The sequence below is a fragment of the Dipteris shenzhenensis genome, chromosome 14 (assembly GCF_047967505.1).
Source record: "Dipteris shenzhenensis isolate YYH24624 ecotype China chromosome 14, Dip_SZ_1.0, whole genome shotgun sequence".
Classification (NCBI taxonomy): Eukaryota; Viridiplantae; Streptophyta; class Polypodiopsida; order Gleicheniales; family Dipteridaceae; genus Dipteris; species Dipteris shenzhenensis.
In genome coordinates, this window is record NC_141609.1 from 16238729 (window position 1) to 16310817 (window position 72089).

The 72089-nt window shown below is 41.2% G+C and overlaps 2 protein-coding genes across 2 annotated transcripts; both read right to left on the reverse strand.

The window, feature by feature from the left end:
* Nucleotides 1-21638: 21638 nt before the first annotated feature.
* Nucleotides 21639-26777, reverse strand: LOC147894260 (pentatricopeptide repeat-containing protein At4g13650-like). The gene is made up of 2 exons (XM_087385089.1): nucleotides 26194-26777; nucleotides 21639-26012 (listed from the first exon to the last, which is right to left on the reverse strand). Exon 2 carries the CDS (start codon nucleotides 25502-25504, stop codon nucleotides 22787-22789), a length of 2718 nt encoding a protein of 905 aa, XP_087241215.1. The 5' UTR covers nucleotides 25505-26012; nucleotides 26194-26777; the 3' UTR covers nucleotides 21639-22786.
* Nucleotides 26778-48588: 21811 nt separating this feature from the next.
* Nucleotides 48589-51141, reverse strand: LOC147894261 (jasmonoyl--L-amino acid synthetase JAR4-like). Its single transcript, XM_087384813.1, has 4 exons — nucleotides 50580-51141; nucleotides 50360-50461; nucleotides 49501-50279; nucleotides 48589-49181 (listed from the first exon to the last, which is right to left on the reverse strand). The coding sequence occupies exons 1-4, from the start codon at nucleotides 51107-51109 to the stop codon at nucleotides 48652-48654; spliced, it is 1941 nt and encodes a 646-aa protein (XP_087240939.1). The 5' UTR covers nucleotides 51110-51141; the 3' UTR covers nucleotides 48589-48651.
* Between the last annotated feature and the right edge of the window lie 20948 nt (nucleotides 51142-72089).

Sequence of the window (72089 nt, forward strand, 5' to 3'; positions counted from 1 at the left end):
TCCTTCGATACTAATCCCTCCTAATTCCATGCATGCCATGCATCATGTGGTTGGCTGTTGGCTCCCTCATGCATCGGCCCAACTAAGGTAGACCAAACCTAGAACACTAACTAGAGGCAGGTCCCAACAATATTTGTAATCTTTCACTTCCAAGTATCTATTCCCAAAGCTCTTCTCTCGTCCTTGCTCTATTTATTTCCCCTGCTCCTCGCCATCACCATACTTCTTTTTCCTTCCATCCCTCTCCTCGCTCTTAGTCATTTTCCCCCCCATCTGAGTCTGTTTCGCAAACTCTTATCCTATTCCATCTCTTTTTCTTTATCATCTCCCTGCAATGGATGTATACAACATTGTAGGAAATGTGAAGTTTGGAATTAGTAGTCTAAAGGAATGGATTGCTGACCACGTGGCAAGGAGAGATGCAAGAATTCAAGAAGGCTCTCCATTGACACAGATGGGAGAGAGAAGAGTTTGATTCGCAGAGGCACGCAAAAAGGGAGGAAACTACAAAGATAAGAGAAATAATGAGATTCAAAAAAGCAAGCGCAAGGGCTCTTCAAATGCGATCATGAAAAACTCTTTTGGTAGCTATCTAAATCCTTCGACACGTATTGTATGCTTCACTGATTACCATCCCGCACATCATTTTGAAGGATTTTTCTATAATCTTTTATTGAAGTACATACATTTTAGAAATTAGAATGTGAGGTCATACACCTTGGAATGCCATATATGATAACTCATACAAACAAAAGACGACATGGAATCAATCGTTGGACAATATTGCAAGGTCCACATGCTTATTGATGAGAATCGGCACCAATTAACAAATATGATTCTGCAAAAGAGTCCATTACGTGCATTGAATGGAAATTTCATAACACTAACAAACCTCGACGAAGGAGATAACATCGACAACAGATCTCGAATCTCAATCCTTTGAACGATAGATGAGTTCAAGGAATTTGAAAAAGCCTCTTTATCATCCGAGAAACAAGACGTTTACGATAGAATGACTAAATTCCCAAGAGGCCTTCATGTGATTCATGGTACACTAGGATAGGAAAGACCTTCATGATCAAATACATCACTCATAAGTACATAAAACAAGGAAAACTAGTTGTTATTATAGCCACAACAGCTGTGATGACAATCGCTAGCTTCTCATTTCTACAAATGTCCATATGTCATCTTGAAGATCCTGTATATGTCCAATTCCTTAACATTATTAGAATGTAAAAGCCCAACATAGAAGAGATTCACAAGTACTTATGTGACATGATCATCGATGAAACTGAACCAAACCAATTTATTAACAACAATACAACTATACTTTGTACTCACAAGAACGATATACACCACTACAATGAGCTCATTCTACGTAAACAATTCACTGCAAGAGAAATCAAGAAAATTAATGTGACTTTGAATGCAAACAACATAATTGAGTTACAAGAATGGCTAAAGAATTCCGATTTCCACTCAATACAAGAAATCGCAATTGGAGCACGAATTATGATTGCTAAGAATATAGATCTCTCTGTTGGAGCTACAAATTATGTGATTGCAATAGTTGTTGCATTAGATAATGACAACCAAACAATCAATTTAATGAAAATACATGCAAAGATTTTATCAACTAGTGAAAAGATTACACTTAGATGATCTAAGCACAAACACAAGGTACTTAACTCCATATGGTATCATAAGACAACCTTTCCAGTGGGGAAAATATTTTGGTGAGCTTTTTGTCATGAGCTTTTGCGGCACTCCAAGTTATTTGGTGAGCTTTATCCACTAGAATCAATCCGTGTATGGCCACAAAAAGGTGGTGGCTATCATTGCCACACAAAAATGCATATTGCAAAGCCTTTGGATCTTGCTATCAGTACGGCCTCACTGCCAAGGAGATGATGACAACTCCAAGAGGGTGTCGACGCAAGAGGTAAGTGATGATGAGGACGACTAGTGGTAGAAATACGAATGTCTTGGGGGAGGTAATAAGTGATGATGAACTGGCGCTTGAAATGTGAATCCCTTTCTCTAGTTTTTGCGGTGAATATTAGTATACAACAAATGCCAGCACCTCCAAATGTGGAAATATTGCACGAGAAATGCCAATCCAAGGCCCCATATTTTGCGTCAAATGCTAGTACAAGCACCTCTGCACGCGGAAACATAAACTACAACAAATGTCAGCACCTCCACATGCGAAAATACTACAAGCAAAATGTGAATCCAAGGCCCCAAATTTTGCGCCAATCATGCCAAATGCTAGCCGAACAGGAAATTTCCTTCTTCTCATATCGAATGGAAGTTTCAAGTTACTGGGAATGAAAGTTACTCTTGGAATGACCATCCTATCTCCAGCATTGGTACCGGTGATAATCTCAACTTCCAATACCTTCGTGTGAAACTCTTTGCATATTAGCCGAGTCCCATATGGGATACTCCTGAGTTTAGAGTTTCCTTGAGATCTTGCCCACATGAAGCATCAACAGCCTGACATGTAGACTTGTGTCATTGCGACCCTCTCCAAATCATTCTTTGAATTCCTGAGAGTCTTGATGTCTCAAATGGATTTTGAACTTTTGTTTTTTATGTCATGGAAACTGGAAGCTAAGATTTGAGACCCAAGAGTTCAAAGAATGATTTGACTCTATAAATGCTTGCTAAATGCTAGGCTGCACAAGTGCAAGGTGCCCTTGCATGCGGTCAGCCTAAGGAGCTGGCTGTCAGTACCTCTTATATCTTTTTTTACTTTGTTAATACAATATCGCCCTCCTTGTGAGGAATAAGAAAAGACGATGCATGAGAAACAGCTACCATAGCCAATGCAGACACAATACAGACCAAAATATAGGTTTTCTTTTTAATAATAGTTTTTCCTTCCTTCCAAGTGAAGAATAAGACTGTGCATGAATAACAGCTACCAAGCCTAAGTAGTGCGGACACAAATATCGTGTGAAAAATAAGACTGTTCATGAATAATAGCTAGCAAAGCTAAGTAGTGTGGACATGAATATCGTGTGAAAAATAAGACTGTGCATGAATAACAGCTACCAAACCTAAGTAGTGCAGACACGAATATTGTCTTTCTCTCGAGGTGGAAAAAAAAAAGCATCCTTGAATAGCGCCTACCCTAGTATAGGCAGTGCGAACATGTTGCGGGTTTTTATAAAAATATAAGTAGTAGTGCGGAGACATTGCGGAAATAAATTTTTGATTGAAACATGTTCAATTACATTCCAAGGGCTAGCTCTCCATCCCAACTTTAGATAATGTTTGTAATTCTCTTGGAATACTCCTTTGAAATTGTGTGTCTCCATTTGGAAGATCTTGTAGCTACAACACTATCTCTTTGCCCAGTGGAGGTCCTATTGTTGGTAGGGCTGGAAGCAGCAGGCTCTATTGGTACACCCGAGGACACCGCTTCAACCCATGTTGACTTCACATTTTTTAGCTTAAACCCAACTTATTGCAGACGACATATCTCCGTATATGTTATATTGTCCTGCGTCAACCTGCCAAACTTTGGAAGTGTTGGTTTGTACAATATATTACTATCCACATGCCATGTGTGCTCCCGATCATCTGCATAGAACCAAATCCACTAGGGTTTTAGTCCACCGGGGCTAAGATGGCATCTTTCAAAGAAGAAACAAGGAGCCACCACTCCTTGAGAGCTTTGTTCTATATGGCAGCCACACTTCCTCTTATCAACTACACCAAAACACTTCACACTTGAATGGATTGGAGTTTTGCATATTGCCCACATAGAATGGTTCATCGCCTCCTCCACAAGACTAAGGACCTCCTCTCTATTGGGTGCAGCAATTGGTGTGGGAACCTCCTCTCCATCATTTCTATGCAAAAGGGTGTCTGAGACATCCAGCCTGTGCACTTTATTCAATGTAGGAGCTTCCCCAAATCAGATTTTTTGTGGTCTCTCTCTTTTCTTGCGTTCCCTTGTCTCCATCACATAACCAAGCTTGTGAGAGTTGGTTGCATGTGTTGAAGACTTGCTTGTCTTACTTTCCGCAGTCTCCTTATCTCCGTGCAAAACCCATTGATCTTCAAACATTGGTGTGCCTTCTACTACTTCATGTATCATCCATGCAACCTGTGGAGGTGATAGAGTTAGTCTAATGGCCACCGTCTCCACCAAATCTTAAAGACCAAGCCCATCGTAGATGTGCCTACCTAGCACGTACACATGCTGCTTTGCACTTTGGAGCAGTGCATTTGCCATGTCAGATACACAAGCATCATACAATGTTATCTTTGACTTGATTCCTTCCGCAAACAACCAACTACCATGCATACTCTTTGCAAGGTTTTTTCTTGGTGTCTACACTTCCTCTAAAGGATCCTTCACCACCTAATCAAACAATCACAAGTTTTCAGATTGGGTTGCATCCCTCACTTAAAAAATAGAACCCTCACTTAAAAAACAGAGGACACATGGTGGGTTTTTCAGGGATAACATCCTCACCATAGCCATTACATTTCCCCAATGTGCAATGTGAGCTTCCCACCAACTAAGCCAAATGTCCATGGATGGAATACCCTCCCTTTGGACAGCTCCACTGCACCACCACCTCCTTATAGCCACGCTTTGTATGGCTGCCTCTTGCTTTGTCATACTGGTCTACCATCTTTCACAATTCGTCATTTGCTCCACATGTAGAGACTCCTTCATAAACTTTCTTGTGTGCTTAACATTTTTGGGGCCACCATTGAACACTTTCCTCACTGCATTCTAGTTTTAGTGCTAGCGTTGTCTACCATGAAGCCATGGAAATCAACCACTGGGTAGCCCAACTGCTTCAATGTACCATTAAGCAACTCTAAAAAAAGGACTTAGCTTTGTGTATCCTCCTCTTTCATCTCACAAGTGGCTATGGTCATTAGTTCTTGGATGTTGATATGTGGGAAAAATCAAAAGGAATGAAATCACAACACCCCGCGTATCTGAAATGACTTTGTAATTACATGAAGTCTCCACCACCATCGGATGCACAAAAGTGATAGAGCCCAATCCTGCCTTTATAGCCACTCTCATCCACTAAATATGCTACTGGAAAACAAGTGCTCACCTTGGATCATATACATGGCATGCCATTGTGCTCCACCCGATGACTCTATGGGTGTGATCAAACTGCACCCATGATAGGTGAAGGTTCGCATTGCCACTACGCCTCATGCGGTTTACCAGATCCACCCAAGAAGAAGGGCCCTTGGTTGATATCTTGACAAGAAGCACTTGTCATCTTGCAGTCCTTGCCTAGGAAACCTACTACCATGGAAGAAGGAGTACATTGATCTTTTCTTCAACAAAAGGATATTGTCGTATCCCTCTCCTAGTTGTCTTCTTCTCTTGAGATACAATTCGGCAAAATGTCCGTCCAGTGTCATCAATCCCAATGCCACTCTCTTTGGTAAAGACCCTTTGAAGAAGGTTGTGTTGTATTTCTTCTCGTTGATGTAGTGAGGGAAATTCACTCTGTGGCATTCCAAAGCCCCAACACAATAGCATCCATTGTTTCGCATTTCCCGAAGGTGGGTGGAAATTCCATAACAACGTTTCCATTGTATTGGCAAGGTAACTCTGTGACTCAAAGCCTATTCTTGATGGTGGATATCTTAGCAGTCATCAGATTGGTATGTGAATTATTCACAATCAACATCAGGAAGCTTTGGCCAGTTTCGCAGTCCTCATCTTGAATGTCCCCACCACTGTATTGTTGGATGGTAGTCGAATCCACACCATTGTCAGCATCATCCTCACCACTGTCGTTTGAGATTTCAATATGGTCAAAAACCCTTTTCCAATAGTTAAGCTTCCTTGCCCATGTTTTGAAACCTCTCTACGCACACTAGCAAAGGTTCCATTCCCATCCTCTCAGATTCGATTTGAGATTCCAGAAAATGGATTTTATATCCCATCAATGTCAACCTCTTCTATGTCATCCTCAATCTGGAAAAGGTCCATAGCATGATAGCATGTTGAATCCCTAGCATACATTTTTCAGAACTTGGTGGGAACGTTATGGCATCAGTAGCCACACTATCAGGCGCCCCAATTGGTTTGTGAAAAATGAGATACATCTTCGACAAAAATGACTCCAAAATGTAATACTCATTGCTATCTAAGCCACATTGTGAATGTAGGCTCTCACCTAGCTCTCATTAAAGCCCCCTTCACCTCCTTCAATAACTGCATTGAGCTGAAGGAATTATCAGCTGAACGGAAGTAGGCTTTGAAGGAAAAACGAGCTAAGTATGACCCGTCCATCTCTAAGAGGAACAGAATGAGAAATTGTCACTCCTTCGAACACCCATTCTATCGAAGCTTCTTCCCTCCTGGCACTAGAAAACAACTCAGATGCTTTCAAGGAATACTACACAATGCTTAGGGGAGCGACCGACCGGGGTAGAAATGATTTGGAGCGACAGGTATTTGCGAATGTCAAATGATACAAGAAGGAAGATGACCAAATCGCAGCCTCACAAAGGTTTCGACATGTAGAGGAGATCAATGAATTACATGAGGGTTGTCTATCATCCACTTGAACTTACATCAAACACGCTGTGGTTGTGACACAACTCAAACCTTGTCTCCATCAACTACATTGCTAGAGGAGTTCAATGAAGGTTTTGAAGACACAACTAGGCACAATTACTTATTGTACATCCCGTATAGATCTTGAAGATCTTGTAGTGCAGGCACCGCAATGTTGATGTCATAAACTATGCCACTCCATCAATCACTTTACAGGGAGCTCAATGAGTAACGTGACTCCTTCAATTGCAGTATAGAGGAGCCTAATGATTCTACTATCAAACATCTCAAAGAGATTTTGAAGATCTTGCATTATAGACATCGGCATGATAAACTATGCAACTACGAGTCCCTCCAAATAGCATCAGATGCTCTGATGTATGGAGGTGGCTATAGACCATGACGGCTGGCTCCATCAATTATGTTTCATAGGATTTTAATGAACATCCCAATGGTATTCACCAGCCACAATAATTTATCACACATCTCACAGAGATCTTGAAGATCTGGCAGTGTAGGCACCGTGGTGTAGAGTCGAGGCGATAAATTATGCCACTCCACCAATCTCTTTACCGAGAGCTTAGTGAGTAAGGTGACTCCATCAGTTGCCTTGCAAAGGAGCTTAATGAAGATCTTATCAGACGTCCCACAAAGATCTTGAAGATCTTGCATTGTAGAAGTCCCCATCATAGAATAGTTTAATGAATGTCAATCAACTCCATCACAATAACCTCTCGCACATTTTCATAAAAGGGTCGACTATCAGCCTCTTCAATTTCGATCTAACACGACGTAGAAGCAAGCCGGTGTGATAATGAAACGCTGATAATTACATTACGGATAATAAACGCCCTGATGACAGAAGATCTGGCTTTGCTTTGAACACGCCATGGTGTCATTATGGCATGATAATGACACCATCAAGTTCATTGCAGAGGACCTTCAAGAATGTCCTGAGTGTTGCAAATCCCTCTCTTCAACTTGTGCCTTCAAACCATCTACATTTTGCAACCCGAAACCCTAAACCATCTCCGCAACACAAGTCCCACAACCATGCTCTCTGGACTCTCTCCAAGCTCTCTTGCATTGGCAGAACCTTGCTCCCTTCGTCACCAGTTGGGAACTATCACTGCTAAGGTATTTCTCAAACTCTAAATTTCATACCCTAACAAAATGACCCATTCGTTGATCTGCAGGGCACTTGCAAAATGGACATGAAAAAGATTATTGTTCATCTTGGGCTAGGCATGGAAAAAGTCACTAAAAAAGCAACATTTCAAGGCCCTTTTTTTTCTACGTCCTTTTTCCTGTTGCATGTATTTGGTGACGACCACTCAACATTGTGCGACTACCAGTTGAGAGCACACAAGACATAGAAATCTCAATAGTGTAGTAAAAAAGCAAATCAAATAGTATGGTTTCCATCAGGTGAACCAAGCAAGGCCATTGTAGATTGTAGTAGTGTTGCTATGCATTTTAATACAGAGGACGTGCTAGGTGATGTGTATAGGTATTGAGAAATGGTTGAAACCTCTTTGAAAGAGCTGCAATGTAGGGACTAGATAAACTAGGATGAGTTCTAAGTTTGTAGTGGGTCACATTTTGTACTTTGATTCTACCACCTTATATAAAGAGAAAAGAAAAACTCTTGACCATCGGCTATTTTGGAGGCCCTATTTCATATGCACTAGCGCAGATGAAAAAGAGCCCTCTGAAATGCCTGCATAGAGACTTGACTTGCTCCCGTTTGAGTTGCACTGCCAGGATGTTTTAAAATATTAGACAAGATCATTACCGATCATTCAAGAAAAGGGGGCTTTCTAGAATTGCAAATGCCCCTTTCAGAATAGCAGGCATGATGCGATTCCGCTACTAATTCGAAGGTTGTTAGACATGGCGAAGTCTCGGAATGAGCACTTTCCAAGGCCTATTTTCGTTTGCACTAGCCCGTTTTCATCTGCACTAGCACAGATGAAAACAAGCCTCTGAAAGTGTCTTTCAAAATTCCATGATGCCCCTTTCTTAAATAGCAAGTACGATGCAATGTAGCTCCTAGTGAAGGGTGTTGGATGTGGCAAAGTCCTAGAATGAGCACTTTCCAAGGCTCGTTTTCATATGCACTAGCATAGATAAAAACAAGCCTCCACAAGTGCCTTCAAGAATCATGTCCTAATGACCCTTTCTTGAATAGCTAGACATGATGCAATGCAGCTCCTAGTGAATGTTGTTGGACATGGCAAAGTCCCAGAATGAGCACTTTTCAAGTCCTGTTTTCATCTGCGCTAGCAAAGACGAAATCGAGCCTCTAGAAGTGCCTTCAAGAATGCCCTAATGACCCTTTCTTGAATAGCTAGACATGATGCAATGCATCTCCTAGTGAAGGTTGTTGGACATGGCAAAGTCTTAGAATGAGAACTTTCCAAGGCCCATTTTCATATGTGCTAGTGCATACAAAAATGAGCCTCTAGAAGTGTCTTCAAGAATGTCCTAATGACCCTTTCTTGAATAGTTGGGCATGGCAAAGTCTTGAGATGGGCACTTTCTAAGGCCCGTTTTCATCTGTGCTTGGGACTTTTGAAAATGAGCTTCCAAATGTGCCTTCGAGAATGACCGAATGCCCCTTTCTTCAATACCAGGCTTGATGCAATGTAGCTCCTAGTGATGGTTGTTGAACATGGCAAAGTATGGAGATGGGCACTTTCCAAGGCCCATTTTCATTTGCGTCTGCACTAGCGCTAGCGCAGATGAAAACGGGCCTTGGAAAATGCCCCTTTCTTAAAGAGCAGGCATGATGCCCCAAACGAATGTTGTTGGACATGGCAAAGTTTGGAGATGGGCACTTTCCAAGGCCCTTTTTCATATGCACTAGCACAGACGAGCAGACATGATGCGGAGATGGGCACTTCCCAAGGCCCATTTTCATCTACGCTAGCACAAACAAAAATCGACCTTGGAAAACACCCCTTTCTTGAAGAGAAGGCATGATGTAACCCAATTGCATGATGTAACCCAACTCCTAACGAATGTTGCTGGACAAAGAAAACTCCCAAAGTTGGGACTTAAAAAGTCCCCGAAAATGGGACTTGGAAAGTGCCTATCTAGAGACTTTGCAATGACTCTAAGGACTTTGGAAAATCTTGAAAGGGACAGTTTTGAAGACCCTTTTTCATCTATAATGCAGATTGTGGGTGACCTCGCAAGTTCTTTGAATGCAATGTGGACTGCAAGCGACCCCTCAGGTGTTTTCATGATTCTCCCTCTGTGTGTGCGATGTGCAAGAGAAAGAGAAGACATGCAAGCTAACAACAACGACTCAAAAGCAAACTATCTTTTCATTCTAATATGGTATGCTCAGCCCGACGAGGCTTGTTGTAGATAGGACAAAATAAGGCTCATCCCTACTAGGATTGTTGCCTTGGTTACAACATCAGTAAAAACCAAAAACATATCACTAGAAGATATCATCATTGGTATCTCTAATCTGCTCAACAATCCACTCTTCTACCGGCTCCACTTTTGAATCGTCAGTATAATTACATTGATGGAAGAAACTCAAGCACTCGGAGATTGTTTCTTGATAATCTATTTGTCAGGACATTATTCTTTCTTCGGCGTCAGCACCAAATCACTCATGCCGATTGGAACAATAACGAAGGTTACTCAAATAGTCCACCATATCGTGCCGTGCATTTATTATCTTCAAAAAGTATTTCGCTCCTTCCAAAATTTGTAGAATGTGAGGTTCTCCATGAGGTTTGGTCGACCACAATATGTATCTACTAGATGCATTGTTGTAACAGAATGCTCTCAAAGATATCGTTGGCATAGTGATGGTGGAGATGAGTCTATGAAGTATACAACTTCACTCCTTTGTATAGTGGAATTTGCAAGCATGATAGTGTTGCCTCTGTTGGTGATGTTGGTTTTGATAAAATATATGTAACTATCATTTTCAATCTCAAAGGATCTAGATTCTCAAGTCCGAGGAGCTTGCATCTTTAATGTTCAAGTTCATATGTCCCATCAGCTCTATTTTCATAGCATAATTTAAGAGGTAGTATGATAGGCTTGTATTTGTTATTCTCTGAATATTCATGTGTGCTTGCCACAATAGTAGTATGCCAGCATGATATGGAACAACATTTCGATGCTCAAGGGATGGGCGATCATAGAGCCATCTATGTGTAAGAGGATCCACCTAGTTTCTGAATCGGAATCCAAATTTATATTTGTAAGTGTTATTCGAGTCTAGCACGGCATGTATGAATTTGCTTTCTTTTCACCAAGTCATGAAGCTTCTTTTCCAAGGAATTCTCAAGTAGTGTATCCCAATTATTCAGGTACGATATATGTGCATTAATTTGATTTGATATAATTTCAATATTGTCCTCCTAAATCCACAACATTACATGAGCATGCATTGATCCACGATTCTAGATTACTATGTGATATTTAACTCTTCCTAGTAGTCCTTTGTTAGATATAACATATTTGGACAAGAATCGTTGTAGTCAAACGTGAAATAGTATTGCGCACTCAACTAGCCAATCTATCCCTGTGAATTTTTTTATTGAATTGTCTCGCAATTGCTTCTATTTCATTGATCTCACACCATCTTGTGCTTGATATCTCATCTACTATGAGTGTAAGAAATATGCTAGGAAGTCCCCATCTTTTAACCATCGCCATTAGATCTTTCAAGTTTCTACGATGCCATGAAGGAGATCCGGGTATCGACCCTGGTATTTGAAACTTGATCGCCCATTTCATTATCTCATGTTTGGATATTCTTAGATCCTGCCGTCTTTGTTGATCAATATCTCTTTATAGAATTGTAGTTTGTGTTGAGTTTGCAATAATGATTGCTTGTCGAATTTGGTACATTAGTAGTAAGTACGGCTTGTAAAGTATGAATACTGAGAATAGTGAACCTATTCTTATTTTTAAGTACACATTTAAGAACAACTTACCATCATGGCTACCATGTCCAAAAGAGTACAGAAATGGAAATAATGCTATCTGAATTGTTAATCCATCAGAATCAGATAATCCATCTATGAATGTAACGAATTCCCGTTCGACTATTCTTGACGAATTACGTAGTAGTATTATGCTGACCTCATGTGAATCATGTCGCTCAAACTGATGGGTTCTAGGCAATACATCTACATGCTCCAATAATGACAAATAATTATCCTCATATACAACTCTTATAAGATCGAAGAAGAATCTGCAGAGTGTCTCTCTAGAATATCAACAATAGCTTTTCTAAGAAAAGGACACTAATTCCAAGTTTCGGATGAGGTCTTTCATACATTGACAAGTATTTTTTGAAGATAGGATGTGTTCTCAAGTTGAAAGCTAGTATTTGCTCAATTGTTAACAATAGTATCGTTGGATTTTTGCAAATCCATTGTTGTCAATCCCAACATATCAATGGATTGTCTAGTATCAATCTTCTTTGCAACATTGCTATTGCTAATGCTTTGATCGCTCTTAAAATATTTAACGAACATCAATGAATGACAACATTTGCATTTGAAATATGTCTACAGCTAGCATGTTTCGTATTTAGTCAATATCATATGGGACTGAGTACAATTATCAAAAGGGAGACTTTATACAAGCCTCACGAATCATCCTTGTTTTGTTTTCTTGATTATTTTCAATATACACACTAAGAAAAGTATTTGATAGGTCATATGGTACGACCTTAGACTCTAGTATTGATGGTACTAATCATAACTTTGAGAAGGAATTCATGCCAAATTCAACTTTACCACAATACACACAATATTTCATTTTTGTTACAAATTTAAAGCACATGTTTTGCCACTCTTCTAAATATGTATCGATGAATGGCCATGATGGAAAACTGAGGTATAATCGTCTTTTCTTATTTTGAATACTATTATGATAATAAACACATACTCGGTTTTCGGTAAATGTTCGCTTCATTTCTATGAATGACACGAAATTATATATAAAAGTACTTGGTCTTTAGATGTGCTCATAGATGACCACTCGTATCATTTTCTTGCAATCCATGCGATATTGGAGAAGATGACAAGGCATGTCAATTGACCATAACTCACATCTTCACTCTACATTACAAATGTAAAGATGTATCATGAAACTATACAAGAAACAAAATACACTTGAAAATGCTCTTTAAGTTTGCATGATAAATCTTTGTTTTATTGTTATATATAATTACATAGCATTGTTCAAATCTGTGTATAACCACACATTGATGTGCATAGAAAGTTGGCAATGTATATAATCATATGATCATGTGAATGCATAATCATCTAGGCATAAATTTCATAATACATATAACCACATGTTCGTGTAACTACATGTTCATGTGGGAGGAGAGTTAGCACAGTTTCTCTCCAAAAATTATAAGACCAAGAAATGTGCCGTTCCTTGGGATCTTGCATCCTATATTTTGTAAATCACATAATGTATTTGCACATTGCATAATGTGGAATGTGCCGTTCCTTGGGATCTTGCATTTTGTATTTTGCAAATCACATTATGTATTGTGCATATTGCATAATGTGTCCTTTTTTTAAGAATGTTATTGTTGTTTTTATTTTGACAAAGAATCTCACAAGAAATAGCAAATGTACCTATTTAATGCACGTGCTTGTACGAAATCATGATTATCAGTTGCTTGCAATACCTGGAATGTAAATATCTAAGTGTTACGAAATTGTAATATGTACTAAAATTGCTAAGAAAGCTCCTTGCATGAATAATGTATCAATCCGAAAGCGATTGAGATCTTTGTAAACATGAGAAAATCAAGTATTATACTAGATGTCTGCATTGTCAGGATTTTAAACATGAGAAAATCAAGTATTATACTAAATGTCTGCATTGTCAGGATTTTAACAATGGAATAGGGCTGGATGCGCAAGGCAAATCTTTTGTATTGTTCCTGTCCTTTTGCAGCATACAATGTATGAAAATATCCACGCAATCACACGAATAGAAGGCGTGCTAATTTCACTCTAGCTTGTAAAATCACTGGTTGATGATGGTAGTGCAGTTGCGGTCTTGACAAGGGTGAGAAGAAGTACCAAACATCTCGTGTGCAGTATTGACTCCTGTGCAATATTGACGGCCGTGCAGATGTGGCCTGAAGCTCTTGACAAGAGTGAAAAGAAGTACCAAACATCTAGTGTGTGGTATTGACTCAAGCAATCTGTTTTTAGCCAGCAAATCCTAGATGATCCCTATTCCATTCGTAACTATGTGATGGGAAACATGGACGATCTTCCTGAGCTACAAGCAACGATATAGTAGCCGCTTTCATTGCTCTACCACTGGATCACATAAAGGACTGCTGTCGATTCCCCTGGAATTCAAGAAAAGGGAAGGCAACGTATGTCTCCATGTGTCGTGTGGGAGAAATCAAAGAGGCAAAGCTCGTGGAATTCAAGAAAAGTGATCACAGCTACAGGTACAGCACAAGGCTTAGGACCAGAGGAAGCCAAGAGCCTCTCACAAACCAACTCAACGCCAATTGCTTGGGTGCGACAGGTGCTAGCTGTCTTGGACTCGAAAGTGCATGCTATATTCCCTATTTTAACCACTATAGAAGGTGTATTAGAACCTGACCCTCCCTAGCCTGCTTGACCTTCCTCGTCCTTAGGGTCCCTTCTTGACCTCTTGGCAGGGTGATCATCAGATGGTGGCCGAAACATTTTCTCAATTTGCTCGAGAGCGCAGAGGTGGTCCTCGTACTCTGATTCTGTTGTTGGAGTTCCATATTCTTGGCTTGCAACTATGCTACTTTGACAGTTGGGTCAGCCAATGCCTGAATGGCCTTTAGATCTCAGATGTGTTGTCGGTTCCCTCGTTCCCTGTCCTTGAGAGTGTTAATCCACTGTTTGGCTGTTGGAGCTGCAAGGCAATGTACTCTGCGTTAAGCTTTTCATTGCTCTCTGCCAGCACTTGGAACTCAACCCACAACACATCGTAGTCCATTTGTAGATGAGTTTGACTAGCCTGCACAACCTGGACAAACTGTGGAGGCACCCAATATCGCAAGACATGGTCCTTCAGTGCCCATCTATCGGTGCACTTCTATATACTAGTATGCAGACAGGGAGGAGTCTCCAACAAGGAAAATTTCATTGACTCCCTGGCACTCCAAAGAGCTAGTCGAGGAAAGGCAACTTGGGTGGCTAGGATCCTTCGACCCATCTGAGGCCACTCCCCCAGTTGAAGAGATAGGGACTCCAAGCCCAGAGCTAAGGAATCAGTAGCAGGGAACAAGAGGGCATGAAGATATGAGGAACCTCTGTAGTAAGCACAGTCTCGATAGAAATGGCAGAAGTGGCAATGTGAGTGCCATTTACTACACCATGTGTGCATGTATCTGAATAGATAACCGTGTCCACAATGAAGAAGGCTTCAGCTAGAGTAGCAAGAGGCGTAGACGTGGCAACAAAGGTAACTGGCTTGGAGAAAAAAACTGGCTCAAAGGTAGGAACGAGCGTAGAGACAAGGATGGACTCAAAAATGGGTGTAGAAGTACTGAAGTATCTCTACACCTGCTGCCACTACTACTCCTAGAGACGGCAGCAGAAACCGAGGCAAAGGTAATAGGGGTGGAGGCAGCAACTGTCATCGGAGTCAGTGGCAAGGCTAGGGGTACCGGGGTATGAGCAATAATACTAGCTGGGGGTGCAAGCCAGGGTACATGTCCCGAAGCAAGATAATATTGGATTATGTAGAGTGGTGGACCCAAGTTGTGGGCTTGGCCCTTGGACACCTTCTTGGCTGCTCGTCAAAGGCCTTGGTGAACACAATGAGCCAGTCCACCGAAAGGCAATATGCCGCTGCACCAAGTTGCACAAAATTTTGGGTAATATGTCTTGCACTCTTTTTCAACCCAATCAACTCTGATAGAGAACTAAAGAAGGGCCAGATATGAGGATCTATAAACTTGTTAATCATATACCCTTGAATCTAGAATACATACCAGATTCAAAGTAGGAATCACACGTCTCTACATCCAGAGCTAGTGCCGTAGTTGGGCCTGCTGTTGGTAGAAGGAACACTGCCACATAAAGTTCTTGTAACCTGTTGTGACTAGGCTGCTCAAAGTCGTTATTCATCCAACTCCACCTACTGGTGTAATTGTTTTTTAATAGCTTTAGGCTCACCAAGATGATGCTTGGTAGCAGCTCTTGGAGGCTAGGAATTAAAGAGGAACTACTACTTCCAACCCAAAAGCCATTCTGAAAGGGGTAAGATTTGTTGTGACTTTGTAAGCAATGTGATAAGCCCATAAGGCTGCATTGATCTTGGTCCTGTCGATGAGTATTTATTGTCTCTAGTGAGTGATAATGATCTTGATAAGTTTATTGGAAGACTCAGCTTGGCTACCATTACAATGCAGTAATAAGTTGTAGCAACCCGGTGTAGTACCAAGAATTCTTTGGTCAAGGATTCAAATACTTCATTCATGAAGTGAGTTCCTTGGTCACTGAAGAATTCAATTGGGCATCCAAACCTGCATATGATATTTTCAAATAGGCTGAGTTACCTCTTATTTCCTTGGCCTCAACCCACTTGGTTGCATAGTCTGTGGCTGCCTGAACATATTTGTTCTGCATATATTGGCCAATCTTGAATGGACCCATTCAATCTAAGCCCCGTCTCTGGAAAGCTTCCCAAGGTTGACTTGGTTGAACGGGCATATGATCCTTTGGAAGCATTTGACCTATTCGTTGGCATACATCACATCTAGCACAGCGAGCATGAGAATCTTTAAATAAGGTGTCCCACTGTAGCTCAGCTTGGAGTACTTTTCGAGCTGTTAAGTCTCCACCAAAATGTCCACCAGTAGGTCCAGAGTGAGCCTCACTGAGAACAAATTTCTGCTCATTGGCAAAACCCATCTTCATAATGTGCCATCGGCTCCTTGTCGATACAAATGACCACTAATTAAGGTGTAACGCTAGGCTTTTCAAACTTGTAGTTTTTTTGGATCATGCTTTTAACTCCATCGATATCCTCTGTCCTTTTTGTTACTAATAACATGTCAATCATTGTGACCAGCACGATGTATTGGGTGAGTAAATTCTCTCAGATGGCAAAGGCATAGTATTCTTCCACCTCTAGACATTCAAGCTTGTAGTTTTTATGGTTCATGCTTGTACCCATCAGTATCCACATGTCCCTCCCTTCTTGGGTGATCTTCCCTCCCCAATTATCAGCACACTTTAACCATGGTCATACCCAACAGCATCACGTTGACCACCTTGAATGTGACCGTGAAGAAGGCTCCACTGATCTTGATGTAGATGTGCTTTAGCATGCCCGTGGGCAGCACCAATCTCTATCCCACCATCCAAGTTTGAATGGCAAGGGCTTCAAGCTCTTCAACTTCACGTCTTTTGCACTTCATCTGAATTGATGTTCACTCCCAAGCCTCCATCAAAGAGCACTCCCTTCCTTGTATGATTTTGAACTTTTACATCAATCACGGGCATCTCCAATCTCTGTTCCACCATCTAAATTTGAATAGTGAGGGCTTCAATCTCCTCAACTTCATAGTCATTTGCACTTCTTCTGAATTTATGTTCACTCTCGAGGCTCCGTCAACAAGCACTCGATTCACCATGTGATTTTAAACTTTAACATCAATGATGGTACCTCCTTGTCCTAGATCATTGACTTGATCACTTTTATCGTTGATGTGAGGTGTGTGGTTTTGGGTCATTGGTCCATAAACAGACTACAAAAGAATTAGGCATAGTGACGAGTGAGCTTCATCAGCTCACCAATTGAGATCATCACATTCAATTCTTGAAAATTCTCCTGAACTAAGTCGACCTAGATCTTCTTCACTAGTCTTTTGGCTTTGTCTTCGCTCTTGGGTTCATTGTGCTCCTTCACTCATTTTCTCATTCCCATCGGACAGTCGATAACTCTCCCCAATTAATGAGTGGTTTTTTTTTACTTCAACTCATGGTTGATCATTGTCACCATCTTCTTTTCTTCCTTTCAGCAAAACCTTTGCTCTCTTTGCTTCTTCGGGTTTTCTCGGATGCTTTTTGTGATATTGTGACCACCTTCATCAATACCATGCCAGCTTGAGGTGTATGGTCATCTGGGTTGCATGCCTTTTGTAGCATGTTGAGTTTCTTTTCCACAACCACGGCGTTTACTCTTCCTGATTCCTTCCATGCTATAGAAGTAGCAAGCCATGCTATTGCTCTTCGGTCTTTCCCCTTGGTAGGGTATGCTCTTCTCTTGCTCCACTTGGTGGAGGTCTACCATTCATTTGTGCTTTTTGAACCAACTATCTTTGGTTGACTGGCCAAACAACCAACACTCATTCACCGTGTCACCATCGGTTTTGCACTTGTGGCACCAAGCCTCTCCCATTTCTGGGTTGCCTCTAATCCCCATCTCTTAGCTTGTTGGGCTCCTCTTTCTCAATTTTGGTGTCCTTTTGGGTCACCACCCTCTTCTTCTTTGTCTTCGTTGCTATCTACCTTTGAGACTAGAATATTCTTTTTCGAGAGAGCGGAGAGGATTGTAGGAGAGATGTGAGAGGAGCCGCTAGGCAAGCGATGGGCTGAGGGGAACCCTACTGATCCCGTGTACGGCCGAGCTGCATAGAGGTCAAGTAGCGTCATGCAAGAGAGTGCAAAGAGGTGCGCCATAGGCTGGAGCAGGGTCGCAGCAAGGCTGAGCTGTTTTAAGGGGAGGCTGGAAGCCAAAAAAAGCACCATCCCTCCAAGTTTAGGAGGGTGGGCTTTCATTGAAAGTTGAGCTTTCTAAAAGTTGGACCTCCCACTTTTTAGCCTGGTGAAACCACAGCTTTGCCCCAGATCATGATTGTGCGCACGTGAAGACCCCTCCATGCCCTTCTTGTGGATTTCGTCCCTTGTATGGCCTGCAGCAGACGTCCATACAGCACAGCCAGGAGCGGGAGTATCCGGGTTCAGTGACTCAAGTTGATCGTCATTTTCGCACCTCTTTTCATCGGCCAACCTCTCTTCTCTTTCGTCACCTCCTATCTAGCCAGCTTTCTCTCTGTTCTAGACTCCTAGCTCCGATCCCACCTGTTGCTTCTCTTCTCTAAGTCTACTTCCTTCATCAGATCAGATTTTAGATATGTCTGATTCTGTCGACCCCGGGCTCACCATGGGTGATCAAGATATGAACTACCATGCAGATGATGACCAAGGCCTCTACGATGCTTTGATTATGAAGAATACCTTTAGTGAATTCACCACTTTATTCAATGAAAAGTTCGAGCAAGTTAATACGAATCAAACGGAGCTAACACAACAACTCCAAGGGATTCTAACTTCACTCTCACTTTTGACTAGCATTGTTCAGGCGCCCACGCATGTGGATGCTTTGGCTTCAGTGTTAGGTCCGAATATCACCCCAGATCCTTTTCCGGGAGATCGGAAGTCTTGTACCAAGGAGGTGGTTGACACTTGGTTGTACAAGTGGCAAGTATACTTCCAATTTCACCCTTACCCAGATAACAAGAAGATGCACCTTGCAATAGAGTATATGTCAGGGAAGGCTTTATTATGGTGGAAGGAACTCCAACCCAAGCTTGCAACATGGGTAGAATTCAAAGAGGTCTTCAGGAAAGAGTTTCTGAAGGAGGAGGAAGATTACAATATCATAGGCAAGCTCAAGGCCCTCGATATGTCCAAGTTGAATTTGACTTTTGAGGTTTATCTTCAGAGGTTTCGGGATTTATAGACCATAGCTACAAAGATGGATCCAATTACCTTGTTAGTCATCTTTATGGATGGTTTGCCTAACTTGTACAGGCTTCACATTAAGAACAACAAGTGTACCACTTTGCAAGAGGCCATGAACTATGCGTGCATCTATGATGATACCATGGCCAACGCAAAGGGAACCACCATTGCCGACACGAGTGGGAAGAACAAGAGGAAGTTCTTCTAGTCTACCACTGGTATTAGGGAGTCGAAGTCTATAGACAATGCCTCCAAGAAGAACTCGACTCAGACGAAGAATGGTCATGCCCGTTTCCTCCGCACCTAAGCGCAAGAACCAGATGCAAGCGTCGGGACTGAAGCTCCATGCGGGACAAGGTACCAAAGCTAAGGAAGCTAATCAAGTTTCGATGACAGGTATTTCTGTAAATGTCATTACCTGCCCACTTTCTTGTAATTGCACTTTTAATAATTCGTTATTTGGCCCCCATGACCTTTTTGAGTTTATGGAGAAGTAAGGGACCAAAGAGTTCACATTCTCTTTGACCCGAGCAGCTCTCACAATTTTGTTAATTACAAACTTGTGTAGAGGATGGGGCTGTCCACGATACCTAGCAATCACACCTACGAGGGGCAGCTTCCAGCTAGAAAGCACTTTTGGGATCGCAAGATTAAAGCACTTTCTATCCGGTTTCAAGACTAAACAAGCTACTCTTACGTGCTATGTCATGCACTTGGAACATGTAGACTTGTTAATCGGAATACAATGTTTTAAAACCCACGATATTCGGATTGGATGGAAAGAGCATACACTCTCTTTTTTGAATGAGGACATCCAATTTTGTATTCAGTGTGATAATATTCCCTCTTCTCGGGGACTATTGTATCTGCGATGCAGCTTCAGTATATAATAAACACTTCTCATTATGATGTGTATCAGTGTGTTTTGATTCCGCTTTCTTCATTTGTTGTCTCTGTTAATAACAAAAATGATTTAAGCATGTTTGAACACCATGAATTGAGAATGTTGTTGGATGATTTCATGGATATATTCCCTGCTCACCTACCGGAAGGTTTACCTCCAGAACGGGCAAAAGACCATCGAATAGATTTAGTACCTGGGGCTCAACCTATTATTATTCCACCTTATAGGATGAGCCAGCTTGAGGAGGATGAGTTAGCTTCATAGCTACAAGATTATCTCAAAAATTTTTCAAACGTGTTTCGATTCAAAATTTTTCCCAGGCGCCTGTTTTACCCAAAATTATATGCCTACTATATAAGTACACATTCCTAGGACCTAAAATGCATGATTACAGGCACTAATGGCACCCAGAACAGTGAGGAGCATAGAGGAAAACACTTTAGCGATCTAATATGTTCATACACTCATAAGTGAGTCCGGGAAGGCCTCCTATAAAAGGATTCTCATTAAGCAATTAGCTATAGACATCTAAGACACCCCCCAAATTGGCAATCAAAAGGTTCTCATGTCTATAAGCAACAAACAATAAAAATCTTAGAACCACGTCTACAAATTAGTGGGTCAAAATCTTAAGAGTTGACCTTATGGCAAGCATAAGAAAACAATGTGTTGAATTCAGCCCAATATTGGGTGAGTACCAAGAAAGGCCGAGATGCCTAGAGATCAAGTGTGAGATCTCTTATAATAAAGAACATGGTGTTGACGCAATGCTTCTAAGACACATTCTCGACACCTATCACAGTGTGAGCCTTCTGTCACATACTTCTGATTCTGTGGAGTCGTACAATATCTAAGGGATTCCCAAATCTCTTATTGCAAATTCTCCATCTCTTGAAAGACATCTTCCAATCTTCATGGAATGAGCTTCGAGGTAATTTCATCCTCCAATTCCACAAGACTGTAATCCAAGGAAGGAGTCTTGTTACTGTGGTGGCTCTCCATTGCCAAAAAATCATCCACTAGAAGATGATGGCTGAAAGGAATGGTAGAGGAGGAGGAGGATATGACAGTGGACAAAGAATTCAGCTGGGAAGAAGAAGCAACTACAGTGGAGGTTTTAAAGCTGCTGGCCCAAGCTTTTAGCTCCAATTTTTTTTCCAACGGCTCAAAAACGATTTTTTTTTCTTTTTTAAAGGCTTTTTTTCCAAAATCTTTTGCTGTTTTGGAAAGCACTGCTTCCCAAAAAATCTCTCTCCTTTAGCATCCAAAACTAAAGCAAAGGCTATTACTTTTGGCAATTAAAGCTCCCAAAAGCAATTTCCAAAAAAATAAAACCCTAAAAGCATCTTCGCATGGCCAACCAATTGTGCCACACCCTGACTCTTCTCCATGATGCGCCATCCCACGCAAGTCTCCTAGCCTGACCATGTCCTTGGCATCCCTAGCTGACCAAATCACAAACATTCAGAATCCTCTCTCTCCAATCATGACGGATTCACATCCCTAGCTGACCAAATCACAAACTACTGCAAAATCTTCAGCAAATTGCGAATTGGCTCCAAACCTAGAATTCTCCACTCCAACATACCTCGCAATCACTTCAACCACGATCAAGATCATCCACGATATTGAAACTCTGATACCATCTGTCACACTCTCACAAAATCTAACCCTATCGAAACCATGGTCTACAACACCAGCATCTTGTGCAAGCAACTTGCCACCCATACATGCTAATCCAGGCTCGATCAGCCCCACCGATCCCAGGCTAGAGAAACTGCCAGCCCTGCAAGCCAAACCTCACCCTTGGCATTCCATACCGGCATCCCATACCGCCTGGTGAACAGCTGGTAGCTCCTAGCTCTGCTCCCTCACTGGTGGTGTGTGCAACTATGGCCCTGGCACTCCTTTTATAGCCTCAGGGAATAGTGCTTGCCAAGAAAAAGCACACAAGCGCCAAGAAAAGTAAAAAGCAATCTTGCTGACCCATGTTCCCACGGATAGCACTTTAGCCCGTCATCTACCTGCCTGTCCCAAGCGTGCACATGACAAACATGGCACTATATGATCGATTCCCATTAACCCAAGATGTTGATGCATGCTTTACCATTCTGTAGCAGCTAGTCTCGACAGTGAAGGCTTCAACATTTCCATTTCACATTGGAATTCAAGTATGAGTGTCGTATGGAAATAGAAGTGTAGGTGAAACCAAATGTATTTGCCTTGTTAGGTAAACTAGCTTCACCAATAGTCCACACAAGCACACTTTCCTTCCTTGAAGACATGAAAATGGTTCCCATCTCAAGAATAGTTCGCTTCTGTCTTTGATATTAGCACCATGGCTACATGACAGTCGTTACAAACCTGGAGATTCCTGACATGTATGGGTGTCCCCTTAAATGTATTGATTAGGGCATGCGCAGTAGCTACCTTCTCACTGTGCTTGCATAACACATCTTTCTTGTATCAATGGCTAGGTCTCATGATACCCACTGCAACTCTGGGACATACTCTCTTCGAGGGAAATATCTCCTAGCTGTGCATCTTATTTTATTTGCTTTAGTAGTCTCTTGTATCCCCCAACAAAAACGAATGTACACTCCCACCACTGTCAGTCCACCAACTCTGTCCTGGGTTCTTCCATGCTTCTTTTTTCACTCTCATTGCATCAACCTTCTTCTCTTCCTCCCGCATGTGAGCATCTGCATAGATGTTAGACATCAAGACATACGCTGCATCGGCCTTTTCATCCAATTGCAATGCATGTTCAAAGGCCAGTCTTCCAAGCTCCACATTACCCCACTTTAGACAAGCACCCAACACCGTGTGCCACACCACGAGATTAGGATGAAAAGGCATCTTCCTAATCATCGCTACTGCTTCGTCTAATTGGCCTGCGCGGCCAAGGAGATCAACCATGCCAGTGTAATGCTCAATAGTTGGAATGATACCATGGTCTTGGCTCATGGCCTCAAAGTACTTCTGGCCCTTGTGCACTAGACCTGTGTGACTGCATGCAGTAAGAACCCTACAGAATGTGACCCCATCTGGCTTTATCTCCTCTCCACACATTCTATCAAGCATATGGAAAACCATTTCAGTTTCTCCTAGCTGGGCATAGCCTGACACGAGTGCATTCCAGGAGACCTCACTTTGAAGTGGCAGTTTGTCGAACACTTCCTGTAATTCTGCAAGTGAGCCACAATTGGCATACATACCCACCAAGATATTGCCAACAAGAAGATCTCTTTCCAGCCCTTTTCTGACAATCTCAGCATGTATTTGCCGGCCCATTTCTATGGCTCCTATGCTGCCACAAGCTTTCAAGCTGCAAACAAATGTGACTGCATTTGGCAAGAGACCCTCCAGTTGCATTTGTTCGAAACAGTTCAGAGCTTCCTCACCAAGCCCCTGCTCGGCATATTCTGCAATCAGTGCAGTCCATGAGACCTCATTTCGAACTGGCAGCTTGTCAAATGCTTCCCATGCTTCTACAAGCAAGCCACATTTCGCATACATATCAACCAGGGTGCTGCCAACAAAGAGATCTGTTTCCAGCCCCTTTCTCAAAATCTCAGCGTGTATTTCTTGGCCCTTGTCCATGGCTCCTATGCTGCCACAAGCTTTCAAGCTGCAAACAATGGTGGCAGCATCTGGAGAGAGACCCTCCCCTTGCATCTGATCAAAAAAGTTCAGTGCTTCCTCACTGAATCCCTGATCTGCATATGCTGCGATCAGTGCAGTCCATGAGACCTCATCACGAACTGGCAGCTTGTCAAACTCCTCCCGTGCTTCTACAAGTGAGCCACATTTGGCATACATATCCACCAAGGTGCTGACAACTAAAGGATCTCTTTCCAACCCCTTTCTCAAAATCTCAGCGTGTATTTCTTGGCCCTTGTCAATGGCTCCTATACTGCCACAAGCTTTCAAGCTGCAAACATATGTGCCAGCATCTGGAGAGAGACCCTCTAGTTGCATCTGATCGAAATAGTTCAGTGCTTCCTCACCAAGCCCCTTCTCCGCATATCCTGCAATTAATGCAGTCCATGAGATTAGGTCTCGAACTGGCAGCTTGTCAAACACTTCTTGTGCTTCTGTAATCCAGCCACACTTGGCATACATATCCACCAAGGCGCTACCAACAACAAAATGCCTGTCCAGCTCCTTTCTGCATATCTCGGCATGTATTTCACCGCCCTTGTCTATAGCTCCTATGCTGCCACAAGCTTTCAAGCTGCAAACAAATGTGACAGCATCTGGAGAGAGACCCTCCCATTGCATCTGTTCGAAACAGTTCAGCGCTTGCTCACCAAAACCCTGTTCAGCATATCCTGCAATTAGTGCAGTCCACGAGACCTCATTTCGAAATTGCAACTTGTCAAACGCTTCCTGTGCTTCAGCAAGTGAGCCACATTTGGCATACATATCCACCAAAGTGTTGCCAACAGAAAGATAATCCTTTTCCAGCCCCTTTCTGGAAATCTTGGCATGTATTTCTCGTCCCTTGTCTATGGCTCCTATGCTGCCACAAGCTTTTAAGCTGCAAACAAATGTGACAGAATCTGGAGACAGACCCTCCAGCTCCATTTGTTCAAAGCAGTTTAGTGCTTCCACACCAAGCCCATGCTCTGCATATCCTGCCATTAGTGCAGTCCATGAGATCTCATTTCGAACTGGCAGCTTGTCGAATGCCTGACGTGCTTCTGCAAGCAAGCCACATTTGGCATACATATCCACCAAGGTGTTGCCTACAGAAACATGACCTGTTTCCAGCCCCTTCCTGGCTATCTCGACATGTATTTCTCGGCCTCTTTCTGCATCTTTCAGCCTCGCACAAGCCTTCAGTAGAGCCAGAAAGGTATACTTGCTAGGATGTACAGAATCCTCTTGCATTTGTTGGTAAAGGTTGAGGGCATGCTTTGAATGTCCACATTCAATGTAACCCCTGATTAAAGAAGTCCAAGAATACACATTCCGATCAACCAACTTGTTAAAAACCTCTTGAGCTTCGCACATGCTTCCAACTTGGACCAACATTGGGATAAGGTAGTTCCCAAGAGATCTATGATCTTCCAGCCCATTTTTGCAAATGTAGGCATACAAGCGCTTTGTGCACGCTACATTTTTCTTTGTTCTGCACTTATGCAAGATATATGTAAGGTTCTGAACTGAAGGCCGCTGGGACATCCGTTCCATCGATGTGAGTGCCTCATCTAAGCTGAGCGTTTCCCAGCAACTCTTTTCGCATACTTCTTGTGCTTTAGCAGCATTCATCTTTGCTCCAAGCTTCTTTAACCAAACCTATCCATGGCGACTCCTTGGAAATCTTATGCATGAAATCTGAAAATGTTGTCGTCAAACTCAGCTTTACTTGTTCATTCGATTCAGACTCGTCGCACACTAAGTTTACTCTCCCTGTAGTCCCGCCAATGGGAGGGGTCAGTGAAGTACTCCTTCCTAAGCGTTCGGCCCTTGAACCTACCTGGAAGTACAAGAACTTTCCCAATCGGTAAAACATTGCTACCTTCACATACACCTAGTCTATCTATGTCCAGCTTCGACGAAAAGTATTCGCATGAAAGCTTAGTCTCGAATTTCCCCACCATAGTGCCCCTTTTTGCAAGTATTAGTGCCTTCAATGGTAATGACGATGCCAAAAGCAGCTCCATGCAGCTCCGATGATGGCGCCCTGTCCGAGTCTCAATTCTGAAATCCCTTGAATCTCAACTCCGCATTGTCACAACGCGTATTTAAGCTTGATTTGATTCGGTTCAACCTGAATCTGAATGGTTTGAACTTCATCAATTTACGAAAATCTTGAATCTGGTGACTATCATTTTAATTAGAGATCTTCACCAAAGAAGTATTAATTCGAATCGTTGCAGGATGTAGATATCTGTGCGGGCAGCTCAAAACTTAGCAAGAAAAGCCTAAATTATCAACCTAATCCGAGCTCCACTTACCCAATCGTCCTGGCTCATCTTCAACCTCTTCAGATTGTGCGGGGTTCTAGTTCAAAACACAAAAAATGAATGTGTACTGCTAGCTGCATCTGCGTGCTTGCTTGAGGTAATGTCTCGCAATACGTTAGTTGCACTGCAGTGTCTTGAGTAATCAGGCTCATATAACAAATGCAACGAATCAAAATCCTCTTCCTTCTCTATATCTTTCAATTTTATGAGATGTCTTGCCTTCTCTAAAAGTCTCTCTCCTCTTCTGATGAGAATAATGAACCGGCTCATGAAGTTGCCATGATTTGCACAAGAGGTCCCTCCTAGTGTAGGAGACGCTCTTGAATGCAATAAATGATTCCTCTAGGGGAGGAGTGGCATCTCAAAAGTTAGGCGTTACATCCGGGGTCGAGCGATTGGGCATTCACCCTTCTGAGCTGATCATGTGCTCAGTGTCAACGTAGGGCACAGACAGTCGTGCCCCAAAAAGTTCACAAAAACAAGCGAGTACAAGTTCTCATGAGCACTGGCCTTAGAGGGACGAGTTGATTTGGGAAGAGAGAGAGAGAGAGAGATGTCACTCAGAATAAAAAGTGTAAAACTTGGCCTAAAATAATTGGATGGACACTTGTTAAAAGATGAATGCTCATAAAGCATTCAAAAGGCCTGCCTCAAATGCATAGCTTGGAAAAGAGAGAGAGAGAGACGACTTCAATGTGCATGAAAGAGAAGAGGGGGAGAGAGAAAGAGGGGGAGGGGGGGTGGGCTTGCCTTCAAATAGAAAGAGAGAAAAAGAGGGAGGAATAGGTGGAGATAATCAATCATAAAAAACAAACAAGCTGAATTTTATTCATCGGGCCTGCCTTGTGTGTTTGATCTTTTAATGAATATTGTTAAAGGTTGTGTAAATAATTGCACGGTCTGTCCAGTAAGCAAAGTTTGTTCCACTTATTTCATTGTCAAAGAAATTGTTTGTCCAAATGTGGTCCATATATTGTTGTTGATGTCGTGATGATTTGTTTCATGTTTCCATGAATTGCTGTAATTTCATCATGTTTTTGTTTTTCCTTTGGAAGTCGATATTGAAGTCCCCAAGAATGTATGTAGTATTTAATTTGTTAGTCTTTTCCAATATTTTTCCGAGGTATAGTAGGAATGTTGTTATTTGTGTGTTTGTGTGTTTGTAAATGTTAATTATATTTAGTATGTTTCTTTCTCTTGTTTGAAATGTAGTGAGCAAGCATTGTGTTCGGTTTTCATGTATGTAGTATGTGTCTAGAAGTTTTACTTGTCTCTTGTGGTAAGTAGCTATTCCACAGCCATCATTTTTTTGTATTTGTTGAAATCCTTTAATGTGGATGTTATTGCCATTTTTAGCGTGTGTTTCATGCACGCAAAGAATTGTTGCTTGGTTGAGGCTTTTGTCTGTTGCTACGTCTTGTATGTGTGCTTTTAGTGAAACAGTGTTGAGCGATCGTATTATTGAATTATTGTCATTCATTTTTGTGAAGTCCCGTTGGTTAAATGTCCATTTTGATTCTGTTTGAAGGCATTGAATTTCTTGCAACATGATGTTGTCAACCTTAATATGTTTGTTCTCAATCTTTTGAAGAAAATACAAGTTGTCTGGGCTTTTTATTCTTAAGAGTGCTATATATACTAGCCCATGTGTTCTGATGTTAGTTGGGTCAAATGCTAGGAACTCCATAGTTAGTCCCTGTGCTCGATGCACTGTTCTTGCAGCAACTAGTTGGATGGGAAATTGTGTTCTTGTTATAGTGTTGAAATTGTTTTTGCCCACCTAGAATTCCCTTTGAATTTGCATTATAGGTGTCCAATTTGATCGTGTGTTGTCTTCATAAAGGGACCTATAGTTGCGCCTTGTCTTTCTTCCCACCTTGCTGTCATTGAATTTTATCCACACTATTTGCTTATTATGTTTTGTGTTGGAGTGCATGAAGATCCCATCTGCACCATTTACCAAATCATCTTGGATGTCCAATTTCCCAACATATTTCAATAATCATTCCCACTTTTAGTTTTAACTATTCGTGTGATCCTGTTGTGCATTTAGGGTCTATAGGGGTTCTTTTTTTTTTGTTGCATGTTTGTGTCTTTTGTCTGTTGCTTTTGAAATGTGGGGTTGTCCCAATAGAAGTTGGAACACCTGCTCGTTGTGCTTGTCTTTTAATGCATTAGTGTAAAATAGGTGTGGTATGTTTTCTTTATCTTTTGGTTGTCGATGAGGCACGATGCAAGTTGTTTGGTCCTCAAAATCCACAACTTGTTGGGCAGTGTAGATCTCATGTACTAGAGTGTCTGTGGCTGTGTTGTTATCTGTTCCTTCTTCCGAAGACTGTCCATCATCGGCCTCCTCAAAAATCAATGTACTTTGCAGTGAGTGGATATGCTCCGCCCATAGGTGGTTCAATTGAACGTCCGATTCTTTATACAGGGGTGTCTACAGCAGCTCCTGAAGCACACGCATTGTTAGAGTTGGCCTTATGAGCCCGCTGATGTAGCTATGCTTGTACTCCATCTTCCTTTTGATGGACACATTCATAGTTGCAGCGTCCTCAATGAACCGTGGCAAGACTTTTGCAGCTCTATCTATATCAGTGAAGACGTTGACAATGCTTCCACGCATCCCCAGCTGATGATCATACGATAATTCGACTATTCGAGAGAAAGGGATTCGGATCGAAATCAGATGTGCTTCGACATTGTTCAACAGTGATGTGAACATTGTTGGTGTTGCCATCATCATGCTTTTCTTTGATAGTGTTGGCACTTGTTGTTTTCTTATCTGTTTACAACACGTTAGGCATAATACTTTCTTGTATGTCTCAAATGTGATAGGTATAAATTCATGTTGTTGTAAGAAAGTCTTGTATGACTTCGTCAAAGTCTTCAATTTCTTGTAAAACATTAGCGTCCCACAGCATATGCAAGCATGCTTCAGGGAATCAGTTATTGTGATGGCATATGCTTCTTCAGGTGTGTGTACCCTTCTTTTTCTTTTCCTTTGTGTTTTATTACTGTTCGTTGTTATTAACACATTGTCATTAATGAAGACATCTTGCTTGCCATCGTCCTCATTGATACTTTTTGGTTCAAGGAGACGTACTTGTTCGGTGCTATGTGTGTGCAATCTGTACACTTTCTTACTGATTGCTTGCACAATGAATTTCTTCCCCTCTTCAGAAGAAGCAAAAATCGTGCAATTTGTATGGCAGAAGATTGGATGTTATTGCACATTATTTTTTGCAACTTCACCTCGTCCTCTTTACTCTAGCTAACATATTTTCTTTTGATTCGTGTACGAAATAGTGGATAGACGGTTGGTGGGCTTTTCACCTCATTTAGTAATATTTCATGGCAATCCTTGAAAGTATTAGTCCCAACCTCATAGACAGTAATTACTTTGCCGCTATGGAGCACATGCATTCCAAATGAAACTTTGAAGCAGTTTGAAATGTGCGATAATGTTTCATCGATTATGAGTCTAGATGATGCTGCATTGCATACAAATGCTACAATATGCTATGCTTTCAAGTTTTTCAGGGATAAGTTTTCAGACATCCTTGCCAATAAGTAAAAGCATGGTATCTTATGTTCGCTTTTATTTGCAACTACGTGCACTAATATTTAAAGCAAACCCTCATAATGTTGATGTGGGAAAAAAGGCAAGAGGCAAGTTATAATGTCCGTGTTTTCGTTGTGAGCAGCTTCAAATGAGGTCATCCCATCCATGTCATATTCCTTAAAGTGTTGTTGAATTTGCACCATGTTTTAGCAATTTTTTATTCAAATATGAATCAACAATGCCTTGCGATTATATAACGCAAATGAGGAGCACAATTTTGCAATTCAAATGAAACCAAGAAGAGAAAGATTTCACAAAGCCTCCATAGAGTTTGAATAGAAAATTTCTATAAAAACCAAAATGAGATCCATATGTGATGTACTACAAGCCAAAGTAAGGCCAACATTGCCACTATCAAAATGAGCAATCAATGCCAACGTAAAAGCACCAATACAAGCCAAAATGGAACTGGAGTTCCCTCTCCTGCACTAAGGAAAGCTTCGACAAAAAACAAATCTGTCTAGATGCTATGTAGTGAACTCAATCAACATCAAATGCAATGACATGTCCCGAGCTATTGATTGTACAGAAACCAACTGGTTTCAACTCCAAAAGCATGCTACGGATGCACATAACACTATCTTCATGTAGTATGAGGAACGATGTTTGCAAGGAGAGGACTTTATCAACCTGGGGTCCTCTAATTTGAACAGTGACATCTGATCCATCTTCCATGAGAATCCTCCCTTTCAAACATGGCATGCACGTAATAGCATGAGGTACGTCGCAAGTAAGGTAGAAAGACCTACTTGGATCACGGCTCACACGAGTATCGAAACAAATAGAGCACATGTAATCCAAAAGTGGCCCATTTAATGCAGTGAAGTGGAGAATGCCACGAACCTGCACAAACACCAATTTCCTCTAGTGAAGCCTCGCTAAAAAATTATGACAACATTAACAAAATGGAGATACTTACCCTACGCCCATAGCCCAAGCTAGCGACATGATTGATGAAGACCTGCTTCAACTCCTCCCTCTGAGTGCCCTCAGGGATGTCTCCTAAAATAGAAAAATCAAAGATGCATAGTGCATCTCAAGCTCGCATGTACGAAACATTTCGCAAACTATGCATGACAATGCCATTGTCATTGAACTATTGGATCAATTGTGCTTGCACACTCTTTCTTTCATTAACTATGGAACGAGCATAAATCAGTTCTGCCCATTGAAGAAGGACCAAAGCAAGAAGCATAAAATTGTATGTTCATTAAATCGCGTATCATTCAGGGATAGTAAACTCACAATGGCACAATCCTCATTGCGTGGGCCATCTACGATGATCACTTGGTCATTCAATCCACCCTTGGAATCGACTTTGATTACCACAAAAGCTATTGTGGCAGCAACTGTGGATATGGTAACTAGGCCAGCATTTATAGTTGAAGACGCCCAAGGAAAATTCAATGCAATGGTGGTCTCAGGAAAGAAGAAGACGGTACCATCAAATGGTTCACCTCGTATCACTGCAGTTGTTGCATTAACATGAAGCGAATAGGAGGAAGTCCCCCCCTCACCACTGACCTTTGGCACAAGAGTCACTCCCTCGATACTATAGAAGGAGTCAATCTCAAGGTACTCCTTATATTGCTCAACAAAGGCGTGTGGAACAACTAGGGTAATTGTGCTACAGTTGTGTGAATCACGCATGTCAGCACGGATACAGACAGGCTAGTTGGCATTGCATGCTCTAAAGGTACCATACTTCACTAACAACTTGCACTCAAAGGCAAAGCAATGGCAAAAGAATTCTAAAAGAATATCTATCGAGAGAGTGGGTAGTGAGTTTCCACCACCTATAAAGTTATGATGTAGTGGAACTATAGGGCCAGCATTGCAAGGACTACCAGAAAGTGGTGGGCCATTTGCATGCTTTGGTGTTATGGAGGTGTTTGAAGTTGCATCATCTTGCAAATCTGTTTTCATGCATGAACACTTGGATGTTGAAAATTAAAGAAAAGAAACAAATATGGTGTGCATTTGTAAAACTCAAACAGACAAGGATGTATTCAGTCTATTTTGCATGGAGAAAGCACAAGCATTTAATCCTACTTGCCAAAAAGAATTACATGGGCTTGTAAACAAGGAACTTCAATTAAAGATAGATCAGAAAATGTGATTCCAGTAAGCATCTTTCTTACTAAAAAACCTCATAAACACAAGCCCTCAATTAAACCATGCAGGTAGAGAGGTCACACTTCCATTGAACTCAAAAAATAGAGTAAAATCGACGAGACTATCAATGCAGAAACAATACAGTGCGCAATAATGCGCTTTCTAGAATGCACTGTGAATAGACTACATTAATTCAAAATGCATAAGCTATGACAACATCCCACATAGGTAGAACAATAACTATGCAGACACGAATTCTTGAAATAATACCTTGTACATCAATGATAAGCCAACGAGTTGGTAACCCGCTCAAGCACTATAAAGAACAAGTTGGCAAAAGAAAAAACAAACGCAAACATTTCGGTAATTACATAATTCTATGCAAACCACCATGCCTTCCTCATATCTTGCTGCTTCATGGAAGGCCCTCTTCAATGTTTTCTTTGCTAGTTTCATAGCTTTGGCATGACTTGTTGGCATCGCCAAGGAATGTGCTTTGAGCATTCACCCCGATTTATTCGTGCGTTACTTCCACTACCCCCATCGCGATTGCTCTCAATGCCAACACAAACATCTACAAACCAAAGAATACAATATTGGTCTACATGGACGCAAAGGAACACAGAAACGGAATACAGACCGCACGTAGTCAAAGTTAAGGATATGCAAACACAGCTCGCAACAGACCAGATTGACATTGTTGGATGACCCTTCCATCAACAAACAAGCATCACTCCATGAAAACACTAGCAAAAAGCACGGCATAGCGACTCTTCGCTTCATACAGAGACTTCGAGCAATGTAGAGTGAAAGGCTGTAACAATCACCCAACATGCAAACAAAACAAACCAGCATGCACACCTACAGGAAAAAGACACATGGCGGTGCACCATTAGGACAAGTGACGGTGAACAAGGAGGTGAACCACCAACGCCACCATGCCACACCAACAAAGCAAATCCAATCGTCGAGTGCCATGTAAGCAAAGAACAAATTCTCCTCGATGCACGCAAAGGTTAAAATTAATAACTCTGACGTGAATTGTGCAAAATATTTGTGGAAAATACTCAATTTTCCCTTTCCTAAATTCAAACACCTTAACTTAAGCCTACCCCCCAAGGGCAGGCCAAAAACACACAAGTGGACCAATCAACAATTCACAATAAAAACTTTAAAAAATTCTGAATTTTGCCCATCTCCAAAGCTGAAGCCTTCACTAAGGCTACCTATGGCAGGCCAAAAAGTGTAAGGTCCCTCCATTAACAAGGCAATTTTATTGAACTTTGAAGTCTCCAACTTAATTAACCTTTTTCAAACAATTACAAGTGGAAATTCACAAAGGAGTATCCAATTCTCCATTGTAGCACCACCTCTTAGGAGGCAATGCTAGCTAGGGCGGTCACACCTAAAAAAGGGACCAATATACAAAATTTCAAAGACTTGAAGATGCAAGGATGCGAGCAACAACAACTCAAGTGGTTGGGCCACATGCGGATGTGCCCCTCGTAGATGGCCGTGTGTGTCTATGTGGATGTGTGTTGATAAGAGGGGGGGGGGGGCTCCCTCTAGTCATCTCCAAATCCCTCTCCACTAGGCAATCATGGCACTAGAATTCAGGGGCATAGCACTCTAACCTCAAGCCATGAAAATTATGCAAACCTTCCATAACATAAATTTAGCCTTGCCCCTAGCTATTCTTCCACCACGTAGGACCCCTTCTCACATTCCACTTGGTGTTCTCAAGGAGAGGGAGACCACCAAGGATCCTTTCACCATCAAGTATCTTTAAAGGTTCTAGCCACCTTACCTCTACCCAACCATTAGTTCCCTTTCCTAAATTTAGTAGATACAACGTAATTACACCAACCTTCAAGAATGCACCTTAAAACTTCTACAATCATAGGAACCTCCCTTGGAGTTAGACAAAACATCTCATGGACTAACTTAACACAACGTCCATTCCACTATTATGCCATCCTAGAGTTGTCCTTCCATGGCATTAGCCCCTTCTTCAGTAAATTTCTAGCACTAGACAAATCTATAAATCCAAGAGGTTACCTCTTCTAACAGGTTAAATCTTAAATTGGCAATGTCTACACGGTTTAGGCAAAAGTGTGTTACAAGATCAACATAAGTTCTACAATCTGACAAGAAGAACCTCAAAATTCAGCTTGGGAGAAGAAATCAGGCTTAATGTTTGGGAGCTATAGTAGAGATCTAGTCACATAAGAAACGTTACTTTAGTGACATTTATCATAGATCAAGAGATCTTCTAAGGTAAATAGATTATATCTAAACATATAGGACTATCTATCAGGTCTGTCTAATAGGTTGTCTACACAGGTGGTATGCTGGCAAGTAGTATAAGGGCAATGCCGACACTTGGATATGAGAAGCACCAAGAGAGGTAGAAGTGCAAATACCTATTCAAGTTATTACTGCATCATGCGATCATCCAATGGTGGGATCCTATCTCAAATTTTCCTCTAGTTTTCATTTAGTGAAGTGCTCATCACGCATTATGTTTACAGGTTTTTGCAAAAGAAGGGACATACATTCCACAATCTTATATGTATTTCAATTTGGGTGATTATATGCCTGACCGTGAACCTTTGAGTAAAAAGACACACATTGGTCTTAAGATGATGGCATGCTATGTAGCTCACTATTTGTGCTATTCCAAGCATGAAATCAACTATATAGCACAAAGTTTCAGTATATATAGTCATGGCACACCATGAATGCTATATAGCACATTGTGTGTGCTGTACAACCAACATAATATGCTATGTAGCACATAGACATAGATGTGGAGCTATGCATGCTGAATAGCTCACTGTTTGTGCTATTCCAAGCATGGGATCAACTATATAGCGCACAGTTTCAGTATATATAGTCATGGCAGACCATGAATGCTATATAGCATATTGTGTGTGTTGTACAACTAACAAAATATGCTATGTAGCACACAGACATAGATGTGGAATTATGCATGCTATATAGCTCATTGTTTGTGCTATTCCAAGCATGGGATCAACTATATAGCTCACAATTTCAGTATATATAGTTGTGGCACACCATGAATGATATATAACACATTGTGTGTACTATACACCCCATAGAATGTGCTATGTAGGAAATAGACATAGATGTGGAACTATGCATGCTATATAGCTCACTGTTTGTGCTATTCAAACCATAGATTCACATAGTATGAGTATACATAGTCGTGGTAGACCAGGTATGCTATATAGCACATTTTGTATGCTATATAGCACATACAGCACACAGTTAATGCTATGTACACATAGACGAAGATGTGGAACTTTGCATGCTATATATCTCACTATTTCTACTATTCAAACCACAAAATCAACTATATAGTAGATAGTTTGAGTATACATAGTCGTGGCACACGAGGTATACTATATAGCATATTGTGTGCTATACAGGCCATAGAATATGCTATGTACTACATAGACAAAGATGTAGAACTTTGCATGCTATATAGCTCACTATTTTTTCTATTCAAACCACAGAATCAACTATATAGCACAAAGTTTGAGTATACATAGTCGTGGCACACCAGGTATACTATATAGCACATTGTGTGTGCTATACAGCCCACAAAATATGCTATGTACCACATAGACAAAGATGTGGAACTTTGCATGCTATATAGCTCATTGTTTCTTCTATTCAAACCACATAATTAGCTATATAGCACATAGTTTGAGTATACATAGTCATGGCACACCATGTATACTATATAGCACATTGTGTGTGCTATACAAACCACAGAAGCAAATACATAGCACATAGTTTGAGTATACATAGTCGTGGCACACCAAGTATGCTATAACAAATTGTGTGTGCTATACAATCCATAGAATATACTATGTAGCACACTGACAAAGCTGTGGAACTTTTCATGCCATATAGCTCAAGCAGTGAGCTATTCAAACCATGGAATCATCTATATAGCACATAGTTTTAGTACACACCAGGTCTAATATATAGCATATTGTATGTGCTATACACCCCACATAATATGCTATGTAGCACACAGTTTGAGTGTACACATAGATGTGGAACTATGTATGCTATATAGTGCACTGTTTGTGCTATGTAAACAATGAAATCAGCTATAAAGCAGGCAATTTCATTACATATAGACATGGAACAATGTGTATGCTATATAGCACACTATTTGTGCTATTCAAACTATTGAATATGCTACCAAGCATATTATCTCTACTCTTTAGCCCATTTAATCTCCTATATAGCACACTCTTTGAGTATATGTAGATGGGCACACTATGTATGCTACTTAGCACATGGTTTATGTTATTCAACTCACCAAGTATACCATACAGCATAATGTTTGGCATATAGCACACCATGTATCTATGTGCCTCACTTTGTCTATGCTATGAATAGTACACTAATTGTATAGTGCCCTATTATGCTAAACAACACGCTATGCATGCTATGTCTCATGTAGCATATTAAAAACTGCTATAGAGCACATAGCCACAACTCACAGCAAACAATACATATAGAAACTAATCTTACCTAGGAATCATTGAGGAAATGTATTAAGTGCTTCTCATATTCATTTTTTGCAACTCGATGACAACAAATGTCCTTGTTTGGTGTCACCCTTGTTTGTTGTGTCCAAAATTTGACAATGAGTTCCCTTACTTCAAAGCTCAATACATCATTATGGGATTTTTGTTTGCAGAGATCGAACGACAACTTTCGTCCATCCCATCATTTGAAAACCTGTTAAATGGTGAGTATAAATTCCTAGGGTGTATGTTCAAGCACTCTTGAAGCTCTCGGAATAGAAAATTTGTCCTCATTTAATGATGCCACTACCATGGTTTGTATGCTTTGCTTGACAAACAGTTTTGTGTATTCTTCGGTTCTTGTAAGGACCTCTTTATGAGGATAGAACTGTGAAATTATCGACGTGTTGGTCACCAAGACATTTTAGAATGTATTCGTCATTCATAACTGATTGAATGATTTATGACCTGTTTCTCCTACCAAAAGCAAGTGACAACTACAAAATACTATTGACTATTTTTCCTGCAGTCTCTTTCTTCTTTGCTTCGATGTCCATTGAAAGGTCATTGGTTTGTGCTACTAGTTTTCTTTTCCTTTGCTCCCGCCTCCTGCCAGCTTCATATTTTTGTATAATCTGTGATTTTGGCAAGATATCTTCGACAAGGCTCTGATTGCAATGAACAATATACGTTAGAACGTTGCCAAGTTACATATGCGCAAGCAAGAATAGATGTAGAAGATTGGGAGAGAGGGGAAGATACTGTAAAATCTTCCACATTACATATTAGAAACTATGCATACCTCATCAACGGGGCCATGGTTACAAGGAAGATTGACGGGTGATTCTATATTGTGCTTGGGCAAAGAGGAGGATGTGCAAACAAGAAGCATAGAAGAACAACGACAACAAGAGAGAGAGAGATGTAAGATTGCAGCAAATTCAAGTTGTGAGACAAACAGAAACACAGTGGAAGAACAGAGAAAAGACTAGGTGGATCCCATCGACATGGTTTGTAGTTACAGTAGATGCCCACGTTCTGGTTGCACATAACAGAACTTATTTAAAAAAGTATCCTTTGCTTTTGTGCTTTTTGTGATTTCATAACTTGTGTCTGGGACACAACTTTTTTGGATACCTTACCTTGCTTTCACACATCTTGCTTGTGCTTTGGCAAAATTTCTTCTCATCCCTCATTTGGAAAAACCTTTTATTGGGGGATAAAAGGGCATGGATATTATGGGATTAGGCCTAGGAGGTTCCAAAACAAATGGATATCAAGATCATTGATGACAAACTATTGTACACAGTAAGTCTATTTAGGAGTTTTCCTAATACATGTTTCATTTGTAAGGAAAGAAGCCACCACATCTACAATCACCCCTCCAAGGTGCAAAAGAGCTACATGTAGCAGAGATGGGATTGTATGAAGCAAAGAGTGAGATGTTATGGCCTAGGAGTTGTCTAAATCATACTCTCAAATTAAGAGGTTTGAGGGGGTAGTGCAAGTGGTTAAAATGGCTTCCAGAGGCTGTGGAAAATTTTGATGTTGCTCCTAAATTCATAGAAGTGATAGGTTGGAACATGGTTTGAAAGAAGAAAGGTAAGGATGTGGCTGCAAATGCTAGTGCAAGGACAACTAAGGAGTCCTTTAAATATTTTCCAAGCAGTGTGGATAGTATGGAGAGTTTGGTTAGTTTGTGTGGAGGAAACAACTGCCTCTAGTAGAGAATCACTGCCAAAGGGATACCATCTCTTGAGAATCTTCTTGCTGGTGACTCCAAAGACATCATTGTTATTTTTGGTCCAAAAAAAGCATGAACATAATGTTACCACATTGGTAAACTAGACAAAGCATTAGTGAACTGAATAAACATATGAGAGGTACATGCCATTATATTGGTGGTAATAGGCATGATACCATTGTTAATAGCTATGATATCAATGGGTCATTAATCAATATTAGCATTATTGCATGTATTGGCGATAATATTATATTGGATTTTCCACCCATTTTTCCCTTGTAAAAATCTTGCAAGAGCCATAAGAACTCTTCATTTAACAAGATCATAGTCCATAGCACTTGGACCTAGCAATGGGATAGGGTGGACCACAATTGAGTCATGAGAGGAAGAGGATGAGGACTCATTGTGGTTGCGGAAGTGGTTGACTTCTCCAATATCTAGTGTATTAGGGTAAGGTCAACTATGAGGATGATCAATATTGGGGTAGCCTATCCCCTTATAATTCCTGTATCTTTTTAGCAATACTCGATTCATGTCCAAAACCAATAGTTTTGTTTTTATACCCTCAGGGACATGTGTTTTTTGTGGCATAACCCTTATTGGTTCTTTATGATGGAGTACATGCCATTCAGGCCTCCACAGTAACAACCTATAATGCCTTGCCCTACCCTGTGCATCATGTTCATTCTCAACATTAGTCATCGATGAATCATTATGTACATCAGCAGGGTATACTTCTACATCAGCCTATGCATCTTTCTCAACATGAGCCAGTGAATCCTTCTATGCATCAGCAGGGTATGCTTTTGAAGCAACCTATGCATCTTTCCCAACTTCAGCTTTGTGTGCCTCTGCATCATCCTGCACATCCTTTTGAACATCGGCATTGGATGCTTCTGTGTCATCCTTTTGAACATTATCCTTAGCATCTGCATCAACCTCTGCATCCTCTTCAACATGAGCATTGTGTGGCAATGCATCATCAAACGTCCATATCGACAACAGGAGTGTATGCTTTTGCATCAACCTATGCATCTTTTTGAACATCAACTGTGAATGCTTTTATATCACATAATATCTTTGCTAATGCATCCAAATCTACACCAAGCATTGAGTTTGCTTCTTCAACCTCATTAACCTGCCCTAAAGTTTCCACATAATCAATGGACCCTTTTTGTGCCTTGTCAACCTAGAAGAACCTTTTCTCATCAAGATACCCTTCATCATTGTTTGTGTGCCCAGCCTATTTAATAGTATGCTTCCTTCCTTGCTTTTCTCTTTCTGCAGCATGATCTTTTCCTACATGTGAATCATTATTCAAATCATTTGCATTGCGCACAGTAATTGCAAGCACATTGCATTTTTGGGCAACACATAACTTGCCTTAAATATTATTGGAAATGTGTCAAAAAGAAAAACATGGAGAGGATGGAACACATGGTGGATCATGATTCACTAAGCATGGCACATCCTTATTATATTGCAAAAAACTTTTGCAAACTACATTGTTGGGATGCTCATCAAACTAACTTGCAAATAACTACTTGCATACAGTGTATTACAATGTCATGGAAGTTCATTACACTTCAATGACATACCATTGCCCTGAGTTCTATGCTTCAAGGGTCTTTTTTGTGTGAAGTGAGATAATGTAACTTCATCATCAATGACATTTAGTAGTCTAACGGGAGCCTCCTCAGGCTCCTCGACATCTAATGCCTGCCCTCTTGAGCGTGCCAACTCCTCATCACCTCCATCCTCCTGTAACAATTCTTTCTCCTTCATTCTTCTAATCACTACCCTTCCAACCTCCCCTTTGGCTTTAGGGTATTGCAACGCTTGCTTTCCTCTTTTTTATTTGTACAAGCTTACAAGTCCATTTGGAGATCATAAGCAAATGATACCATGATCCTCAAAGTAGGATGAACATTGTATGAAATTACAAATGTTAAGAATTCATACCTTCAACCACACATGAGGGAATGTCATCATCAGCTACCTCCACTGGTCCAACAAGAGTCTCCCCAGGCTCCTCCACATCTTACGCCTGCCCTCCTAATCCATCCAACTCATCACCTCCATCAACCTAGATTCCAACATTGGAATGCAACAAAAAGACTTCTTTGATATTTGAAGTACATTAAAATGTTGAAATTAAGTATGGTGGACCTAATTGTAACCCATGGTTAGGCATCACTCTTTAAGGGTGAAGTGTACCAAAAAAATTGAAATTAGGTATTATGAACCTCATTGTAACCCATGATTGGTCTAATGCTAATTGGATAGGGGTAACCAAATCCCAAAGATCCACATTCTTCTAGATTTACATGTGTTATAATGGAGCTATTCACGACAAAACAAGAATCATCCCATTATTATTCTATCCTCCACTAAAGCCAAGTATATAGAAGCCACTAGTAGTCCTAAAGATTGTATCTGGCTCTAGTGGTTTCTTAATAAGTTGGGTTACTCTCAACATGTTCCTTGTACTTATGTTGTGGCCATAAATTATACATATCCAAGAAAAGGGACCCAAGTATCACAATCACTCCAAGCACGTCAACCTTCAATATCATTATCTTGTGGTGGCAGATTCAAACATAAGGAACTTATCTTACACTATACCAACAAACCATATGTTGCCTAACCTACTCTCTAAATCCCTTGCATATGAGTAAAGAAACCTAATTGAACCACAAAGTGTAGAGCTAGTAGATATATAGGCCGGTTTTTACTATGGAGGGGGGGTTGAGAGAATTTGTACTAACACATAAAACTCTACATGCCATGACTTATTATTTACAATCACAATGTTTCTATTACATGATCCTTCATGTATGCTTGTGAATTTCACTTATGTATGGTCTTTTGATTCAACCCACTCAGTACATGTAAAAGAGAAAAAGTGTAAAGCACTCTACTTATCCATTGCAATTTAAGAGGTAGTTTTGAGAATAGTGTGAATTACACGTATACATAGAGGTTTACAAGGGTTTACGAGAGAACCCCTAACCCTATCCCTACATGCTTCTTGTATATGTTCACATTGTCTTCATTTTCAATGTAGCGTATAGCTAGCTAGCACTCCTCTCTCACCCCCCAATCTTCTAATGGCCTATCCATGACATTATTCTTATTGTCCTTTATGTTGATCACTTGATAATCATAGGCTCAAGTGGAAATAAAAGTTGAATATATGTAAAAATGTTGCATGTGAAGCAATTTTTTAGAAGACTTCTATCAAAGAATAAATTTCCTCCAAGGGTTTTTATGGTACTCTATTTTGACACCATAAGAATTCTTTATGGTGGATGTGGTTGAACATTTTATCTTATGTGGTATAGCCCAAAAATATGGATGGCGTATTGTATCACACCCAAAATTTACTTTTCCATGCCAAACTGACACACGTCAAAGTTTGATGGACATGCATTATGATTTTATTAGAGAAAAAGATTCAAGTGAAGAAATAAACTATGTTAATTGTTTGCCACAAGAATAGGTTGGTAGTATCTTTAGTAATTTGGTCATCTTGATAAATTTAGATATTTTTTACAATAGCTTGACAATTTTAAAACAACTATAACTTTTGAGGATCATTATTAACTTGTGCTTTGTGTACATAACTTTTACTACTTGGTAATCATGTAATTAATTAGTGCTTTGTGTACATAACTTTTACTAGATAGTCACTTTCCTTTGGCACATACTAATTTGATAATTTCATTATTTTTTATTTCCCAAATTTCATTTAAAAACATCCCAAAAAATGTTGTAAAGAAACCCCTCTACTCAGTTGATGTGAACTTCAACAAATGCATAAAGGCCTAGTCTTGCTATGATATCAATGTAAGGATGAGCACTTGCACTTTTACAAAAAGGAAGAAAAATAGCAACAAAAGAATGAGGGGTAAGAAAAGCAAGGAAGTGAATGTGGAAAGGAGAGAGAGAGACTGAGACTGAGAGAGAGAGAGAGAGAGAGAGAGAGAGAGAGACAACACACACACACACAGGTCACATCAAAAGATGTGGTACCATAATTGGAGGTGGACTTATACAACCCCCTCCACCTAACCCCTTTCATCTAGCCCCTTGGATGCATGGCAGAGAGAGAGAGAGAGAGAGAGAGAGAGAGGTCACATCAAAACATGTGCTACAATAATTACAAGTGAACTTCTACAGTCCCCTCCACCTAGCCCTTTCACCCCTTTGTAGACATAAACAACCCCTAGCCAAATTATGTAGTCCCCTCCACTTGGCTGTTTCAATCGCTCTCAAGGCCTAAATAACCCCTAGCCAAATTAGCCTTCATTAAGTCTTTACCTCACTAACTTGTCCCAATGCATCTTGGCTACAAGGAGAAGCCCACCCTTAATCTAGCGCCTAACTATACATTTGAGAGGAGACACATACTAGCTATTACATCTTTTAATGACATGCTCTACAAGATAGCTATGGGCCTTTTGTTCATGAAATGGACTATTGTGACACATGCTTCTACCCAATGTTTCCTTGGCACTTCCTTCTCATCAAGCACTTCCTTCTCAAAGCACTTCCTTTTCATCAAGCATATATCTTGGTGATTCATAAGAATTAAAACCCACAATCAATTACTTGAGAGTATTTGGTTCTCTTGCTTATGCACATGCTACAGATGAACTTGGGAACAAACTTAACATGAAATCAATTAAATGTGTTATCATAGGTTAGGCAAAATAATCCAAGGCATATAGGTTGTTTGATCTAGTAAAGCAAAGGATAATCATCTTTGGAGATGTCTTCATTGATGAGGCTTTGCCATATATTAATGTAGCTTAACTACAATCTCTGCACCTAGTCAATCATTAATTGATGAACCTACTACTACTATCTCTGTACTACTCGATCATTAGTTCCAATGATTCAAAACTTCAAGATGTTGATATAGCAACAACTATATTTGTGGATCTTGGCATTCCATGTATAGGTGCTTGCTTTAATTCATACAAAGATTTCAAAATTTTCCATATTTTTTGTTCTTGACATTTGACAAAATATATTTTTGTGTGTTGCACATCTATAAAGCCATTTAATATTCATTTGATGTATTGGCCAAGAAAAGTGTGATGCGAAAGTAGTGACTGATAGTCATCATCTCTGCAACTACTGCAAAGGCTTTCTAATAGTCGAGGCCATATTCTTGTGCATATCCCTTTGCAACAAGTCTAGATCTATATCTATCCACTATGCCATCTTGATTGAGCTTGACTCTATAATGCCACACTTACATACAATGGGCTTCTTCACTGCTAGAAGATCAAATAAAGTCCATGTTTGATTTTGATGACAGTATCGTACTCTTCATCCACGGCATGTTGCCATATACCGATATTGCTTCTTTTAAAGTAGCAAATTCATCAATTCAAGGATCTTTGCATGAAGGAAAAACCCTAAACCCTAAACCCTATAAGTCCATATGTGTGGCTCTTTCTTCAAACAAGAAGATCTTGTTACATTTGCAATGGAATTCTCTATCATCAACTCAATATGGACTTTGAGCTATGTAACTCACGGTCTTTGTTGTGCATAAGGAAGAGTTCACAAGACATTGTTCTTGTTGTTTTATATGTGGATCATTTGTTTATCATCACAGGGTATGACTTGATCACATAGGGTCCAATGCCAACCTTATTCAACAGACCAAAATACGGCTCACATCGAAATTTGATATGAAGGACATGGGAGACCAATAATAATTTCTAGCCATAGAAATTAGAGAGATTTAAATGGTATTGTGCTATCATAAGGCAAGTATACTCAAAAGGTACTGAAGCAATTTTGCATGCATGGTAAACCCTTTGCTACTCCCATGGAATCAAACATCAAGCTTTCATCTTATGACATGTCACCATGTTGAGGATGAATCTCAACATCATGTTTGATATTTTGGATAAGCACTCACCCATAAGAGTGCTAAAAAGAGAAACGGTTGAAACACCTAACTCTAACCCTAAAGGGTGTGTATGAGGTGTTTATATATTCATTCTCTACAACTAATCTAGTGTAATATTAACCATTTGTGGTGTGCTCTCTAGTTGTGCCCTCTTTCCTCATATTCACTCTTCTCCTCTCCTCTTTATAATTTGTCATGGTATCAAATCTTGTTCATGCCTTTTGCTAAGGATTGTCTATCATCAAATGGAGCTTTGAAGCTCTTCATATACTTCTTTGAAGTCTAGGTGTTTTTTGAGAGCATTATATGAGTATGATTTGTGAAGGTTTTCTCTGTGTGAGTGTGACTTCTTGTGGGTGAAAGTCATTGTTTGTGAGTTTTTTGGTGGGACGACCTACCAAGTTTTGCCTATGCTATCTTTCTACATTAGCCTACATACCTATTGTATTTATATGCTATTAACAGCAAAGCCACTCGACTCAAAAGCTACCCTTGAGGCATACTTGACAAGCCATAGCATGCAAGTAAGTGCTACTAAGAGACTCAATAGACAAGACAATAACACAACAAGCTTCAATGATAGTAGCAATGCAAGATTGCTATGACTAGCAGCATACCAACAATGCCTTCATCGAGAGAAACTACCAAAGCAAAGCAATGGCATACATTCTGCAAGATACGAGTCCGCAAGAAAGGATCACGATAGCAGCAGCAAAGAAAGACCTACACCAATAGCACCAAGCAATCACGACTCAAAAGCGACATCAACAAAGAAGAATAGCAACAAACACTAAATACTTGACATACATAGGTACGACTGATGAAGCCATCAAAAGACCTAACATAGATGCAAGACAACAAGATGAAGCAAAAGCAACTCTAGCACCTATAAGCAATACAATGGATGTGACTAATAACAAGCAAAACGGTAGAGCAAAGGCAAGCAAAGCCACAACCACAAAAGGAATGCAACAAGCAAAAAAGCAAAGAGCAAAAATGACTCAAATGGGCAACCACAAGCGAGACAGGTAAGACAATGGCCAAGCGACTCCATAGAAGAAATGCAATATTAACAACAAATTCCTCAACACTCAATGACTATAGCACCAATAGCCTAGATCAATTATCAATACAAACAGAGTGCCATGATGATAGTCCACAATAGTGATGGCTGATGACCTAAGAGCACTTCCCCATGTAGGCTAGTGGTGCTGAACCAACACCACTAAAGCAAGATAATCTTGCAACCCAATGCAAGGCTAGAGCTGGGTGAGGGTGTTGGGCTGGCATCGAAGCTCCAGCCAACATCCACAAATCTAGTGATTTTAGCATAGCCTTGCAATGCCCAAGCATTGTCATTGGCACCAACATTTTAACGTTGATGCCTTTGGGTGCAACAATATACAAAACCTGCAATTGCAAGCCTTCATGGGCTACGCTTTTGTAATGCTAGCTTGGCAATGGGCCACTATAGTTTCAATCTTAGCTTCCATATGGAAAAGCTCTCTTAAGCAACTTAAAAAAACCACCAACCAACTCCAACCAACCACAATCGACAACTCACACTAGTGGCTATAGCACACTGCAACTAAAGCATAATAGTGTGCATTTATTCCCAAACATAAGCTCCCCTCCTCCTTCATTGTCATTTTCTAAACGTCATCGCCATGAGTTTCCCTCTTAGTCTCATCACCATTCCACTTCCTTATCTCTACACATTGGCTTCCTTAGCCACACCAATCACGTAGCAAATGCCATGTGGCAAATAGGGTTCCTGCATAATCAACTTAACACATGGCACAAGACACATCAGGACAATACAAACCTAATATTTAGTTTTTGTAGTCACAATTGAGAAGATATATGCCTAGCCCAAGGACAACATTAGAAAGCATTTAATTTTCTTATTTATAGGACACAATGATATGAATTATTATTTCCGAAGGGGAGTGACTTGTAGCTACAAGCTCACAATGATTCAAATCAGGTTGGAACTTGCATACTAAAAAGTTCACCAATGGTTGTTTCTTTCTTGGAAACTCGTGCATTTCTTCATTAAGTAAGAAATAGTCTATCGTGTCTAACCGGTCAAGTGAAGCTAAGGATAGGAAAGCTTTCACTACCAATGATGGAATGTATAAGGCTTCAAAAATTACATGTCAAACTGCTCCCCAAGGTGATTTACTTGGGCGGATATAGCCCATATTCAAATAATCTTGTAGCTATGAAGCTAACTCATCCTACATCTATGAAATCATCCAACAACGGTCTCAATTCACGGTGTTCAAACACGCTTAAATCATTCTTGTTATTAACAGAGACAACAAATGAAGAAAGTGGAATCAAAACACACTAATACACATCATAATGAGAAGTGTTTATTATATTCCGAAGTTACATCGTAGATACAATAGGTCCCTGAGAAGAGAAAATATTATCACACTGAATACAAAATTCGGTGTCCTTATCCAAAAAAGAAAGGGTATGCTCTTTCCATCCAATCCGAATATCGTGGGTTTTAAACCACTCTATTCCAATTAACAAGTCCACATGTTTTAAGTGCATGACATAGCACGTAAGAGCAACTGTGTAGTCTTGAATCCGGATAAAAAGTGCTTCAATCTTACGATCCCAAAACTGCTTCCCAACTAGAAGCTGCACCTCGTAGGTGTGAATCGCTAGGTATCGTGGACAACCCCATCTTCTGCACAAGTTTATAATTAACAAAGTTGTGAGTTGCGCGGGTCCCTAACTTCTTCATAAACTCGAAAAAGATCATGGGAACCAAATAACAAATGATTAAAAGTGCAATTACAAGAAAGTGGGGAGGTAATGACATTTACAAAAATACCTGTCATCGAAACTTGATTAGCTCCCTTAGCTTTGGTACCTGGACCCACATGGAGCTTCGGTCCCGACGCTTCCTTCTGGTTCTTGCTCTAGGCCCCTTATATAGACTCGGGCCCCATGCACCAAAAATAGCGAAGACCTCTAACTGGTTCGTACCCTTGCCACTCAACCTGAGAATCAAGCCTGCCTAGCTCTAAGCCTCCCCAAGCTACCTGAGCTAGTCTTGTGTACCCAGTACACGTCGAATACCAATCCGTGCACATGACACACTATACCTTAGATGGATGAGAAAGGTCATATCCAATACCTACCTGAAAGGATCATTGGATTTAGAGATCACATCCTCAACAACAACATCATATGGAGAAAATTACCAGAAGATAAGTCTTCATGGCAGCCCTCTTCTATAGTGGATTTGTATCCTTACTTGCTCAGCTCATTTTGGGACCAGACATGATCCTTTCCAGCCATGTGAAGCTACTGAGACTTGTCTACTCTACCTACTGCTCCACCACCAACTGTGCTGCAGTTGAGAATGCACCAGTTGAGGATTTTGGACAGCTGCAGCAGTGATTAATCACTGTTTTACACCTGCTACGACCAGATATGAGTTTTTTTTAAACTTGGATTGATCATTGTGTTACAGCCCTTGCAAATTTGAGGACAAATTTCCTCTTGGGAAGGGTAGACTGTAGCAAAGGTGAAATTTACTAGGAAATTCCTAGTATAGACAGCTTCTACATGGCTTGTAAATAGATAGTACTTTAAGAAGGGGAAGCCTAAAGTTGCAACGTAGCATCCTAGGTTGGCTATCCCATAAGCATAGGTGTACTTTTTCCTGGCCTATACCTATAGAAGGGGCCCTAGTTGTACGTAGCACTAATCTTTCACATCTATTCATGAATTGCCAAATATCACACATTCATTACTAGCTGAGCCTCCATGCTCTTAGCTGTTTTGAATCCTAGCATAGGAAGCCTGTTCATAGGCTATCGCTTGTGCAACCCCTTACAAGCTGAAAACTCACGTGTGTTTCCAGGTATTTTGTTGGTTTAGCCCATGAATTTTGCAACCTACTTGCTGTCATTTCTCTTTGCATTCATTTGCTGCCATTTCTATATTACTAGGCTGTTTGAACTAGACCTAAACTAGCTGGCTGTAGGCAAGACTAGTCACACTGAATGTAGCTACAGGAGCTTTGCGTTTTGGGTACTCTATAAGAGTCTAGCGCCACCTAGGCGGCGTTGCCATCCCTGATTCATTTCCATCAGTCTCCTAGCTGATTGTCGATCAACAGATCCCACTAGCCAGTGAGATGGCAGACACTAGGTCTGAGTAGACACAAAGCAAAGATTTCAAGTGACAAGCTCATTTGTCCCACCATGGGTAGCCGTCTGGGAACAGTAGACAATAATATATAAGAGAATCGCTCATAGGCAAAAAATTGAGATACAACAAAGGTTTTTCCCTACATGCGGGTTTCTTAGATTTAGACCACGGATCCGCGCCCAACGAGACTTGATTACAGAAAGCCAAAAAAGAAAACAAAGAGCAGTTAAACTTGAATGCTCGTGTAGGTTACATCACGTTGCATAGAGAGGGATAATAATCACTATGAGCTGCAATAAACATGAATGGTTGAGTCCCGCAGGATTTTCAAAATATCAGGGGAATTCACACATCTGGGAGTCTTATACTGTGTTGCAGATGCTCCAGAATCTATTGCATATTGCATAATGTTGTAAAAAGCTCCCTCCCTTAAAATGCATAGTGTGAGAGGTCCAATGGTTCCTGCTGCTCTTCCACGCCTGTAAGGGTCATTGAATGATAAGTCCAAGCTTTGGCAGCATCTAGTCAAAATGTGATCTTGTAGATGAGCAGTATTTCGTAGCTCCCAAAATATTGCATAGTGCCCTGGCCTGGAAGAGTGATCGGCATGGCTTGTGAAATCAAGTAAATCCATATTTCCATCTCTCAGAATCTTGCATGCTTGATTAATTACGAGAGACAGTTCCATCTCATCTGTTTTATCCGTGTTAACACTGAGCAACACATTCCTTCGACGTACATACGCAAGCTGTGGTAATCCATGATAGAAGCCTGTCACCCTTACAACATCACCAAGCTGGTAGCGGTACAGGCCTACACATAGCAGTCAAACAATTTATACCCACCTCAAACCTAGCAAAATGACTAGATCAAAGATGACATCGTTGAAGCAAAAGCTTGTGGACACAAATCTCTCATCTGACCCCTTTTAAAACAGGAATTGAAAGCGGCAACAAGTTGCTGCTCTAGGGCTTCAATAAAACAAAAAAAGACTCCAGATATGCTCGTCTTTTACAGGCATAAGGAGAAGGAGACTACTAACAATAAAGCACACCAAATTTTGATGCGACAAGACAAAACAAACATAAACTTTTTAATGAACTGAATTTACAGAGACGGATGAGGTGGGAACCTGCCAGTGTTGTAACAATTAGTTCATATTCTTCGCCAATTTCAACTGCTGTGATGTCAACCGATGTTGCCAAATCTGATACTTCGGCTTTCTCGTTCAAGGGTAAAAATTCAAAATAGGCTGCATATGGCAGCAGAGTGAAAGAGACGTGCTCTGGTGGAGACTTGGGATTCAGATTTATCCCAATAGTGCACTCTGATGACCCATAATCACCACAAACAAGTGGTAGTTCGCCAGCATAGTACCTCAGATATGGAACATAGGGCTCCATGGCACCAGTAACGATTGAATGAATATATTTGACGTTTGGAAAGAGACGCCCAATAATTCCAAACCAGTTAGTCTTCTCACACTCAGCCTCAACCTTGTCTGCAAGCTTCGGATCAGGATGGAGAAGCTGCAAGACATCTGCTCTAACAGACTCGTGTGTAATTCGATCGCTAAGAGTCCCTAGCCGGATATCAGTACTCAGCTCTTTCCAAACCTCCTCCAACATCCGGAAAGCCTCAGTTGTGCCATATGCAAAAAATGAGGATACAACGGTCACTTGTGTAGCCTGCAGTAAGCCACACAGCAGATGACAATACATGGATTCGCGGACATCGGGTCCCAAGACTACGCCCATGGGACTTGTCCATTGCGATAGCCCTTTTAACAACGCTCCACTCCGCAAATGATGCGTGCTAGCAGAACCAGCCTTTAGGCCACCTTTGGTCGTGAGTAGCTTCCCCGCGTAAATGAAGTAAAGAGATTTCCCTTTGCAACCCGTGGGGAATTCCCTGCAATCTATGTCAGAAGGCAATCAGATGGTACATCTTTTAGCGTTAAGAAATCGAAAAGGGATGAAAGATGCAGCAACCTGTTTAGTAAGGCATTGCTAAGAAGGAATCTTTTCGATGTTATCTTCCGAGACTCTGTGGTCGCAGGGATCATTCTCGGTTTACCAGCTGATGTTCCTGAGCTGTAGACGCAAAATCGAAGTTTGTGAGACCACGTTTCCTACGCACATTGCATTTTTCATTCGCGAGAGTTTCTACAATTGGCATCGATCAGGTGAAATTTTTGGGGAGCACGCTCACCTGACAAACATAACGCTGATCGGCTCACAACATAGAATAGGCGACCTCTCTCCATCGGCGATGCGCTGAACCAGCGGCTCGACGTCCTCATAAGCAACGATGGGAATGCAGGACTTGAAAGAGAGGGGATCGGAGCGGCCTCCAAGGCCATGGTCGAGGAGGTAGTGGCAGGAAGCATTAGCGGTAAGGATGGATGAGAGGAGCTGAAGCTGCAAAGAGGGGGCAGAGCGAGCTGCTTCTTCGAAGTCGTGGATGAGCTGCAGATGAGCGCCTGCGCCGTCTTCTTCTCTTCCTCTGTCGCCATAGCCAGGGGAATCGTTGGTTGGCTGGAGCGGCTGTGCGATTCCTTGGCGATCGCCATAGCCAGGGCCAAGAAGAGGCTCGATGTGCACAGGATGATCAGCAGAAAGAGGATTTTGGATCTTGCAGAGAGCTTCGATGGTTGGAGATGAAGCAAGAATCTCAACACAAGGCTGTGATGCTGGAGGTTCATCGCCATAGCCAGCAGCAGAGGCTGCAGCCATCGCCATAGCCAACAACTCTGCCCACAATAACGAAGCTCCCCTTTCAAGAAAACGGTGCTTAAGGCGTACACGAGTATTAAGAACGGATTTAAGGAAATTGGAGTTAAACGAGATTTAGGTCAGGAGATATAGTTTAATTAAGAAAGGAGTTACGAAGAATTAGTAGGGACGTTGGGAACACGTGGACAGCACACGTCACACGAGCTGTGTTTATAGGCCCTAACAAGTAGCCAGGAGTGCCTTTGGCTTACTTTTTCCTAAGGAGAGAATATGGGTGGTTTCACAGCAGGCAGTGGCGGTGGCGGTGGCAGTGGCAGTGGCGGTGGTGGAAGTGCAAGGTGGTGGTGGAGGGGGGGTTTGCGGGGGAGGGCATCGGATTTTGGGGAGGTGGCGGTGGTGGTGGTGGTGGCGGTGGCGGTGGGTGTCGTGGAAGTGCAGGGTGGTGGTGGAGGGGGGTTTGCAGGGGAGGGCATGGGATGTTGGGGAGGTCGACCCAGTGTACCAAAGGGCCTGTTTCTGCACCACCCGAATGCAGTGGCCACCTTGGCCCCCCTTCCCCCCCCCTTTGCTACCGCAGCACAACAATGCAGCAACAATCCCGTGCGTTCTTCCCCACCTCTCACAAGCTTCTTCAGAATTCAAAATGAGCATAGTGGTGTAGCGGGTGGGTGCCACATGGCTAGGCCTTCGTGCCACTTCTTCCATTTTTTTCCTTCACTCTTTTAACACCTCATACATGTAGAGAGAGGTTAAAGTTCTAGCGAGAGAACAACGTCAATTATAATAGTAACAGGTTTGGTTTTGTTTTCTTATTTTATTTTATAAGGAAAGCCAACAAGAAGAAATCCACCATCTAGACCTCTCACCTCCTACCGGTGTGAGAGATCACTTGGTAAGGGGGATCGCTTTGCCTATCATTTACCAGCACGCACTCACCTCTATACCCTGTTGTGACCTGCTTGTTCGTTTCTTTATGGCACAGTGAAGGGCACTACACCTACTCGTTTCATCAAGGTCTCTTCATGTTTAGTGGCAAAACCACTATGACCTTGCTTTAATGAAAGGAAGAGTAATTGAGGTAGTCGTAAAGAAAGGCACCCTTTAATGCCCATTCACAACTAACACAAAATTAAACACTAACCTACTTTTTAACATGGTGAGCTTGACTAAAAACAAAGGAAAACAAACATCAACCTAGATTAGCTAAATAAATCCCAAACTTTCCATAGACCCTTAGTAGGGCCAATGTGTAAATATCCATCAAGGCACTCTATCACTTGAAGGTCGATGGAGTGCCTATAGAAGGCATCATATACATTATGCTTGGTCTAGGAAGGTGATCTAACCCTATAAGTGAAGGAAAGCCGTGGAGTATCACCAACGAAAAATCTACCAAACTTCTCACCTCCTCCCTTTGGCAATGGCCATTACCTATGATACAAGCACTGGCTTCATCAAGGTCTCGTCATGGTTGTAAAATGGGTAAACATCCATCACTCAAAGCTTGTTTCGAGTGCCTTATAAAAGGCATCGTATCAATTATGCTGATGGTGACCCAACCATATAAGTAATAATCATGCCAGGATATATCATTGGATATGCTTCCACTCTTGCAATCATGTAGGCCTTTTCACTCTACCTAATAACTCTCACCTAATTTAGGAAATTAGTTTGCTCATAAATACTTCCCATCTACCTACTCTAAAGGCCCTTAATCTCAACAAAGTATTCCATACATATAGCTTAAACTAAGGAGAAAGGTAATTGAAAAGGCCCTTCTTTTACAATTGAGAAATTCAAGTGATTTTTTAGGTGATAAGGCGGAGTATCCCAATTAACCTAACTAGGTTCTACCACTAGACTATATAAAGTTGAAAAGAAATAAGGGTTCTAAATTCTTACCCTCTAAAATAAGAGGGGAGGGGACCCAATAGAAGGACTTACATTCCTCTTTATTGCCTTTCCATCCCTCACCTCTTGCCTTTCCAATAATTAATACATCTTTGAATTCTTTTCAGGTGGGCTTCGCTCTCACCTAATTTCTCCAACAATTCAACGTAGTAAACACTAGGTGAGGAGCTAGCCTACTAGCCTAGAGGAACTAGTGCATGTCTAACATGCAACTATTGCATGGGGTGAGGGGGACATGGGGGGTAGGATGATGAGACCTTGACAAGACTCTATAGGTCGGGACATGAGTGAAGAGAGTAGCCACGAAGTGCTAGCGTCGAATGATGAGTGCAAAGAGCTAGTTTGACTTCCCCCCAGGAAGAGGGGGGGAAAGGTGAGGAACCTCCACCATACACTTGCAAAGAAGCTACAAAGCAATTTCTCTCCTCGCTGCTACTAGAGGAATAAGCTAAGAGGTTAGTTACTGCATGTAGAAGTCATCATACAAGCTGAGAGGTGGAGTGCAAGCCATGGTTTAAATCTTGCAAAAAGCATGCAGCAATATGGAAACTGCAGGTTGATGACATCAAAACAAAGTTGGTGCCACTTTCCAACGGTGACGTGTATCTCTTCTTCACAAGAGGCAAATCCCAACTATGTCAGAGCTTGAGCAATTCATGTCCTATAAATGAGACCTTCCATCCAATAGCTACATAGCCATGTTTCTCAAGAAAGTTTTTTTCTTTATGCAGTGTGTTTGTGAAGATATCTAAAATGATATTGTGGGAAGGTCCATTTTATTTGCCAGTGCATTAGTGCTTGTTGTGTTGTGAGGCCCCGTATCCATTGTGGACGAGTTTCTATATCACGATTGTCTAGTATGGATTGATTTCCCAAACCTTCCACCCTGGCTCAGAGATGCAATGGATAGACTAGCTCTGACTCTAGGCAAAGTTATACTTATACTGCCATCAACATTGTCGGTATTTGGAAGAAAGAGAGCATGGATACTATCAAAGCGAAGCCAAGAAACACGGGACTTTGTGGATCCAATTCCCTAATGGTTTGGCAATCACACAGGAAGAGTTTGGGCCATTTCTAGATGCATGTTGTGTGTATAAAAGTTATTTCAACAGGAGCTATCTACACAGGTCACAAACACAACTCTGGCAATGGGTTAGAAGAGGGATCACACGGAGGAATTGTCGATGGATGCACCAAAGTAGATCAAAAGGATTGCTAAGGGATAGAAGTCTCCTCTGCCTCTCGTCGACATAGAGGATAGAAGCCAAACCGTTACATTGGAGTTATAGGAAGCCCACAACAACAAGATCAATGGAGTGGTGGGAAGGAAGGGCAAGGCAGTGCTCGAAATGCAAGATGCCCTAAAGATCCCCATGCATGCAAAGGTCAAAACGAGATTGCAGAGTCAAATTGAGGTCCAAGTGGCAGGTGTAAAAGGATGGATTTGGGAGACCAAGGGGACCGAAACCTGCAATCGTTGTCTCTCCGTGGCGATGGCAAAGAAGAAGAAATGCCAGACACGAACCACTGAAAGAGTTTGCACAAGGAGAAGCATAAAGAAAGAGGATGCATGAGTAAAGGAAATCCCCTGTCAACATATGATCTCTCCAAACGTATCAAGAAGGCAGCAAGGGGGGCAAATTCAGGTAAGGATAATCGATTTAATTTTTTCAAGGATGTGTATAAGGCCCTCATTCATTAAGCTTCGTCCAAGGAGTGGACATGTAGGGTCCAAGTCTAGGGTGGTGATCAGATCATGGAATGTAAGGGGGTGTTCCAATGAGGTTGCAACAAAATCAAGCAAAAGTGTTGCATGTCGGTAAATCACATTGTGGAAATTAGTATAGTTCTCCTTCAAGAGCTAAAGTACGATTGCTAGGACGAGAGCTATGGTTCTATTACCAATAGCTAAGGTATGAAGTTTTCATCAATTGCATGAGTCGAGGTAAAGGGGGGTCTGGAGTGTTAACCCTTAAGGCTTTGAAACCAAAGAAGGTTTTAGAGATAAGGAAGGTTGGTTTATAGGTGTCTCTATGGATTCGAATTTAGAGTGGTGAATGTGTATGCCCCTCACAAACTACAGGAAAAGGGGGAGTGATGGAAGCTGCTGAACTCTAGATGGTTAGCAATCACTAGATCCTAAGAGGAGATTGGAACTTCATTGAGACCATGGAAAATAGAACCCACTAGGGAACTCCCATGTCCAGGATAGAAAGGGATGGTTGGGATGAGTTGAGCTTGTTGATGCTGCTAAAGTAGATTCAGATGGTTGTGGTCCAATCAGAGAAAAGGCTGTGATTTTCGAGCTGGAAATCTTGACATGTTTTATATATATGAAGAAGGTTGGTGGCTAAGAGGTCCCATGAACGGAGGATGCATGGCATCAACAAGCCTCTCAAACCATATTCTAATAGTGTAGTGATTTCGTGTCCTGTGCAATGTGGGTAGGTCAAGGGACATCCCTTTCCAATTCAATAAGAAATTTTTAGCCTCAAAATATTTATGCAAAGAAATAAGGAATGTATGGAGGGAGTTTGATGGAGATCCGACTAACCCATGCCAAAGGTGGGATGCTGGGATCCAAAGGGTGATGAAGCTTGCCAAGGAGGTGGATCATTATGACAAGGCTGCAAGGAAAGGGACCAAGGCAACGTTGACGACAACAGTGAGATAATCTCTTCGAGCTTGCCAAGGAGGCGGATCATAACTTCAAGGCTGCAAGGAAAGGGGCCAAGGCAACGTTGATGACAGCAGTGAGACAATCTCTTCAAGCAGCCCCTGAAATTACCCTGAGCGATCCCTTCATCACTACTCTACTAGCAGAAGTAGAGATCGCCTTGTGAGACTAGGAATTGGAGGAGTTTATGTAGGCCCATCTGTCAAGTGTCATCATCTATGGCTTGTGGTGGAGGACTATACCTCCAAGGCATTCTTTTAATCCTTTAAGAAGAGACAACTAAGAGAAGCAATTAACCAAGTGGCAAATTCACAGGCTAATGTATTCATTGGCTTTTCAAACATGGTAGAGGTTTTCCATAAGGAGATGAGCGAAAGTGTGGGCGAACCTAAAGTTCAAGATGCTAAGTGGCAAGAAAATTTGCATGAAGTTTTGCAGGGGGGAGAGAGTAGGATCTCGGATTACCAAAGGGTGCAATTAGCAAAACCTTTCAATATGGATGAGTTGAAAAATGCATTGAATGCCTTCATGGATGACACCTGCCTAGATTGGATGGACTAAATGCTAATATTTTCAAAGCTTTTTGGATGTGCTAGGAGGAAATCGGATAGAAATGGCAAATACAACGATTGGGAGCACCCTTTCAAAATATTAAAAGCCAAGCTAGTGAAGTTATTCCCAAGCAACAAAGTAGGCTAAAAGTGGGTGATTGGCGACCGATAACCATGCTTAAAACATCTTAAATAATAGCATAGGCTCTAGCTATCCATAGCGGAGAAGGCTGTAGAAGTGTGGTTGGCCGAACGGATTCATGAAAGCTAGAGATATAATGTGTCTGCTGCCATAGATTATGCATGTGACGGGTCAGAATATTTTACTATGTTTGAGTTGGATCTTGATAAGGTCTACGATCGTGTTAGATGGGATTTTATTCTAGGTGCGCTTAATAAGCTAGGGTTTGAGCATGGTTTCTCAAGGAAAGTGGCGTGCCTATTTGGAAATGTTGCAACAATTCTATGTATCAATAGAGGACTTGTGGGTAAATTCAAATTAAGGAGGTCTATCCATCAAGAGTGCCCCCTAGCACCCTTATTGTTTGCAATAGGTACCATGCCCCTTATGAATATGCTCAAAAGGGAGACAGAGGTTGGGAAAGTTTGTGAGTCAACTTACCTTCAAGGCAACAACTCTACTATCAATTATTCACAGACAACACCATGGCCTTTTCATAAGAAGATAGTAAAGTGTGAACTAATTAATGGAAGTATAGAGGAAATTTTGCATTGCCTTCGAATCCAAGTGTGGTTGGTAGAAACCTTCATGCTAAGGACAAATATTGACCATCCACTTGAGTGAACATAGACTTGCAAGTTTTAATTAATCGGAAGGGGAGAGATCATACGATATTTGGGAGCACCCCTGGCTATTGGGATGACATTGCGTCAAATGTTTGAATGGTCTAAAGAGAAGATCAAAACCAAGTTGAAGGTTTGGAGAGGGATATGTCTAGGGTGGAATGGATGATTCCCCGTGGTTCAACACATTTTGTCCATGATGGTTACCTACATGGCATCGATCTAGAACCTCGACTAAAACCCACTAGCAATAGATAGAGCACCTTTTCTGTGCATTCATGTGGGTTGAGGAGGGGAATAAAAGAAAGGTGCAGTTCATACCATGAGGACCCCTCAAGGCCCCAAAACATGTATGGGGGGTTGGGCATTTCGGATGTCAATATGCAGAACTCCTCCCTTCTAAGCAAGTGGTTTGTCACGACTCTTTGAAGGATAGTTTCCTTGGTGGGAGACTAGTAAAGCTTTTTTTAAAAAGGATAAAATCATAGGGTTGCATCATATCTAGGCCTCTCCTAGTACGATAGGCTCTATTTGAATTTTCAAGTTTGAATTGTGGGATTAGACCTAGTTGCAGGACTTGTACATGCGTGGAAGGCCAACTTTGCCTTGATGAAATGGAAGGGAAGGAAGGGCTTGATGGGAGATGCTAGCCTAACAAGAGAGTATTTGGTGGAGCAAGGCCCTTGGTAGGAATGGGGAACCCTTTTCCCAACACAACATCATAAGGGGCCATAGCATGTAAAAGAAAGTATTAAGGAGGTGGGTAGGCATGTGGAATAACCATAGTGCTGATTGGCACTCCTTAGAGGAACTTTGACATCGGTTCTCCCTCACGGATGGAGAGTTGATTGTGCTAGAATGAGTGCTTGACTCTTGGCCAGCAAATTGCATCGTCTCCCTTGAGTGGATAGCTAACCACTCCACAAAATCTTAGCCAAAGTTGTCTATTAGCACCTTGCCAACCCTTAGGCACTATTCTCAAACCTAAATCGCAAATGGGCTCTTAGGAAGAGTCCCGCATGGTGGATGGAAAGGTTTCAAGAAATTTGGAAGGGCTGTGTCATAGGGAAGGCAAGTTTCCTACTTGAATCAATGGCTACTTGTAAGAGGTAGACTGCCCAAATGCATCAAAACTAATGCAATGTGCCCACTGTGTGGAAAATCAATACAATTTGCCAAGCATGTGGTGTGGAATTATATGGTTACCAAGGAGGTATGGTGTAAGCTAGAAATGGTATTTTGGCAACTAGGCCTCATGCCCCAGTTCTTCATAAGCTCACAATGGAGGACCCCTCTCATGGGCAACACATTTAGGATTCCGTCAATGTTAGCCACCGACTGGTTGTACCTTCGCTCGGCAGTGATGATGGCAGTTTAGGAATTCCGAAATAGGATGATCTTTCAACACCAAGTATAGATGGGCTTCTTTTTGGGAATCAGCCATCTTGACCATGGTTAAATGCAACCTCTAGAATCTGATCTGGATTAGCACTACAAAGAACTCAGTTGTCAACCATGCCCTACTTGAAGTCACCCCTTGGGTAGGGGTTGTCTTCACTATGTGTAGAACAAGCTAAGGGCGACGTGCCCTAAGGTTTGGCCAAATTTTGTAAAGGTCTTCTTTTTGCTGGGGCTAACCAGCGCCTAATAAAATTCGATATTTATTTTATTTTATTAAAAAAATCTCCATTAATTTGCTCATCTATACTTCATCTACCTATTCTAAAGACTCTTAGCCTAAGGGGAACTTTAATTGAAAAGGCCCTTATTTTGTAATAGAGAAATTCAATTGATTTCTTGGGTAAAAATGTGGAGATACCTCTATTAAGCTAAGGTTGCATAGATACATTCAAAATTTCTAACAAACAGGGGACTTGAACTTACATTAGGGGAGAAACGGGTCTCAAAAGGGCCCCAAATTACTGTTTCATAAACTTTAGGAAATAGGAAGGGATTTGAGATGGACCAATGGAAGTGCTCCTCTTTGAAGGCCGATTCCTTCATCATGGCCATTAAAATTGATTTTTTATTTAAAATTCAAATATGACTTAGGAATTTAATAATATATATATATTTATACACATGAAATTTAAGGAAAACATTAAATTCCCACTTATGAACCACACACACACACACACATAGATGCATATATGTATATATTAAACACATACATACACACATATGTATGTACACCTTATACATAAATACTTACATCATTGCATACATACATACATATTTATACATGTACATATGTATATTTAGGTTTATTATATAAAATGGGTTCATTGCACAACTAATGGATTGTCTATTGCATCTCTTGAACATTTTCTAAGAGTCAAACCCAAATTTCTAGAAAAGTTAGAAGCAATTTGACTTTGGCACAAAAGACAAAATTGATCAGGGAGACATTTTGAGCAAGAAAATAGGACTTCCCACTATGGCATGAATTTGGGCCTCTATGCACCCTCCAAAGGCCCAAATTCATGCCATAGCAGAATTTTTTGTTTTCTTGCTCAAAATGTATTCTCAATCAACTTTGCCTTCTGCATCGAAGTAAATTTTTTTAAATCTGAATCTTGAAATCTCTATTTATTTATTAAAAGTTTGAAACATGAAGCAAAAAGACAACTTAAACCAAATTTTCAAAAGTAGATGGAACCCATAAGAACATTTTATTATTACATCGAAATAGGCCTAAGCGAAATAAAGATAAAGATATAACCTAAGAGATGGGTCCAATGATTAGAGGTGCCATGGCAATGCTATGTCTCTTTCCATGACTATAACCCTCTTTGCATGGATATCATAGAGATTAGAGTCCTATAGAACCCTAGTAGGCATCTATTATAAGGCATCCTATAATGTCCCCATAGCAATGGTATTGAACCGTGCATCACTCTTTTATTGTTGTGGGATCTCACGGACTACATGTTGGAATGAGAAATGAGTGAATGAGGTTCTCCATAGTAGTTTGGAACTTTTGAATCTCCTGGAGAGCTTTTATGTCCCATAGCCTGAAAATTTAGCCGTATAGGAACGAGAGCCATGCTCCGTAGACATGAGACTTTGGTCTATTTTGAACTTTTTCCTTTTGTTCTCTTGTAAGAGGCCTTTTGTTAGATGGCTATTGTTGGACTACCTATGGGGGAATTGGATCTTCATACCTAATTACCTCCAACCCTACAATAACAATTGTCAAGTCACCACTAGTAGTAGTTGTGAAGTCACCACTAGTAGTATGCTCATATGCCATACCAGCGGGGCAAATGCTGGGAGGAAGAAGCTGAGAGTAGGAAGCTACTGCTCATGCTATTCTAGTAAGAGCGTGAGGTTTGACTTGAAGAATTTGGTCCACCAGTGTTCTTAGTCTTGGCTATAGGAGTTGACCTATAGCCCTTACTCTCTACACTGTATCACAAAAATATACATTTTATAGCCTTATCATCCAGCTTTGTCCGCCTCTATGAAGGCACATGTGCATAGGCCAAACACCCAAAAGTATGCATATGAGAAATGGTTGACTTGTGTCCTTTCCAAGCCTCATAAGGTGTGATTGTTTTCAATGCTTTGGTGGGGCTCTTGTTGAGCACATAATTGGCACACATCACTGCATCCAACCAAAACATATTGGGCAAATTCTTTCCCTTAAGCATACACCTAGCCATTTCCATAATGGTCCTATTCTTTCTCTCAGCAATTCCATTCTGCTGAGGAGTGTAAGGCACTGTACACTCATGATGAATACCACGGGCTGCCATGTAATCGTTAAATTCCTTTGACATATATTCACCACCTCTGTCTGATCTCATGTGAGCAATCTTCAAGCGTGAATCATTTTCAGCCAGGGCAATGAAATACTTGAAGCAGGCAAACACCTCTGACTTGGACTTCAATGCAAAGATCCAAGTGTACCTGGTAAAGTCATCAATGAATGTCACTAAATAATAGAAGCCTCCAACTGAAGCAGCCCGCATGGGACCACACACATCACTGTGAATCAGGAACAGCTTGCGTGATGCCCCAACTCTACCATCTTTAGGTATGGCATAGTGGTGCATCTTACCAAGCAAGCAAGCTTCACAGACATGCTTATGAGGCATCTGCATCTGTGGCATATCCTCAACCATTATAGGCAACCTTACCAAAGCATTAAAGTTGAGATGCCCAAACCTCTCATGCCACAAAAAAGTGTCAAGTAAAACATCTACATCAACTGCATGAGCATCATGAGATGAACTGTCACTGCATCTCTCATATGCATCCAGGCTGTACAAGCCCCCCTGAAGAGTACCAGTCAATACAATAGCATCAGCATGACTCGAGTCATAGACTGCACACCTATGCCCATCAAAGACAATTCGAAATCCACATGTAGCTATGGCTGAAATAGAAATCAGATTTTTTCGTATGCCTGGCACATACAAGACATTCTCCAGAGTGACAACATTGCCTACAATTGATGTAATAGCCACTTGCCCAATGCCCTTAACCACATATGATGCATTGTTGGCACATGTCATGGAACCCCTATTTGGGGCATCAGTAAGAGAAGTAAACAAAGTTTTACAGGAGGTAATGTGCTTAGAGGCACCACTGTCAAAGAACCATGTAGAAGCTGAAGCTTCCATACAAGCATTTGAACCTGTATCATGCACTGAAGGATTGTAATGACATTGGACAATGAAGCCCCAAGACTGCTCTTTAGCAAAATTATCATGCTCATGTGTGTTTGCATCATTGCCAGAGGTAGTTGTGATTGAAAGTCTAACGTCTTTCTTCTTCTTTTCAGAAGCGATCCTCTTCCTACATTCAGCAATTTCATGGCCCGGCTTCCTACAATAATTGCACCTCTTTTTCTTCTTTTGATCACCCTGAGAGGATGAAGAAGAAGGTTGATTATTTGCTGTACTTTTAGGGGCAGCTTTTTGAAATTTCCCCTTATTCCTATCATTGGCTGCAAATGCCTGATCTGAGTGCATATACTAGCATTCCAATTCACACGGCTCTACTCCTCCTGCAATAGAAGTGCAATCAACTGAGCAAAGGAATAGTAGTTAGCTTTGCCCATGGCAACCAACCTCAAGGTAGTGGCAAAACCTTGGTAAGAGTCAGGCAACCCATCCAATGTGTGTGATACAATCTATGAGTCAGGGATGTCCTCATCAATATTAGCCAATTGCTCCTCCTGCAATAGAAGTGCAATCAACTGAGCAAAGGAATAGTAGTTGGCTTTGCCCATGGCAACCAACCTCAAGGTAGTGGCAAAACCTTGGTAAGAGTCAAGCAACCCATCCAATGTGCCTGATACAATCTGTGAGTCAGGGATGTCCTCATCAATATTAGCCAATTGCTCCTTTAAATCTTGGATAGCTGTAAGATATGCATCCATGTTATCACCCTCATTCATATGAGTATCCTTCAACTGCTTGCAGAGATAGGCAACACGGGCCTCATTGCATACCTGATACAAAGAGGCAAGCTTATTCCAAGACTCCTTAGCAGTAGTGCATGATCTCATATGAGGGACAATGCTCTTCTTGATAGACAGAGCAATCAATGCATGTGCCTTAGCATCACGGCCATCCCACTATATCATCTCTTAAGTAGGAGGAATAAAGGCATTGTGGGAAAAACCAGTGGATGTAACATCACTAGAAGAAGGTGTAGCCTACTTGATAGGCCTAGGCTCATTGCCATTCACTATGTTCCACAAATTCTTGGCCACCAAAACATGCTTCATCATGAATGACCACATAGGGTAGTTAACCCCATCAAGCTTGTCATCAGCATTGAAGGCCCCAAAGAAATCATCTTTGCCACTAGCCATTATGCAAGCAAATGCACAAATCCAAGAATAACAAAGGCAAAGAACAAGAGCCTCAAGCTCTCAACTGCAAATATCAGTGACTGAATGCGTAAGCCTCAAGGCTTTTTCAAAGCACAAACTCAACTGAACAAGATCACTGCCAAAGTGTACTGCTGTCCACATGTGAGCTTGTGGAAGAAAGACAGCAAATGTCCACCAAAGAATGACCAAATATCAGCCCAAAAGCTGAGAAAAGTCAATGACAAGCACACAGCCTGTATGTAGCAGTCAATAGTGATTGAAAATCAGCAAATGGTGACTGAATATCACTCCAAATGCCACCAAAATCAATTCGTCCAGCAAAAGGGAGGATTTTAGTGCAAGATCTGAGTGTCTCGGGCACAAATCCAAGTGGAAATGAACTAAATTCAGCAAAATACAGTTGCTGCAATAGTAAATCTTAGATTTGAATGTGTATTCCAACTCCAGGAAGCAAACCAATCACTCAGGAAGAGAGAAAGTTGCTGTCCAATGTGAAAACAAGTAAATTTTTGCCTGAAAAGAGGTCACCCTGGCTAGGAGAAGCCACAAAATAGGTCGCCCAGGGAAAGAACAGCTAGGAGAAGTGTCGCCTAGTTCAAATCTTCCCTGAAGTGCAGTCACCCACCTCAATGCAGCAAGTAGATGCAATCTTTTGCAATAAAAATCCACGGAAGTGCTCTAGATGGCCAGAAAGGTAGACGACCTGCTGAAAAACAGCTCCAGAAGTAGACAACCAACAAATGATAGATCCACGGGAAGTTTGCAAGTAGGGGAAGACTAGGAACCAAGACAAAGCCTGCTCTGATACCACTATTGGGTGGAGTGGACAACAGAAGCAAAGGAGACGGAGGCAAGAAGGAAAACGTGCTGCTGTAGTAGAATAACTAAAAGTGTTGAAAAGTACAAAGACTACACCCAATATAATGAAACCCTAAGATAGGTGTCCCAACACAACTAGGTGTTATAAAAGGTACATGTACTAACTGTACCATGTAACTTAAAGTCTAATTACTAGACCTACAATGCACATACCAAGGAATGAGCGGTACCTATGGATAGCCCATAGAGTATCCTACAATAGTATCCCTCTATTTTGCATCATAATTAAGTAAAGTGCATGGAGGAGGCTGGATTTCTTCTTTCTATAATATTTATGGCTATAATGTACATATGGCATTATGGTTTTTACATACGATGTTTATGGTGGCTATAATGTACATCTAGCATTATGGTTTTCACATGCAATGTTTATGGCTATAATGTACATCTAGCATTATGGTTTTTGTAAGAATTATGAGTTTGAGTAAAGTGCATGGAGGAGGTTGGGTCCCTTTGGTTCCATAATATTGATGGCTGTAATGTGGATTGGGCATTATGGTCTTCATAAGAATATGGCCTTTGTAAGAAATATGAAGTGTGGTCCAAGCCTTGGGATTGTTTGTGTACTTGGCATTAGTATTATTTACATTGACCTTGTCATTGGAGTTCCAACTATTTTATCTCACTTGCAACATATTTGTCAACTTTCCTTCAGATTTTTGTGTTTGTGTGCATAAAATATTTTCTAGTACCATGTGTCGGAATGTTGCCTCATAGGACAAATTAAGTCATTAAAGGAGTTTTGCATGTTAAAACTTCATAACCATACTCTATGTATACTACAATCATAGCATTGCATGAGATCACATTACAGACAATGCCACTATGTTGTTTAGGGGCCCCTCATTTGCCATATAGCTTAAATTTTACAAATTTCAATTCCCACACAAATTCACTATATGAGATTTAGCGAATCAGCTCCTCCAAAAAGCAAATTGAAAGAGTAGTGCTTTTGTTGGCTCTCCCTCCTTTGCAACCCATGGTTCCAGGCTAATAGTGCTAAAATGTAGACCGAACCAAGATAGAATGTAAACAAGGGACCAGATAGTCCCATGACTTTGGGACCTTTCAATTCCTTTCAACTATAATCTAGTTCTTCAAGCATCATGTGATTTCATATCTATTGGTGAAAAATGTCCTATATCAATGAGATTCTTCACAATTGTGGACCATGATGGTTCTCAAGCACCACTTAATTCTGACTGTTTAAAACTTTTTGTCCCCACATGATGTACAAGTAGTCATAGTACGCATGAATTGGATGTAAGCTCTACTACCTTTGTCCCCACATGCTCTACTACATCTCATGAGATTATATATATTTCTATTGATTGGATCACATAGTGTGCAAGCTTTGCTATGTTCACTATACTCAACCCTAATGCATTTATTATCAAAGTATGGAGCAAATGCAAAAAAAAACTCACAGAATTTATGGAATTGTAAAAAAGCTCGCACAATAAAAAGCTCGCAAGAAAATCACACCCGATTGTCACCATATTACCTATAAGCTTAATCTTTGGGATTACCTATAAGCTTAATCTTTGGGGCACACACTTCTTTCACCATGACTTGGTTGATAGAGTTTTTGAGAACTCTCACATCTATACACTTGGATCATTCTTACAAAACAATGTTTTGAGAGGAGTATTAGAGTATTATAGCTTGATAGTTTAGCATAAGCCCAATAGTGGCAGCTAAAGCATAAGCCCCACAACTGGCAGCTCCTCACAGTATTTTGATGGATACACACTCTTGATGGTACATGGGTAAGCCTCTAGAATAGATCACCAAATAGTCTCTAGCATGAGCTATCCATAGTAGACAGGTTATTTGGATGATTAGTGAGTCATGACTTTGGATGAGATCCATGAGTAGAAGGAGAACCAACTTTCACCTTTATTGCCAAAGGGTATGTACCAGTAACGATGCTGACTTGGGCCTCATTGATCTTGATAGATCACACACAAATGCATCATATTATAGGATGGATCACACCATATTATAGGATGGATCACACACCACTTTTGGATCATGCAGCCTTGTAGGCATGCCCTCAGAATGAGGCCTTCCAACAAGAGGGTGATTGTCAGTAGAGATGTCATCTTTGATGAGACATCTTCCATGCCCTTGCGGGACTACAAAATGCAGTCTATGATTGCTGTCTCAGATATTTTTGATAGTCTTATGCCATTGCTTGGATCTGATGCCTCAGATGATGCACCACAAGGTTATGCTCCTCCACCTATTGCTCATTTATAGCCTGCTACATAGTCCAAACAGCCACATGTTTTGACACAGATGCCACATGCTATTGAGGACATTGTGGAAGAGGCAGTAGAGCAGGAATTGGCTGATATTAGACAGCCCAAAAGAGCACCTAAATGGCACTTTGACACTCTGAAGGACAACAAACTTGATGCTCCTTTGCAGGCCCGTACGAGAGCTGAAGGGTCTAAACGCAAGGTATGCCGGCTTAAGAAAGCCTTATATGGATTGAAGTAGGCACCCAGAGCTTGGTATGACAGGATTCACACTCATTTGCTCAGCCTTGGCTTTCAGATTAGTCCTACAGAGGTGACTCTAAATATTTGCAAGAGGGGGACAGATTTGCTGATTTTGATCCTCTATGTGGATGATATGATTCTCACTGGGCCACATCCTAAGAAAATTTGTAGATTTCAAGCGGGAATTACAGTAGTCTTTTTCCATGACTGATCTTGGCCAGTTGCACTACTATTTGGGCATTCAATTTGCTTGATCTGAGGGGAGAATTGTGATGTCACAATCAAAGTATATTGGGCAGCTTCTATAGAGATTTCAAATGGAGGATTGTAAGCCTGTCTCCACCCCCTTAGAGACTAGTTTTCATTTCTCTATTGAAGATGGCAGTGGTCCATGTGATGCTACCTCCTATCAGCAGGCAGTTGGTTGTTTGCTTTATTTGTGCCATACTCAGCCAGACTTGCAATATGTGGTTTCTCAGTTGAGCACATACATGCACAGTCCCACTCATCACCATTGGCATGCAGTGAAATGTGTCTTTAGGTACATCAAAGACACGCAATACTTGGGCCTTCTCTACAAGGCTGATAGTTCACTTATCATGCATGGGTTCACTGATAGTGATTGGGCTGGTTGCCAGGATACACGCAGATCCCACAGTGGCAATTGTTTTATGCTTGGTTCTTCATGCATCTCATGGTTCAGCAAGAAGTAGGCTATAGTTGCTACATCTAGTTGTGAAGTTGAGTACAGGGCAACTTTCACAGCTACAGTTGAGTGTGTTTGGCTAAGTAAATTACTTGCAAATCTTCTGGTTGGTCAAATAGCTCCTACCATCATCCATACTGACAGTCAAAGTGCTTTGGCTATAGCACGAAATCCAATGTTTCATGCTTGCACAAAGCACATTGAGGTCCATTATCATTATGTCAGAGAGAGATGGTCAAATGGTGACATCAAGGTGTCTTATGTTCCCACTGAGGACAACTTGGTAGATCTATTCACTAAGGCTCTTCCATGGCCTAAGTTTGAAGCTTTTCGACAAGCTTTACACTTGGTCCCTTTTGTTACATGATCTGCATTCTCTGTACAGTCATAGGTTGCTATATCCACACTGGATGAATTTGTGCAACCATGACACTTAGTCTTCCCTGTATCTTGAGATGTTTCCAGGATACTTCAGCCCATATCGTTGAGGGGAGTTTGTAGGATACTCTATGGGCTATCCATAGGTACCACTCATTCCTTGGTATTTGCATTATAGGTCTAGTTATTAGACTTTAGGTTACATGGTACAGTTAGTACATGTACCTTTTATGATACCTAGTTGTGTTGGGACACCTATCTTAGGGTTTCATCATATTGGGTGTAGTCTTTGTACTTTTCAACACTTTTAGTTATTCTACTATAGTAGCACGTTTTGCTCTCTGCCTCCATCTCCTTTGCTTCCATTGTCCACTCCACCCAACAACTATGGATCCAAAAAAAAGAAGAAAACATTATAGCCATAAATATTACAGAAAGAACCATAGAAAGCGAGCCTCCTTCATGCACTTTACTTAACAATGATGACATATAGAGGGATACTAAAGCATAGAGCAATAAAGACACTCTTGTGCCACACAACCACCATGACCAAGGGCTTAATATGTGTTACATGACAACCTCAACAAGAACATCAAAAGTGATGATCACAAGTATTACTATCAATACTACATAGTTTATGGAAATGCTATTCTGCACTGATTGATCGCAAACACATGTCAGCAATAACAACATTGTCATTCTCTATGGAAAGACAATGGTGACCTAAGTCTTTGCAAAGCCTTGCCATCCCAAAGCAACTTGCAAAGACATCGATGATGTAATCACTAGGGTCTATGAATGTTCTGAGTATCCACCTACAAGAAGCACTAAAAGGGATCAGAGGATATTTGACAATCCATATTTGTTTTCCTTGAAAGAACTGCAACTATACCCCATGAATTCAATCTGTGCTTGTATAATGTCTTACTCATGCAAGTAATTTGGTCTTTCTACCCCTCCTCGTAAGTTAGTTGATCCAACTACTGTCCGTTTTGTGACATGTTTACGGTCACACTCATGTAGCACTGATGTCTTTGCTAGAAAAAGCTTGTTAGAGACATTTGCACCTGCCTGTCGATCCATGTGTGAGAGGTCAGCTTTTTCACGCCAGAAGATACCCATTTGTAGATTGTGAAACTAATGGATGAGGACACCTCAAGTTAGATACATCCTACACATCCAAATCATGCTTATTAGACCAATATAAACAAACATTTAGGTGATTTAATGTACCTCCTCTCCATCATCACGTAAATAACCAAAGTCAAGATGTGGGGGTTAAAGGTCACTGTGCCTTTACCCCAGTTATGTACAATACTCAAACACATATATAAATGAATGAAAAAGAAGATTAGGGTGGTCCTGCACCCACCAAACTTGTGTGGCTCTCTATCTCTCTCTCTCTCCTTCTTCCGTTCTTGCTTCCGTTGAGAGCACTCTCAACTGGTATCAGAGCCCGGGTGATCTAGCTGAGCGTGCGTGAATGCTTGAAGCTCAGCAGCTCTGTGGGAGGAAGGAGAAGCTCTGTGGGAAGCTTTGTGGGTGACTTTACTTGCATTCAAGTGTGCAGAGACCTTGGAGGAACCTTTCGAAAAGTCACTTTGGCTTTGCGAAGTGGTTTTGAGAGCCTGTTAAGTGGTTTCAAAAAAAAAAGTCGTTTTTTGAGCTTTTCCCTGTTCCGTTCGATAACAGAGACTCCGTATTGACTTGTAGAGGCAACTATTACTTGCTTTTGGTGTCCACATTACTTCAGGAGCCTGGAAACACCTTCATTCCTGAATCTGGGATCATTTCATTGGATTTCTGAGTCATTGTGTCAGTTCCTGCGTTTTTTGCCCGGGTGTTGGAACTCAAGTTTGGAGCAACCATTTGAAGATCTGTCAGTTCCGGTGGACTCAGGAGGTCCTAAAACTTCTATGTTGCTCATCATTCGCACTCCGGTGGAGTTTATAGATAGCTCTGTTTCCAAAAACGTTTTTCAGTCCGTGTGTTGGACCCAGTGATTGAGACCACGGTTTCCAAAACCGTCTGTCCCATTGCGTTTCGGACGCCCAAAAACCCCTACCTGTCAGTTCTTACACGATTCGGTGGAGGATTTTCAGAGTTATAGATCTCTGTGTATTCGATTTCGTCTCTCTGTTATGCATTTTTCATTCTAAGGTTTTGAAACCTTAGATTTATGCCACATGGCAGTGGATAAGTGTTGACTCCCATTTCTCACTCATCGGTTGGGATTTTGGAGTTCTGGCAGAAGAGAGATATTTGCAGATTTTCTTGCTGAGTCCGATTATGCAATGGCGCCCATGTTTTGAAGCATCTCAGGTTCTATTTTCAATAGCGCTCATTACCGTGGGACTATGATTTCTTGAGCATACCTTATGCAGATCACTCTGGTTGTAGTTTGAGCAGTGTGCGCTCATTCGTGGTATGCATTGGGTTGCAATGGATGATTTATAGGCCATTTGGATGCATTGCGGTCCTTGTTGGATGCGCTGATAGGCCTAAATTGCCTTGTGGGATGCTATTTATGGACGCTTTGCACATGGATGCTATTTTATGCTGAGGGACAGCTTTGACACATTGTTGGTGATGCACTGATAGTGCTATGCTCTCTTGGATGAGATATAATTGATGCATATGCCAGTGGACGGTGTTTATGCTTGAGTCATTTGGCACTTATTGGCATTTTCTTTTGGGCCAGATTTGCTCATATGGATGCATAGTATATGCACATGAGTCAGATGCATCTTTTGATGCTTTGAGCTTTGAGTTTTTTGTGATATTTCAGTCTATTGTGGCATACACATTTGGGTGCACCTAGTATTTGGTATGATTCTCTCTTGCAGGCACTAGCATTTGGGATTTTGTTTCATTTGCATCATGGCATCCTCTTCCATGCCTGAAAAGGAGTTTTTCAGCATTAAAAAGTTTGATGGGGCAAACTTTTCTTTGTGGAAAGAACAAATAATGGATGTGCTTATTCAAAAGAAGCAGATTAAACCCTTGGCAGGGATTGAAGCTAAGCCTGCAAATATGTCTGAGGATGATTGGAATGAGTTGGATGCATTAGCAAAGTCTACTATTAGACTTCATCTTGCAGAGTCAGTTTATTTCACAGTAGTAAATGAGCAGACTACGGAAGATTTGTCGAAGAAACTGTGTGCCACTTATGAAAAGGAAACTGCCTCTAATAAAGTTTACCTCATGAAGAGGTTGTTTGAGCTGCAGATGAAGGAAGGGGTCTCCATTGCTTCTCACTTGAATGAATTCAATATTATTTTCAGCCAGCTTCAGGCTCAGAAGATGAATTTTGATGTGGAGACTAAGGCAATATTTCTCTTATGTTCATTGCCATCCTCATGGGATACCTTCCGTACAGCTGTCAGTAACTCATACCTTCCGTACAGCTGTCAGTAACTCTGCACCTGGTGGAGTACTGAAATTTGATGATGTTGTGGGTAGCTTGTTGGCTGAGGAGATTAGACGAAATTCTATAGATGGCAACAAGCAGGATGCAGCCTTAAATGTGCAAAGGGGCAGATCACAGTTCAGGGGGAAGTCCCAAGAAAGAGGGAAGTCTCGTAGCAAATCTAGGGCACGGAATATTGAGTGTTACCATTGTGGCAAGAAGGGCCATATGAAAAAGGATTGCTACAAGCTGAAAAGAGAGCAAAAGGATAAGAAAAAGAATGCAAATTGGGGTGCAAATCAAAAGGAAGAGAGTCCAAGGGAGGACAAAGGAAAAGTGAAGATCGAGGAGATCAATGCAGTCACACACGATAGTGACAATGACGTTCTCTTCATGTCTAGTTTATCTACAGAGTTGCTTGTCACTTCAGATGATGCATATTCCCAGGATTGGATTTTGGATTCTGGTGCTTCATTCCATGTTACTCCCCATAGGGAATGGTTCTCCACTTATGATAGTGGAAAGACAGGTTGTGTGCATCTTGGAAATGACTATGCATGTGACATAGTGGGAGTAGGTGACATAAAGTTTTCTTTTGCAAATGGGTCTGCATTTGTTTTAAAACATGTGAGACATGTGCCTAAGCTGACCAAGAGTCTTATTTCAGTGGGTCAGCTAGATGATGCTGGTTTTCACACCACTTTTGGCTTTCAGAGTTGGAAAATTCAAAAGGGCTCTATGCTTTTGGCCAGGGTGTATCCCTTACATGTATCAGGGGTATTTGATCATGTTGTTGCAATAACCGAGCAGCCAAGCACTTCTTTGTGGCATTGCAGGTTGGGGCACATGAGCCAGAATGGAATGAAACTCTTATGCCGTTTGGGTTATGTACCACATTTGAGTTTCTTTGATTTTGAATTTTGTGAGCATTGTCTCTATGGGAAGCAGACTAAATCAGCCCATAAAAGAAAAGGAAAGAAAGAGTTTGAAATGCTTGATTTGGTGCATTCAGACGTATGTGGTCCCATGCCTACACGGTCATTAGGCGGGGCTGAATACTATGTGACATTCATTGATGATGCAACTAGGAAAGTGTGGGCTTATGCTATAGCTCGGAAGAGTGATGTGTTCCAGGTATTTCAGAAATGGCTGGCCTTAGTTGAGAGAATCAGTCAGGTAGAATGCTTAAATGCCTACAGACTGACAATGGTGGAGAGTATCTCTCTCATGACTTTCAGCATTTCTGTGATACACGTGGGATTAAGAGGGAGCTCACATCCCCTCGTACTCCAGAGCAAAATCCAGTTGCAGAA

Coding starts and splice junctions, on each gene's coding strand:
- LOC147894260 (XM_087385089.1), bottom strand. CDS start 25,504: ATGAATGCTGCTAAAGCACAAGAAGTATGCGAAAAGAGTTGCTGGGAA.
- LOC147894261 (XM_087384813.1), bottom strand. CDS start 51,109: ATGGCGATGGCTGCAGCCTCTGCTGCTGGCTATGGCGATGAACCTCCA. Junction 50,462..50,579: donor ATCAGCGTTATGTTTGTCAG/GTGAGCGTGCTC, acceptor TTGCGTCTACAG/CTCAGGAACATCAGCTGGTA. Junction 50,280..50,359: donor AGCAATGCCTTACTAAACAG/GTTGCTGCATCT, acceptor CATAGATTGCAG/GGAATTCCCCACGGGTTGCA.